The sequence below is a fragment of the Eurytemora carolleeae genome, unplaced genomic scaffold (assembly GCF_000591075.1).
Source record: "Eurytemora carolleeae unplaced genomic scaffold, Eaff_2.0 scaffold251, whole genome shotgun sequence".
In the NCBI taxonomy this organism is placed as follows: domain Eukaryota; kingdom Metazoa; phylum Arthropoda; class Copepoda; order Calanoida; family Temoridae; genus Eurytemora; species Eurytemora carolleeae.
Window position 1 is genome coordinate 61367 of NW_019396288.1, and position 72089 is coordinate 133455.

Genomic DNA, 72089 nt, shown 5'->3' on the forward strand with positions numbered 1-72089 from the left:
TTTCAAATCAAATATTTTTACTCAAATCATCACTTGTTGGATCAAAATCTACACTTTTTAGATAACATTCTATATAATAGAAATAAAACTCTAAACTTTTTGAAATTTTAAGGCAAAATTGTTAATTTAAGAAAATATGTTAGGTCAGATTCTGCAGATTTTAGATTTTGCGAAATGTAAACTTAGATGTAAAAATAATTTTAGATCAATTTTAATATTTTTATATGCAGCATCATGCAATGCCATGTACCTTTATTTTATATTTCAATTAGATGGAAAATTAAAAAATTCAAGTTTCAGGTGAGTAATTAGTTCCTTTGAACCGAACAATATCTTTTTGAATTTTTATTCATTTGAATCTTTTAAATTTCGAGTTGGGATGCAAATTTTTTTTCCAGAATATCAAACACATGTCATATTCCTTCATTAAAAAGGACGATTTCCTCCTCTCAAAAAGATCACAGTCTTACAGTATACAATTAAATGGTTTTTTATGTGATACTAGCTTGGAACTCCAGCTTTGCTTTGAGTTTTCCCTGAAAAGTCAACCCACTCAAGTTAAAATTTTGAACCCAGACTAAGAACATCCCTCCAGGTTCTCTTTAGATCAAAATTCTAGGCAAAATTGTCCAGGGACGAGATATTTTTAAATATTGATTACTACTTTTTATATTTATATACAGATAAAGAATGCCTTCGAAAAAAATCTTTGCTTGAGAAGTCCTGACTTTATCTCCTTTAATTTATTTCTCAATACTTTTTTATTGGTACTTTATTGTATGTTTTATTGCAATGTCATCCATCAGAAGACGGGTAACTTACAGTCGATTAGACTATCAAATTGTAAAAAAAACGAAACAAAAAATGTCTAGTTAAATTAAAAAAACATGTCTTGATTTGTAATGCAACGCTTCTTCTTCTTGTAAAATCACGGAGAGTGGAGATTTTGGGCAAATCATTGTATACATTGTCACTCTGCATACTGTTCAGATAAAGACTAAAATTGGTTACCAATGACTTTGCATCAAATACAGGGATTTGCATTCTTATTTAGAAGCATTGCGTTCATCACGGTTAATACTTAAGTGGGAAGGATCGCAAACATAGATTTAAAACAATAGGTATACGGACCAGGTATACAGACCAGGTATGCGGACCAGGTATACGGACCAGGTATACGGACCTGGTATACGTACCAGGTATACGAACCAGGTATACGGACCAGGTATAGTGTATACCGACCAGGTATACGGACCAGATATACGGACCAGGTATACAGACCAGGTATACGGACCGGGTATATGGACCAGGTATACGGACCAGGTATACGGACCAGGTATACGGACCAGGTATACGGACCAGGTATGCGACCATGTATGGGGACCAGGTATACGGACCATTGTCATATTTAAAGAGTTTTAAGTCGTCATAAAAGTCTCATTCTTTCTGGGTAACCCTGTATATCCATAGAAGCATAGAACTTATACGAAATGGAATGTACAGTGTACACTGTGCTATTGACAACAACTAAATAAAGTTAAACTCTTCACTCTTGTACAAAATGTTTTAATGTAATAAACGTAATAAAAAAAACTTTTTTGCATAGATGACAATGCACGATTTACATCAGTACCCTTGAAGCATTTATCTGATACATTTTGCGGAAGATATTTTCATTTTTCTAGGCTTGAAAGTAATTCATTCCGATAATTCCTGTATGTTTTCCTGCAGTAGAAATGCGCAAGTCCCTTTTGTAGAGAAACCAAAAATTGAAAATAAAGTTGTTTAAAATTCTAAACGATGTTATCTAATTCATACTTGATCAGACAAAAGCTTGTGTAAGGGTGCCCTTGTGAATCGGGTATTGACATCTTTTTTAATTGAGGGTCACTTGAAATTACGCGTAAAGTCCCTTTAGACATATTTTCAGACTTAAAATACTCATACCTCAAAAATTAAAAAGCCCTCAATATTTTTTATGTTTTGCTTAATATCAGAATATTAAGAGCAAATCATATCTTGGCGCTGATTTTAACATTTTTCCATATCCCTAGGTGAATAAACAACATGCTTACTGTAACAATATAAAATACTTTGTTGGTTGTTAACAGGGGGCGGGCATAACTCTCCTAGTTTTGCCTGGCTAGGTTTATACTGTACAGTGAAATTTGTCGAAAAATGTTTCCTTATGACTGAGTTGGTATCATAGAGTACAGTGGGTTTAATCTTAAGTACATCTATTTGTACGGTATTTTGTGGACAGTTAATTTTAATATTTTCAACAATGAGATATTGTAGTGTCAAGAATTGTTTAAACAGCGATGTTTCGGGTTCAGAAATTTTTCATAACATACGAAAAGAGTGGATAGAACAAGTTATCTGGAAGACAAAAAACCCAATTTTTATATGCAGTGAACCAAAATGTAAAAAAATGGATTGCGTCAAAAGCTTTCAAAACTGGTTCTCCTACACAACCAATAGATTATTTATATTTAAAAATTACTTGTTTCACGTTAAGTTCATTTATGTAAAATAAATATTTCAACAGTTTTCAGTTCTTCAATAACTTTAAAATTAAGTCTAACCTAATTTAGATCTATTATTAGTTGAGAATTGCTTTTCATTCTAAAAGTCAGAAACATACAGGGTGTCCCACATCAAATAAGACCGCGTCAATGAGTCTAAACTACGATTTGGGGGACAAATCAGAAAATTTAAGAAGAATAAATCATTTTGAAAAATTTAATAAGGCTAATAGAATTTTTTTTTTGCAGAAAATGCTAGATTTTTCGAGTATCATGTGCGTATTTTGGCGCTAAAGATTGGAGATAATCTAATATGATATGGGACGCTCTGTATATTACTAAGAGTTAATGCACAATGTAGATTTCAGAAGTAAAGAATTTGATAAGAAGCAAGATGTTATTGAGAAGGATTTTATTTTTTTCTCTATTTGTCATGTCTCATTTTTCTACAAAAATCATATGGGCTTGTTTTCTTTGCTTGCATATTGTAGGCTTCGGATTCAAACTATAATGTCTTAAAACACTAATTTACGAATTGTGATCCCCCAGGTTGAATTTCTGATCGGGTCATTGTGTACAGTAGCTGTACAACAAGAAGTCTAAAATTCCAGATGCCCCCTCTATTACTAATATCTCGATGGTTGTTGATTGTATCTTTTCTTATGGTCTGATGGACTTAAAACTGTAATGTTGAATATTTATTGAATGTTATCTCTCTAAAGTAGAATTATCTCCTACTCCCAGGGTGAATTGAGAAGAAAACCTGTTTCTAAATCAGACTTTAGTTTCTCCTGCAGTTTGTACAGAATGTGATAACAAATCATCAATATTGTGTGAACATATATTTCTCAATTAGAATTTCTGTGCTATTTTGATAGATTTCAAATAACATCAATATATTTTAAACTTAAGTGCATTCCACTAAACATAATAATTTAAAGAAGAAAAAGTATGGAATTGACGATTTGACAATTAAAGCGATGTATTGTTAATATTATTCAAATATATTTTTTATTTTTGTGTCTATTTGAATTACTGCACATTGTACTAATAAAATATCTTTTTTCAGAAAAATGAGAAAACAATGATGAGTAAGGTATGTTGTTTGTTCAAATATTGTTTGTTTAGTTTCACACAAACAGGGTTTTCCACAACTCATGAGACTTCAGTGACGACTGTACAGAATTTTTACTGTCTGTTTCCTATATTTTTGGATCCCTGCTGTACTATAAAACTTGCTTTTTTCTGCCCAACCATTACAAAGCCACGAAAGGACTATATTTATGACAGAAGATCGATTAAATTCAACCATCAGATGATACAAATTTCAGGTCGTCTTTTTCGTCTCATGTTTTTATTTAATGTTTGTTGAATACAGATAGGCTGATGTATTTTTTGTTTGTATCATACATTAAGGTTCACGATGTATCGTTTTTGGTTTAATCTGTTCTGATGCTGAAATACTTTACTTTCATATATTTTTCGATGTAATTTTTGCTTTTAATAATATGTTCCAATTTGTTATTTACGCTTTTTTGTTATCAAGTAGAAAAATATATGCAAATTAGTTAAAAATACTAGTTGATATCTGACTGTATAGTGTATACACTGGGAATACTAGTTGATATCTGACTGTATAATACACCGGGAATCCTAATTGATATCTGACTGTATAGTGTATACACCGGTAATACTAGTTGATATCTGACTGTATAGTGTATACACTGGGAATATTAGTTGATATCTGACTGTATAGTGTATACACTGGGAATACTAGTTGATATCTGACTGTTTAGTGTATACCCCGGGAATACTAGTTGATATCTGATTGTATATAGTGTATACACCAGGAATACTAGTTGATATCTGACTGTATAGTGTATACACCGGGAATACTAGTTGATATCTGATTGTATAGTGAATACACCGGGAATACTAGTTGATATCTGACTGTATAGTGTATACACCGGGAATACTAATTGATATCTGGGAATACCACTCTATGTAATTTTTATCTTCACTTTGTCACGTACTACGGTCTAATGCAGTGTGCATAGGACCGGAAAAAAACGACCGTTTCGTCTTTTAACGACGTAAAAACTGTTTAAAAACAAATCGTCTTTTGAAATTGAAAATCGTAGGTCTTTTTTGTTTTCGTTCCTCATTTTGTTAACGAAGGTTGGTAGTTTTTAATTTTTTTCGATCGCTATAAACGACGACCCTTCGTTAACAATAAAATACATTTTTGTATCTGAAAACAAAAAAACCTTAGGTCAGAAAACATTAAAGTCATTTTCCTCTATAAAAAACCATGACAGATGGCATTCTTAAAATTTTCTGACTGTATAAAAAAGGTCTGGAAACCTTAAGTCATAAAATACTACGTTCATTTTCCTCGATAAAAAAAAATGTATAAAAGGAAATTATAAGTAAAAACTCGTATTGATTTGCAATGTAAAAAACGATCGTTTTGTTGCTCTGTTGTTTCGTTTTTTCGTTTTTTTAAAGTTAAAACGAATGGTTCGTTCGTTGTGACCCATCGTTTTTCGATTGTTTTTTAAAACGATTCTATAGCCAGGGTTTCTTTATAACTATAAAAACGACCCAAAATAAAGCCAACTAAAACTATACTTTCATATTTTCAACTGTTAAATTTTATTTCACATTCTATTTTGCGAAAAACCATCCAAGAAAAATCAATCACGTCCAAATTTCTGACTACAACGCAATACTAAATTAAAACAAAACAAATACCGTACTGCAGGTCATACCCCAGTTCAGTTAATGCTAGATCAGATTGCTCAAATTCCATTATTCAATTTATATCTGATCAAGCGTACACGGTACACCTTCACGGTTCCATCCCCGTTGAGTACTATCCTGGCCCATTATTTCAAGTTTAAACATTTATGTACTGATATTTATTTGTTTAGTACGTGTTAGGTTTGGATGTTGGTACAACAACCCTTAGAAGTTTTCTCTACAACAATAAAGGTATCAAGGATGTTTTTGTTTCAGCAATTAATTTTATCATTTTATTCTCCTTTCCATAGACGTCAGGAAGTATGTCAAAGGAAATTGTTTTGGCCACAAACTCTAATTTTGAAATCCCTATATCTTTGCAACATGATTTCAGAGACCTTTAATATTTTAAACTATGGGCCTGTTAGATCAAATATCCTAAGTTCTAAATATCAGAGGTTTACACCATCAGATTGCAAAGATAAAGGGACTACAAAATATGAATTCTGTTCTTTAATGTGCAATTACTGGTCTTGTTATCCCGTAACCCCATTGGCTTAGTTTTCATACATCGGAGTAATTGAAGCATATTTGTTTGGATGAATATCAGGATGTTAAACCTTTTCTTTTATATAAATAGATGTTAAATTAAACAAAGGAGTTTGAGAAAATGCATGATTTTAAATTGCAGTTTACTTTAGCTTCATGTTATTTAGGTGAGGTTTGCTATAGCTGTGTTGAGAAGGTAGATCTAGTAAATCCCAAACCAGGATGGGTTGAGATAGATCCAGATATTCTTTGGAATAAAGTTGTCAAGGTAAAGATAGATCAAGTAAATTTAAAACCAGAATGGGTTGAGATATATCAAGGTATTCTTTAAGTACTAGAAACCTGTGTTACGTGTATCCCCTGTATTCTCTAGGTACTAGAAACCTATGTATTCTCTGTATGCTTTAGGTACTAGAAACTTGTGTATCCCCTGTATTCTCTGGTACTAGAAACCTGTGTATCCCCTGTATTCTCTAGGTAATAGAAACCTGTGTATGCCCTGTATTATCTGGTACTAGAAACCTGTGTATCCCTTTTATTCTTTAGGTACTGAAACCTGTGTTTCCCCTGTGTTTTCTATAAGGCACTAGAAACCTGTGTATCCTCTGTGTTCTCTATGTACTAGAAACCTGTGTGTATCCCCTGTGTTCTCAAGGTACTAGAAACCTGTGTATCCCCTGTGTTCTCTAGGTACTAGAAACCTGTGTATCCCCTGTGTTCTCTATAAGGTATTAGACACCTGTGTATCCCATGTGTTCTCTATGTACTAGAAACCTGTGTATCCCCTGTATTCTCTAGGTACTAGAAACCTGTGTATCCCCTGTGTTCTCTAGGTACTAGAAACCTGTGTATCCTCTGTATTCTCTAGGTACTAGAAACCTGCGTATCCCCTGTATTCTCTAGGTACTAGAAACCTGTGTATCCTCTGTATTATCTAGGCACTAGAAACCTGTGTATCCTCTGTATTCTCTAGGTTACTAGAAACCTGTGTATTCTCTAGGTACTAGAAACCTGTGTATCCCCTGTATTATCTAGGTACCAGAAACCTGTGTATCCTCTGTATTCTCTAGGCACTAGAAACCTGTGTACCCTCTGTATTCTCTAGGTTACTAGAAACCTGTGTATTTTCTAGGTACTAGAAACCTGTGTATCCCCTGTATTATCTAGGTACCAGAAACCTGTGTATTCTCTAGGTACTAGAAACCTGTGTATCCTCTATATTCTCTAGGCACTAGAAACCTGTGTATCCCCTGTATTCTCGAGGTACTAGAAACCTGTGTATCCTCTTTATTCTCTAGGTACTAAAAACCTTATTATCCCCTGTATTCTCTAGGTACCAGAAACCTGTGTATCCTCTGTATTCTCTAGGCACTAGAAACCTGTGTATCCTCTGTATTCTCTAGGTACTAGAAACCTGTGTATCCAATGTACCTAGAGAGGATGTGTCGGGTCTGGGTATCTCCTGTCAACGAGGAACGTTCACTTGCTGGTCGAAATCTACTGGAAGGTTAATCTTAAAGGGATTGTTAACTTAAAGGGAGTGACCGGCTATACATGGTAGTGGATACATTTTTACCGACGTATTCTAATGAATTTTTAAAGACCGATTCTTTAAACGTATCCTTCAAAAGGAAAATTTTGGAGAATTAAAGGTCGTAAATGAAACCTATAAAAGATCTCTACAATACTACACTCTCAGCTCAACTACTATGTCTGGCCGGTCACTCCCTTTAAACCAACTTTCCAAACGTTACTCTTTAATCCCTTGCATGAGAAACTTTGAGCTCATCGTGTTGTCGTTAATTTAGTTCTGACATTTTTTACTTTCATAATTCTGTAGAAATCTGATCGTTTTCTAAGAAGGTTGTGATGCAAAACATTCTTATTGTGATGCAAAAACATTCTTATTGTGATGCAAAAACATTCTTATTGTGATGCAAAAATATTATTTTCTTCATGCTATGTTATTAAATAACAAATAGTCAATAATATAAAAATAATTATCAAAAATATGTTTATAATTTATTTATAGACCGTTTCACAACCTGATAACCTGGAAAGATCTACGGGCTGATAGTTTAGTGAAAATGTGGAATAAAAGCTTCAGGAATTCAAACATGGTTTATATGTCTGTAGGTTGTGACGACTGTAGTTTACAATATTTATTTTGTTATATTTTCTTCAATCTTTGGTTCCCAGCAACTGACTTTTATTGATTCATTAAAAGCGAAAGACAAAATTTAACATTTTGATGAATACATCTAGATTTTTGTTGTCGTCATTAAAGTCTCTTTTTTTAATGAATACATCTAGATTTTTGTTGTCGTCATTAAAGTCTCTTTTTTTGTTGTCGTCATTAAAGTCTCTTTTTTGTTGTTGCCGTCATTAAAGTCTTTTTTTTGTTGTCGTCATTAAAGTCTCTTTTTTTGTTGTCGTCATTAAAGTCTCTTTTTTTGTTGTCGTCATTAAAGACTCTTTTTTGTTTCTGCATGATGCAACTTTATCAAACTTTTCTTAAAACACCAAATATTAAAATATGACATGGTTTCTATAGTATAAGAGCGCTGAGATTGGGAGGAAAAATATTACACTGGATTACAAGAATGCCAAGGTATTTAATCAAAAAATATCTTAACATATAGAAAGCAATCTAATCTACAACTTGATTTCGATTTTAACTCTGAGAACTTTTAAATGGGGGGGAATAGCCATTGATCCCTGAACTACGTTATCTTTGCATGGAGTACCTAGTGACACCTACTACCTAGGGATAACCAAGAGGAGGAGTTGATTTAATCAGTTAGGAGTTAGGAATTAGGAGTTAGGAGTTAGGAGGATGCTTGAGCGTGGGATTTACAAGCCAAAAGTTTTGACGTACATTCCTTTTGCAATCAATCAATACGTCCGTCAAAACCAGTTTCATTTATATCTAAATTTTATAATTTTTGGGGGATAGCTTACTCGTTTAAATGAAATAAAAAACTCATTCCAATTTTTTTTCTAGCATTCTTAGTGTTTTTCTTTGATATAGATATCAGGCTGCTAGTATTTTCACTCTTTTCAATGGATTGGTTATACTCCGTCTAGTCTGGGCACTAGATAATATTCCAGGGCTCAGGGAAGCTGCTCAAAAAGGTATTTTGTGAAAAAAATGTTATTAAAAAATATGCAAAAAAATACATCCATGCACTTTTAGAATTCAAAAGCTAGTCATATGCAATAAATGCATTCTATTAAAATTCAAAATGTTTTGTATTTGAAGTATCGTGCACAGAAGCAGTTGTGGAATTTTATCTGTATTTATCAAAAATAACTTCTTATTCATCGTTACACAAGCTCAAAACTTTTAAGAAATTTGATTATTACAAAGCTCAAAATAGTTTTGTGTATACTAATATACATTACAAACATTTAGAGTTTAATAACGAGAAATGTTGTACTTTTATTTTTTTATTCCTGAGCTGATAGAATAAATGTCTATTTAACCTAATTTTTGTTTCTAATCTATAGGGTTTCCGTTTTAAATTCAAGTGTTCCTATTTGTAGAGGCTATGCCTGATTCACAACAGTACTCTATAAACCTTAAAATGATCAATAATGTGGAAGAAATCGTCGTTTTTCTAGCTTGAAAAGTGTTAAATTCTGTAAATTTCCTCCATTGCTACTGTAGCAGAAATCTTTTATAAAGAAACCACATCTCGTTCAGTCCTGATCATGAAAACTTTAAAGGGTATCGTTTTAAATCAACCATGAAAATTTATAAATGGAGGGTCTTTTAAATTATTATAATATAGTTTCTTCAAGTTCATCATGATAACATGTTTCGTCTAAATATTCAGTTTTTAGTTTTAACCCGATCCATCCCATCATGTTTGACGCTAAAAATTATTTTTAAAAATGAAAATAAAAGTTATTTTAATCGTTGAACACTGTTCAGATGATTTAATGTTTGGTTGTGTTGACTCCTGGCTGCTTTATAACCTTACAGGGAAACATATGACAGAGGTCAGTTATAATAAATTTAAATAATCCATTATACAGGCAGAACCAGAAATGTCTGGAATAGAAAGACAATATCTAATCAATGTTTTAGGGTATTTGATGTTTTACAGCGGAAATAGTTTTACTATAATACCTTAGAAATCCCTGATTAGGTGAAATGGGTTGTTACACTACCACCCAATTGCTGGGTCTTTAAAAATCATAACTCGAGTTTGAAAGTCATTTTCCTATTTCAGAGTTTTCTAATTCTCAGTATAGCATTTTATCTACAGGGTATTCCACGTAGCATGATGTGTAAGACACGCCTTTAAATTATTCTTTGATCTTGAAGGTGCCAAAAAAACTTCTTAAATTAATTTCTTAAAATTTAAATGTAAACTCATGAAACATTTTTATCATATAATTGTAATTTGAATGGGACACCTGCCAATGTTTTTTATTGGGATTTTTAAGCTGTTTAAAGGAAGTGTTATTGAATTCTCAAAGGGGATATAGACTATAGAGTAGAAATAGCAGAATAAAATTGAATAATTCCTTTTAAAATAAAATTTATACATTTTCAGATTTCTAACATTGCTGCCACTGGAATGTTTGATCCTTTCACCATGGAATACGCATCTTGGATATATTCATTGTTTAATATTCCAGGTAAATATATTCCTGGATATATTCATTGTTCAATATTCAATGTAAATATATTCCTGGATATATTTATTGTTAAATATTTCTGGTAAATATATTCCCGGATATATTTAATGTTAAATATTTCAGTTAAATATATTCCTGGATATATGTATTGTTAAATATTTCTGGTAAATATATTCCTGGATATATTCATTGTTTAATATTCCAGGTAAATATATTCCTGGATATATTCATTGTTTAATATTCCAGGTAAATATATTCCTGGATATATTCATTGTTAAATATTCCAGGTAAATATATTCCTGGATATATTCATTGTTTAATATTCCAGGTAAATATATTCCTGGATATATTCATTGTTAAATATTCCAGGTAAATATATTCCTGGATATATTCATTGTTTAATATTTCAGGTAAATATATTCCTGGATATATTCATTGTTAAATATTCCGGGTAAATATATTCCTGGATATATTCATTGTTCAATTATTCCAGTTAAATATATTTCTTGACATATTCATTGTTCAATATTCAATGTAAATATATTCCTGGATATATTTATTGTTTAATATTCCAGGTAAATATATTCCTGGATATATTTATTGTTTAATATTACAGGTAAATATATTCCTGGATATATTCATTTTTAAATATTTCAGGTAAATATGCCTGTACATTTTTTAAGTTGTCTAAAACTTGACGGAAAACACTATCCTCCAACTTTTAAACGGTTAATCTGAAGGATAAACTAATCTAAACTGATAAACTGTAACATTTTTGACATTAAGTTTCAGTTATGTTAACATTTATAATACTATAAAAAAATTGAAATTAAAAAAATATTTTTTGCATGAAAAAAATCCATCTTAGAAAAAATCTCTTCTTTAATCCCTTTTCCAATATATTTATGAATATTTAGAATCCATGATGCCCCGGATAGTGAGTTCCTGCGGGGATCATTTTGGGTCAACTTCAGCTGACCTGCTTGGTATTAGTATACCTATCAGAGCAGTTCTAGCAGATCAATCAGCCTCAGTATTCGGCTCAGGTATACGCGTATTATGTTATGTGCTAGTGCTTTGCATAATTACTACACTGTGCCCATCTCCTATTTTAATTTTTAATATTGTTCGTTAATCGATTTTCTCTTGAATTTTGAAAACGAAAACACGAAATTTATAACGTCCCACAAAAACGTTGGCCCGATCGATTCAGCCGTTTTGACGCTTGTCGGTCACAAACACATAAACAAACAGACAGACAAGCAAATTAAATTATATCTATATAGATTGATGATAGCAATAACAAATCAAACCTCAACAAACCCCCCTTCAAATATAACCGTTTTAAGGACGGATATGAATCCATACCAGTTGGTAAAGACAGGGGGGATGATAGTTCTCTACCTGTTTGCTCAGTTAGCTGTACTGTTTACACTTACAACTGTTTACTTATATTGATAAACTGTAGGTTAGGCCAAGGAGTTTTACCATATAAAGTTTCACAATTTGAATAATCATTATAATCATTATTTATTTCTACGATAGCAATATATCTTATTATCCCCCTCCCACATAATTGATGTTTTGCCCCTGAATTCTTTGTTTTGATCTTCTCCCACTGCAGTACACAGATTTGACGCATCAGATATGGCGGTTCCTGGTCTATATATTTCTTGGGTTAGGCCAGAATCTCCTTATAATAAACAAATATGTAGTACGCTCTCGGTATTGTTGATGGCCTATAAAATTAGTAAAGGATTAGAGTACAGCATCACTCTATACACTAAAACCTCGTTGGTAACAGACCAAGTCTTGATTATCCCAACTACCATCATGTCGATGGTAGTGATAACCAGAAAACTCTGAAATAGGAATATTACTGTTCCAATAAATTTATAAAAAGCCTAATGAGCATGAGATACAGAAATTGTGGAGTGTGAACATTGGCACGTTTCGCGAAATTAGTGATTTAATAAGCGTTCATTCAAAACATACTGCTTTGATACAACATCAAATACATTTAATTATTACATTAATGTTGTTTTATTATTATGTAGTTTTCTGGTTTTCACTGAAGACTGATCCATATTTTTACTCTAAATGGAGGGTTGCAGTCCCTTTAAACAAAAGACGTAAAATAAATAAATAATTAAAATATTTTGACATTTGTAGGTTGTACACAGCTAGGAGCAGCAAAGATTACCATGGGGACAGGATCATTTATTGGTAATTTAATCATTAACTTTACACACTAACAACCAAAAATAACTGGGTTTTTAACGCTATAGACATTAGCGAAAACAATATAAAATTTAGCAAAAGTTATTTTAACCCAGGAAATACTAAAAATACTTGAGTTTTACAATAAAATAGGTTGTATTTGATCTCCTGCATTAAATATAATCTTTTTAGTTCTTGTACTTATAACTAAATGATGGGTCAAAGTAATGATAGACTAATTAAGCTGCAGGAAATAATCACTCAAAATTCTCTGAAATAAGACTAAAGCTTTCTTCTCTAAGTCTTGTCGCTTAAAGGGAGTGGCTGAATAGAGTAAAACTGAGGCCGAACTTAAAGAATATGAGCCGTAGCTTAAATATAAGCCGCGGCTCAAATATTGTTGGTTCCACTTAAAATTGTATTCAATTTTTCAAGATTGAAACCGGCGCTCAATTAAAACCGGCTTTTGAGGGTTTTGAAACGCGGCTTAAATTAATTGAATTCGGACACAGAAAACACAATTTGAAGTGAATTTCAAATTAAAGTTTGTCCGATTTACAAATCTATCCTTCAGGCCTTTGTCGTCGGATCATCAAGCAATAAGATATTCTATTTTTTTCTACGTGAACTATATTTTGTATAAAGGTACTTGCGCATTTACGGCAGACAAAAAGAGGACTATTGTAAGAATTAAAAACTCTGCACTGCAAGAAATATGAGGATATTCCATACTTACTTGACAAAACTTAAGGTTTAATTGGTTCCCTTGTTCCTTGTTGACCTTTTTAAAATAAATGGTTTTCTACTTTGACAGATGTTGTTACCGCCTCAGCTCATGCTTCTATGAATGGGTTGATTCCAATCATCGGCTGGAAAATAAAAGAGGTAAGTTAAGTTATTATAATACTAGTCTATTAGGGCGCATCTTCTATTTTAACTTTTAATGGTACTGCTAAATGTATCAGTATTTTCTCTTCGATAAAACGAAGTTTTTATGCGGATTTACATCAAGGCATATTTTGTAATTCTGAGCATTCATAATCCTTTCCTGGGGTCAAAAGTTGGCCCCTTCTCTTTATTAATCTTAAACTGACAGGATTATATTTGAGATAAAAGATATATTTCCCAAAACAAATAAAAAGAATGCAACATTTCACGCCTGCTGAGTCTTATCTGAACATTTCCTTAATTCTCCAGAAAATTGGAAAATTCTGAAAAACTTATCCCGTCAAAAAACTTATCCCGTCTAAAAACTTATCCCGTCTAAAAAATAAACAAAACTATTGCATTTACTCCATATTTTAATGCGACCAATATAATCAGAACTTTATATATACCAAGGTACTAGTGCAAGGAAAGTTATTTCAGAGGTATACACATTTTGTACTGCAGTGTACTGTCTTTGGGCGGAAAAGTAAACACGAGACGGATGTCACAGCCTGTCATGGAATCCATTTTCACAAAAAAAATAAATGAAATATTCTGGTCATAGGAAACTATTATGTGAATTATCAAAATTATCAAAATTCAATGCTTTTAACCTCCTCGGATACTAAACGAACACTGATGCATCTATTCTTGTTTGCAAATTCCGCCCAGAGAGAACTGGTTTCAATATGTACGCAGAGTATACGCGACCGCAATTAACTTTCCTTGCATTAGTATCTTGATACATACTAACTTTTAGGAAGTTGTTCATCTAGCAGAAGGAAGGAAATTCTGAGTGTTTTAAGACAATAAAAGACAGGGTTACACTAACGTTATCACCCCCTCTAATAAAAAAAAAACTCTCACAACATGATTGAGAAATTTTTTTTTCAATTTAATTTACAAGGCTTCTGGGGCGCTTTGCGCCCGTTTACTAGGAAAATTTTAGATTTAAAGAGTTGTTCTTTAAGTCGCCATTTTGTCATTGTTCTCCAAAATAAATTGTTCAAATTGAGGTCTTTTCAAATATAATAAATTTCGACTTATTTTCAGGGACACGTTCTTTAATTTTGACGGTCCATGACCCTTCCCTGGCCCGGTGGGTTTAGCTGTTTTGACGTTTATTGAATATAAACAAACAAATTGTTGTCGCATCTGTTTTGTGGCCGAGGGACATATGAACACATAGATTTTCCCATTTTCTATATTTCTATTTTTCCTTAAACCCGTAACAGGGTCTGTACACGATACCGGAGTAATACTGGACTGGGGAAGGTCTGTTCAACTTTTTGACGATTTCAACGATATCAGGTATTAACCTGGATTTCAACGATATCAGGTATTAACCTGGATTTCAACGATATCAGGTATTAACCTGGATTTTCTTTCAAATAAGGAGCTAAATGCTGCCTTTTTGGTCCGTTATAAGTTAAAATATATTTTTTTTCTTTTTCAAAGTATACAACCTACATTTTTCTGTTTTTTTTGTTTTGGCTAGTTTTTGATTTTCAATGTTTATTTTATTAGTAATTGTAAAACCTTAAACAATATATATCGACACCATCAAATATTCGAAAAAGTTTGAAAATATGGGTTTTTTTCACTTTCAACCTTCTGATAAAAAATGTGAAATCTATGAAATCAAATATGATTGCAAATTTAGAGTTATCAATACTGCAGTGCTTTACGCCTAAAAAATTATAAAGTTTAAAAACTTCTAAAAAAACAATTTAATAATAACATATTTTTTTGCCTAATCATTAATATTGCAGTGAGATAGTGAATTCTGTTGCAGACTGTGGAGGAGTATATTTTGTTCCAGGTTACCTTATTTTCTTTATTTAAAATATTTAATTAAAACAGATATGTGTAAACAGATTCAGCTAAAGATGAGCATCGATTATATATTTTTTTTTATTTTAACTCTTTTTTACTTTTATATAAAGAGGCTTTATAAAATTCGAAGATGTAAATTGTATTTCAAAACTTATTTTATTTGAGTTTTTGCATTTTGTAAAGTATTTACTCTGACGACTGTGCACCAAGAAAACGATGTCCATCTCTAGATCTAGACAAGGCTTGACTAAATAAAAAATATTTAAAATCTTACAAAATATAAAATTTCAAATGGTGGGATAATTATATTTTTATTGATTCAAACTACAAATTCACATATTTACATTCATATTAAAGGAATTAAGTCTTTGTCACAAACTCAATTTTCTAATCCCTATATCTTAGCAACTTGATGGTGCAGATCTTTGATATTTCAAACTTAGATTATTTGATCTACCAGAATTCATAGTTTGAAATATCTGAGGTCTACGGAATTGGGTTGCAAAGATAAAGGGATTAGAACATCTTAGTTTATGGCAAAGACTCAAGTTCTTTCTAGGATTCAATGGAATGCAGAAACCGGTATTAGACCCCTCTGCCACTGCAGGTTAGTTATTCTTAGAACTGTACACTGTACACTGTACAGTGCAGTACAGTACAGTACAGTACAGTACAGTACACAGCTCAAATTCTAAGAATATTCCATAGGATTTAATAACTTCTAATCAAAGGTTTTTTGTTTCAAATTAAAAAGACATTTTAGTTGGGTTGGGTTGGGTAAGGGTCTAAACATTATAAGTTTTCACTGTATGGAGGTAGAGTAGAATTTTTAAGAAAAGAGTGGAAGTGGAAGTAATTGATTAGATAGGTCCTTTTTTAACTTTGTATTTTTTAAAAGTAGAAATAAATCCTGAGCTGCCTTATTATTAGTAATAGAATAATAATGAAAATATTCCTATTTTCCTCTTTATAATTCTACTCTCATTTGTTAACTTTGTTCATAAACAAATATACATCGCTAGATATATAATTCGGTCTGGGTTGACCCTCTTTAGTCCTAATGATATAAATTAATAATAAAAAACGAAAATATTTAAAAATCACAAGAAAATAATAATAAAAACTGTTTAAAAAGTTGTCAGATGAAAAAGGTAACAAACTCAAATCATGACCTCGTGTAAAAAAAGATAATTTGTAAATACTCACTTTTTTTAAATCAATTATTAGTCCTTGAAATGTTTCTTCTCATGATCAATTGTTAAGAAGTTAAAACTCATTATTTTTAAAACCTTTTTAAATGTTTAGGATTCATTGGATTGAATATAAACACAACTAAACCCCAGCTTCTGAGATCAATTCTTGGTAATCCAGAAGATTTATATTTAAAAAGTTAATTATTAATTATGAATATGGTTTCATATCCGAACAATAAAATGAATAAAACTATATTTTGTATCACTTTAAATGAACGAGGTCTGATCAATAAGTTTTGCTAAAAATTTCTTATGGGTACTTCTAGAAGACTTAGCTCTAAAATTTATTTTTAAGAGTTTACTATATTTAATATTTATACCGGATACATTTTTGGCCAAGTTGGCATCAAGTTGATTATTGATATATGTTGCAACGCAGTGCAGATTTTAAAATTGGTTGTTATAACTTATGATATCTCTAGACATGGATGTATCTACTGCAAAAGGTTTCATTCGAGTGACACGACTTTTAACCTGACGGTCTCAATGGAACAGTGTGGTTGTGAAGTAAGGCGTATTCTCCTGAAGAAGGATTAGCTTCGTTGTCACAGCGCAGTAGTATCGTGAATATTGATCAGAGGAAAAGGACACTTCAGAGGCTCGGTTACCCAAAAATATTTCTATTAGACGATGCAAAGACCCTGAAACATGATCCAGAACGCATTATAAAACGATTTAATGAACTTTAATGGTGGTTTATTGGGGTTAAGGAGGAAAAAATAAATATTTGAAGGAATAAGACATGCCCGGGCAGAAAAAGACTATCAAGACCTTAAAAATGGTCAAAAATATTGAAAATTGTTCAACTCATATTAGCAAGGGTTCAAGAAGTATGTTTGCCAGACAGCTTCTTATTACACATTCTTACATTGTAAACAAAGTTGTAAAGCAAAATTTAAAATGACAAATATCTGGGTTAAATTTGTCTCAAAGTCTTTGACATAGGACCAAGGGGATGACACTGATTATGGATTTAAAATTTAAATCAAATCCAGAAAAATCCTCAAAAGTCCTTCCTACATTAAATACTCATTCTTTCTTCTTTTCTTTTAATCGCTCTTAAAGAATCTAAAACAGACTCTGATGAATCAAGTTTGAGACAATTCTGAAAATTTTCTTGCTGTGACGAACGAAGCTGATCACTTTCGGGAGAACGCTTCTTACATTACAACAAAGATGTGTTTGATATCAACTGATCTAAAAAATAATCCTGTATAAATATAGTGAATTCAGGGTTTAGACTTCTGCAAGCACCCCTAATATGTTTTTAGCGAAACTTATTGATCACACCTCCTATCTACTCATTATCATATATTTTAGAATGTATTGCATTTACTCAGAAACAGTTGGTAGATTCATTTCTTACAGAATCAAACTATAAGGTGAAAAAAATTCCGCTTACAGTGGGGCCCAAAAAACTGTGGAATAGAAAGGACGACGACAGTTAGGCTCAAGTTATGCTTCCAAGTAGTCCATTGAACATGAAATACAGCAATTAGGCCCGGGTCCTAACAAGGGGGGAAGTCCAGGGAAGGAATTCGCATTAGATCATTTTCAGAGAGCGACTCTGAAAGAATAAGCGATGCATCCTTATCCCTGAATTCGGCCCTGGTCAGGATCCGGGCCTAATTTAGGACATGGACATAGATGTTCACAAATCCAACCCCAACCTAACTACTAACCCGGGAGTACTTATGGAAACCTTAGTGTACACACGTTACACAAACCCAATTAATAAATTGATTTTTAAACTACTGGAAAAAACTATTTGTTTTATAACAACATCAAAAACACATAAATTTCTCAAATGTCGTCTTTCTATTCCACCTCTTTTTGAAGATTTTAAAATCTTCAAAATAATACCAAAATCCCTATTTTCTAAGTATGTCATTTAGATCGATAAACTAGTTGTGGATGGAGGTGTTGCTCAGAATGATTTTATTCTTCAATATATTGCTGATCTTACAGGTGAGAAGTATTTATCACATGATGCATGATGCATTGTTGTATCATTCATTTATCTGCAATAATTAAGAGAGATATTGTGGATAGGATTCTCTGAAAACGGTAATATTCTTATGCGTATGATTTAACATGCCATTATGGATGAAAAATATGTAAAAGTCCTAATTTCCTAGCTGTTAGGACGGTTTAGGAAGGTGGAGTTCTTTACTAGACAAGAACATTCTTGATTATGGATTAATCAAACAAAATAGTTTAAAGATTGAAACAATTTATTTCAAATTTAATTAAAATGTGATTTTGCAATTAACTATAGATTAATTAAAGATTTGTGCTTTCCGGAAGCTAAGAATTTTGGATTGCCTTGATCAACTCAAATCGATATTCATTGTGAGCTTTTCAAAGAATTTAGGCTTTGCCAGATACTTAAATTTTCTAACTATTTTACCTTTCCATTATGATGGTTTAAATCTTTGATATTTCAAACTTAAATCATTTGATCCAATAGAATATATAGTTTGAAATATCTAATGTCTACGAATTTGCGTTGCACAGATTTATGGATTAGAATACTAGAGTTGGATGACAAAACTCAATTCATTTAATAATTAAAGTTTTCTTCAAAAGTAAAGTCCACTAATACATAAGACATAAGTAAATAAATAGTTATCTGTACCCGCTCACATCGACCTACCTGCGTAGTTCTTGAACAAGCCATTATTTTTCTGAATAAATTGAATCTCTATTTGGGAGAAATTTTGCGAGCCACCCTAATTGTATCTTATGTCTTATGTCTTATGTCCGACGGCATTAATTAAACCACTGGAGAAGAAACCGAACTAACTCAATTACAAATAGTCTTAAAATATCTAAGAGTTTTGAGCTCAGGACTTCCTGTTGAACGACCTGAGAATGTTGAGATGTCTGCATGGGGTACAGCTGCTCTAGCAGGTATCCAGGTATGAAGCAATAAATATATTAACATTTTTACGATAACTTTATTTCAAATCAATCTTTCCTTTCCTTTCGTCAGTTTTATAATGTTAGTCAGTTTTTGCTGAAAGAAGAGTTTGAAAGAAATACATAGCAGTTTATTTTTCTACAGAAGATACTATCAATATATTAGATAAATCAGCTTTTGTATCATAAAGGTTGGGTTATGGAAGAATAGAGAAGAACTGAATAGTTTAAGATCCCAGGGAACATTTTTCACAAGAAACCCGGGAAACACAAGGTACTTATCACAACCAAGGGATATTACATAGGGTTACCAAAGGTACTAATGCAAGGAAAGTTAATTACGGTCGCGTATACTCTGCGTACATATTGAAACCAGTTCTTTTTGGGCGGAATTTGTAAACAAGAATTAATGCATCAGTGTCCGAGTATCCGAGTATCCGAGGAGGTTAAAAGCATTTAATTTTGATAATTTTGATAATTCACATTATAGTTTCCTATGACCAGAATATTTCATAGATTTTTTTTGTGAAAATGGATTCCATGTCAGGCTCTGACATCCGTCTTGTGTTCACTTTTCCGCCCAAAGAGTGTACACTGCAGTACAAAAAATGCGCACACCTCTGAAATAACTTTCCTTGCATTAGTGCCTTGGGGTTACCCACAAAGGACGAGACTTTATAAATTTCTAATTAAATTCTTTAGTTTTACAAACTTTTTTCTTCACCAAATATTTCAATGACAATTTAAGCAGAGACCCTAATTCACCAATAAAATAGTTTTATCATCCTATGCGTGCAACTCTGTACTATTAATGGAAAACCTTGTTGCAAATCCTAAATATACAGAGTATTCTACTCAACTTCCTGTCCCAAGAAACAGGGTGTCCCCTGCAAATCCTAAATATACAGAGTATTCTACTCAACTTCCTGTCCCAAGAAACAGGGTGTCCCCTGCAAATCCTAAATATACAGAGTATTCTACTCAACTTCCTGTCCCAAGAAACAGGGTGTCCCCTGGAAATCCTAAAATACAGAGTATTCTACTCAACTTCCTGTCCCAAGAATCAGGGTGTCCCCCCGAAATAAGATAGTTGAAAGACAAAATTATTTCATAAATTCTGTAAATCAATGATTTTTAACCAATTTGTCTAAGTAGATGTTTGTCTGACTACAAAGCCTGGCAGAAAGCTTGTTTAAGATTTACAAAGTGGAAACAAGAAGAAGAAGAAAACGCATAGAACATAATTTTCTTAGATTCAACATTTCAAAATTCTAAAGGAATTGAGTCTTTGTCACAAACATAATTTTCTAATCTCTATATCTTTGTAACCCAATGCCGTAGACCTTAGATATTTCAAACTATGAATTCTATCAGCTGAAAAAATCTAAGTTTGAAATATCAAAGGTTTACACCATCAAGTGGAAAAAATATAGGTATTATAAAATCGGAGTTTGTTACAAAGACTCAATTCCTTTTAAGGTGAAATTGAAGTAATGCAAATTCATTTATAGAAAACATTTAGCCAACTCTTGAAACCACAGTTGGAAGTAATCAAATTTCTTATAGAGCTACACGGATAGCTCATTCATTATTGATCAGACAAAGCTTTTAAGAGTACATTTGTAAATCTTTGTAATAGTTTAATTTATTTAATTTTTCATTAACTTAATCGAATAAAATTCTATTTAATTGAATTGGCACAAAGTTAATATTTATTTTACACATAGAAATATATTGAATAAATAGATATGAATTTTAACATGTACTAAAAAGTCGAGTAAAATGTATACATATAGAGGTAGAGATAAAGTTTAGGATTTCCAAGGCATGGAACAGTTTGACACTTTTCTAAAATACTGTTTATTAAAATCAAAATGCAATACTTTTATTTCATTTATAGAACCTTAACACAATCTTCAGTGTACAGTATTTAAATGCTGTATTCTGTATTTAGAACACTGTATTCTGTATTTAGAACACTGTTTTCTATATTTAGAACACTGTATTCTATATTTAGAACACTGTATTCTATATTTAGAACACTGTATTCTATATTTAAAACACTGTATTCTATATTTAAAACACTGTATTCTGTGTTTAGAACTCTGTATTCTATATTTAAAAACACTTTATTCTTTATTTAGAACACTGTATTCTGTATTTAGAACACTGTATTCTATATTTAGAACACTGTATTCTATATTTAAAACTCTGTATTCTGTATTTAGAACACTGTATTCTATATTTAAAACACTGTATGCTATATTTAGAACTCTGCATTCTATATTACGAACACTTTATTCTGTATTTAGAACAGTGTATTCTGTATTTATAACACTGTATTCTGTATTTAGAACACTGTATTCTGTATTTAGAACACTGTATTCTATATTTAAAACACTGTATTCTGTATTTAGAACTCTGTATTCTATATTACGAACACTTTATTCTGTATTAAGAACACTGTAGTCTGTATTTAGAACACTGTATTCTATATTTAGAACACTGTATTCTATATTTAAAACACTGTATTCTATATTTAGAACACTATATTCTATATTTAGAACACTATATTCTATATTTAGAACACTGTATTCTGTATTTAGAACACTGTAGTCTGTATTTAGAACACTGTATTCTGTATTTAGAACACTGTATTCTGTAATTTATCCATGAGACGAATATCGTCGATATGATAATTCTCCGGTGCTCTTGCCACGCTTAGAACACAATCTCCGATATCTGAGGGCTGAAGCATTAGATCCTGGACAATATTAAAACATTTTAGAAAGACGGAGGTCGGAATTATTGAACCGTGAGACGTCTTTGAACTTGGTAAAGATGGTTGAACTAGATAAACTAGATATACCTAGTCCAACTACTTCTTACAATTTATAAAATCTATCTTTACTGCTTTATATCCCTCTACTGATTGGAGACAAACAGGGTTACCCAAAAACAATGAGAGTGTAAAGACGACTTAAAACTCTTTAAATACTACAATCCCAAGTCTTCTGCTTTGAATGCGGTCCCTATATGGCTTATTTTATGATTTGGCAAAGAAAAAAAGGAGTCTATGTTTCAGAGAATCATGAATTTATATAGAAACGGTTAGTATAAATTCACCAAAGTCGTCTCTGAACTCTTATCCTTTGTGGGTAACCCTTTTCTATTTATTTAATTTTATATTTTCTAATATTTATATCTTTGCAGCCTGATGTCCTAGACCTTTGATATTTCAACTTTTAATTTCCGCCAGATCAAAAAGTTGAAGTTTGAAATAGTAAAGATCTCCATAACATGTTGCAAAGATATAGGGATTAGAAAATTTAAGTTTCTGGTGAATATTTAGTTCCTTAGAAATCACAGCAGTTCGTATTTATTTCAACAAATTTAAACATTAATAAATTTCAGGTTTGATTCAGGACAACATTGTTGATGGTTTCACCTTATTTTTGATATAATTGTCAGGATCTCCAAATCCAAACTTTTCCATCATGGCTCTCTCCTTCTCATTGTTCAAGGTCCTGCCAGCAGTTTTTTTAAAGAGACTGTACACGTAATTTCATGTGAGCCTTCACTTGAAGATTCACAATGGTACCCTTTAAACCTTTGTTTAAAGAAAAAATATACCAAAACGGCGGATACGCAAATACAAACCAAAGTGTGTAAGTTCTTACAAAAAAATCTAACAGGATTTTTTCAACTACATCTTTTAAACTACAACAAGCATCTTACAGTTTGAATTGTAGATATCTAACGATACTAAAAAATATGTGTGAGCTGGTGAGGTAAAATCAAAGCTCAAGGCGATGCAACAATTAAAGGGGGACGCGGTCTTAAAAGTTTATGCATAATTTTCATAATTGTCAGGTTTTTATGATTACCGTTGTGAAATTACGTAATTACAGTCCCTTTAATGTTAGGTAGTTTTGATTAATTATCAGTGCTGTGAGAGTTGAAATATAAATATTAAAAATATATCTGCAAAAACATTCATAAAATGCATCACCAATATTGATAATGCTAATAATATATTATTGCATATTTGTAATGTCAGCCAAATTTTTGTTGCCATTTTAGCAACGATATTGATCATTTTTGCAAGGATATCAAAGATATCAACGAGAAAATTATAGATTGTTAAAATATAATTCTAAAAAGTACTTCTCTAGTCCATCTGTCCAAATGAAGCCTGGTAGAATATTCGTGATTCTAAAATATAATCATTTAAAAGATTTTAACCTGGATTTTGAATTTAATATCTTTTTAGATTCGGGTTTAAAAAGCAATTTATAAAAATTTGAAATTTAGTAAATGTTTTGGGGCCTATTGCTTGAATGCAATAAACCTGAAGGGTTAAAAAGTGAGTAATGAAATGAACAGTACAGTCCATTTTTCGAGCTTGAAAGATTTTTGCTATTTTTTCAAAAAATAAGTTTTTATTTTTATTTTTTTTCCTGTTTTTACCTGACTCCTGTTCCCCTTAACTCCATCCTGAGGGCCTCACAAGTTCCTCTCATAAAGAACTTGGTTCCTTAAATACAGGGTGTCCCAATAAACATGGGATGTAATTAACGACTTTTAAATCGTCTTCGTTCCATATTGCATTTTTATGAACGCAATAATTGCAGTATTTAAGTTCATACAACTAATATAAAAAACATCTGGTCTTGAGATTTTTAAAATGAGGTCTACCATCTTTGTATCTTCAAAATTGACATAGATATTACAAAATTTGTACAAATTTCAATTTATTTAATAAAATTGTCTGATATCTTTGTCAATTTTTTAGACACGAGAACGGTAGACCACTTTCTGAAAATCGTATGACGTGCAGCCTCATTTTTATACTTTCTTTGCCATGCATTAAATATCAGAAATCAAAGATGACTTTCAATTCCCATGTTTATTGGGACACCCTGCAGTAGTTTGTTTATATCTGCAAATGTGTACGTGAACAAATCCTAGTTTTTAGCAAAGACCTTTATAATTTATTTAAAACTATCCAAGCTTTAACACAATCAAACGTAACATTTTCTTTTGAAATTCTTTTTACCTGTGTAGACTGAAACCCCAGCAAAGGGAACTCTCTCACTATCACTAGTTACGTTAATAATATGTCCTTTTCCCCTTTCTTTCATCAAGGGAACAAACTCTCCTAAACAAATATAATTTTGGTGGTTTAGACTCCCCTAATTATGTTAATAATATGTCCCTTTCCCCTTTCTTTCATCAAGGGAACAAACTCTCCTAAACAAATATAATTTTGGTGGTTTAGACTCCCCTAATTATGTTAATAATATGTCCCTTTCCCCTTTCTTTCATCAAGGGAACAAACTCTCCTAAACAAATATACTTTTGGTGGTTTAGACTCCCCTAATTATGTTAATAATATGTCCCTTTCCCCTTTCTTTCATCAAGGGAACAAACTCTCCTAAACAAATATAATTTTGGTGGTTTAGACTCCCCTAATTATGTTAATAATATGTCCCTTTCCCCTTTCTTTCATCAAGGGAACAAACTCTCCTAAACAAATATACTTTTGGTGGTTTAGACTCCCCTAATCATGTTAATAATATGTCCCTTTCCCCTTTCTTTCATCAAGGGAACAAACTCTCCTAAACAAATATAATTTTGGTGGTTTAGACTCCCCTAATTATGTTAATAATATGTCCCTTTCCCCTTTCTTTCATCAAGGGAACAAACTCTCCTAAACAAATATACTTTTGGTGGTTTAGACTCCCCTAATAATGTTAATAATATGTCCCTTTCCCCTTTCTTTCATCAAGGGAACAAACTCTCCTAAACAAATATAATTTTGGTGGTTTAGACTCCCCTAATCATGAGGTAAAGGTGTCTTCTTATATTTACCCATGAGGTGAAGGTGTCTTCTTATATTTACCCATGAGGTGAAGGTGTCTTCTTATATTTACCCATGAGGTGAAGGTGTCCCCTTATATTTACCCATGAGGTGAAGGTGTCCCCTTATATTTACCCATGAGGTGAAGGTGTCCCCTTATATTTACCCATGAGGTGAAGGTGTCCCCTTATATTTACCCATGAGGTGAAGGTGTCCCCTTATATTTACCCATGAGGTGAAGGTGTCCCCTTATATTTACCCATGAGGTGAAGGTGTCCCCTTATATTTACCCATGAGGTGAAGGTGTCCCCTTATATTTACCCATGAGGTGAAGGTGTCCCCTTATATTTACCCATGAGGTGGAGGTGTCCCCTAATATTTACCCATGAGGTGAAGGTGTCCCCTAATATTTACCCATGAGGTGAAGGGTCCTCTAATATTTACCCATGAGGTGAAGGTGTCCCCTTATATTTACCCATGAGGTGAAGGTGTCCCCTTATATTTACCCATAAGGTGAAGGTGTCCCTTAACATTGACATCAATCATCAAATCCCAGCTATCATACTCTCTAAAAACAAAACAAATCAAAACTTTAAAAAAGTGAATATAAGTCATACACAACAATTCATTGCTTTTTAATAAAAAAGTTCAAAATATTCAACAATTTTTAATAAATAGTAAAATTTCTTTCTGATAAACCGTTTGGCATAACTTTAACAGTTATGAATACTTACTGCAGTTGCTTACTTATGTAAATCTATCAAAAAACAATATCGAATTTATATTAGAAATATTGATTCAAATAAAACATATAAGCTACTTTAGACGTTACAATATGAAAATGTTATGGATGAAAGTAAAAAGATTTAAAACCTACTTATCATACCATATTCATTCTTTAATTTAACAAAACAAGTTGAAAGAAAAAATCATCTATTTTTCTAATTTTTTTCTTTGTTAAATCCTACTTGTCACAGAAGTCCTGGAAGGCCCAGACTCCAGCATTGTTGATAAGGAAATCAGGAACTCCAACCTATACCAATCAATCAATTCTCAAATTCTAATCCTTTAATTGTCAAATAATATAATCAATTTTACAATATTATACGATAAATTGTACAATAAATCGATCAGTTTTCCAATCATACGATAGATTGTCTAATTGATCGATCAATTAGACAATCTATTGATTTTCTGACACATGTTTTGTTCAGTTGTCCAATAAAACGATCAATTGTCCAGTCAATTGATCATTTATTCAATCAATTGATAATTTATTCAATTAATTGATCATTTGTCAATTAATTGATCATTTATCCAATTAATTGTCAATTCATGCGAAAATATGATAAAACAAATTCATGTTTTAAAAAGTGATACTTCACACATCTATTTAATTAAAATATTTTGTTATCATTATTGAAACTAGGTTGAAAAAATAATCGAAACAGCCAAGAGCTATTTTCCACCTAATTGCTTTATACTTGTACTGTTAATATAATCATCAATTTGTAATTGTAAACTCGTTCTGTATACAGACACATGCATTTTAGCAGTACACTTTATCTTTCTATCTAACCTTTAATATTTTAATTAAATGAGCTATGGTCAGGTGAAAGATCATTTTTTTATTCTTTTAATAATAAAGTAAGTTTATTTTTCTCCAACTGTCATTTACATAGCTGCACACACACAATGAGGCTTGAATAACTATCTATAGGTTCAATTTATCCTCTGGCTTAATCTATAATCTTTTATTTGTAAAACTAATGCTTAGCAAAGGAAGAGACAAGTTTACAACTTCGATTGTAAGAAAAACGACTGCAAAAATTTAGCAAAAGCGTCTCATTTTTAGAGGGTAACCCTGTACAAATATATTTAAATATTTATTCTGTATTTTTTACCTCGTCAACAACTTTTTTTACCATGGCTTGCACACTAGCCCTTAAATAATTAAACATTATTATCTTTACAATCTGAGCTCTCATTAATATATAATTTTTAATTAAAAGATTCTGAATATCATTTAATGGATCGTCAATGTAGTTTTTCCACTGACTCTTTATTTAGTAAACTCTCAACTCAAAATATGTGATTTTTTTAATCAGAAAATTTTTCTTTCTTAAAATTAAAGCGACCTGTAGAATTTAAATTTTCAGAAAGGTCACAATGAAATACGATGAGCTGTCCTTTTTTCTATTACCTATCTGCAATATTACAAGGGGCGCACATCCCCTTCCCTCCGTTCTCCAGGATAGAGTTTAGAAGCTGCTCAAGCTGACCCGCACTCCTCGCTACCACCACACAGTACGCACCGTTCCGGGCCAGTACCTGGAACCGGTACAATCCAGTACAATCCAGTGCAATCCAGTGCAATCCAATACAATTCAGTTCAATCCAATACAATCCAGTACAATCCAGTACAATCCAGTACAATCCAGTACAATCCAGTGCAATTCAGTACAATCAGTACAATCCAATACAATCCAGTACAATCCAGTACAATCCAGTTCAATCCAGTTTAATCCAGTTCAATCCAGTCTAATCCAGTACAATCCAGTACAATCAAGTACAATCCAGTACTACCACGACAATCTAGCACTATTCAGTACAATCCAGTACAATCCAGTACAATCCAGTGTAATCTAGTACAATCCAGTTATATCCAGTACAATCCATGTGCAGTCCAGTGCAATCCCAACAATTAAGTACACTCCATTAAAACCAATAAAATTTCAGTACAATCCAGTACAATTCAGTACAATTCAGTACTATCCAATACAATTCAGAACAATCGAGTAAATTTTAGCACAATCCATTACAATTCAGTACAATTATGCAAAATTCTGTACAATTCAGCACAATTCAGTACAATTCAGTACAATTCAGTACAATTCAGTACAATTCAGTACAATTCTGTACAATTCTGTGCAATTCTTTACGTTCCATTACAATTGAGTACAATCCAGCAAAAATTGTGAAAAGGAAACAGAAATTTGAAGGTATACATTGTTAAGGATTTGAACTTTTATGATTTTGTAGGATTCAACAAATTGTCGGATCATTTTAAGATTAGAAAAAGTATACCTCCGCGATTCCTTTGCCAGCTCCTCTGCTTGCACCTTTAAAAGGTAGTTTATGACATTTCTTAAATTTATCAAAAAAAAAAAAAAATCACAATACAAAAACATAGCACAAGTTGGTTAGACGCATGTATTCATTTTAAATCAAACAAAAATATAAATTAAACTTTCATTACTTGTATGCCTCTTTGTCGAATCTCTAGTATTTTCTGTCGAATTTGATAAGAGCATTGTGCGGAAAGTATTTAAGAAAATTCACGCTCATAAAAAGAAATCCAAAAAAATAAAAACCTGTATTCCCATGAATACTCTGAAATGCCAGTAATATTCAATGAAATCATCATTTTCAATTCATTATCTTCAGTTCATCATTTTCAATTCATCATTTTCAATTCATCATTTTCAAATCATCATTTTCAATCATTATTTTCAATTCATCATTTTCAATTCATTATTTTCAATTCATTATTTTCAATTCATCATTTTCAATTCATTATTTTCAATTCATTATTTTTAATTCATCATTTTCAATTCATTATTTTCAATTCATTATTTTCAATTCATCATTTTCAATTCATTATTTTCAATTCATCATTTCAGTTCATTATTTTCAATTCATTATTTTCAATTCATTATTTTTAATTCATTATTTTCAATTCATTATTTTCAATTCATTATTTTCAATTCATCATTTTCTATTCATTATTTTCAATTCATTATTTTCAATTCATTATTTTCAATTCATTATTTTCAATTCATTATTTTTGCACTATCATTAAAGCATTTACTCGATTGTCAGCCCCTAGACTTATAATAGATTATCAATAATGTTTATATAGTTGGGAATAGATAATTTATGTCAATATTTCATTATTCAAAGCAAAATAAACGCCTTAAACAAATAACAATGCTTTTATTGTGGAAGACGATGCCTGGCCGCCTTAAACAAGTTCCACTAGATTCAACGGAATGAGATAGAATGGATACGGGGCATTGTACTGACGGACAGTCTACACGTGTGATATCGAGATAGACTCATGTTCTGAACCCTCTAGTAATAAGTTTTAAGAAATATATATACTAGAAGTTATTTATGCGTTTTTTATTAGAGTCTGACCCACGTCCTCTATATTATGATAATTTAATAATGAATTTCACGCCAAAACATCTTCATATACTTAAATAATAAGGTTTTAAAAATGTGTAAGTTTAGAAAATATTATTATTTTAAAAAGTTGAACCTGTTATGACGCACACTTTTCCCTCCATTTTCTCTGAAAATATATTTTTATCAAATAAAAATAGAAAATATTGACAATATATTTAAACACTTTCCTTCAGATAAACCTTACATAATTCTGTTTTCGTGTACTAAAGTATTATGTCGTTAAATAGAATACATACACAATATGTTTCAGGAAAAGTGTTGAAAAACATTATAAAAGTGCAGATATGGATAAGGGAAAAATTATAAGAAAGCAAAAGGCGTTAAAACTATTGAAAGGCTGTTTTTAGGTTCGCTTTTAGACATTTAGGGGGTTTAACGTTTAAAGTGCTTCACAAAATATGATTGAAAAAATGCATTTTCGATAAGTTTCTTGTGAGCCTCTTTAAAGTCTAAATCTTTAAATTTTTTCTAATGATGTGTTAGTTAACGGGCAATTCTTTAATAGAAATACGATCCTTCCTTATTAACAGACCCCACCGGGCCCAGCTAAAGTTAAAAATCAGGTACAGGGTGTCCCACGAAACATGACAGTTTGTGAAGAGTTTAAAATGCCTTCTTCCATATACTGTATTAATAATATAGACTTTTTGCAGTTCACTTAGCTTAAAAAATCTTTTACTCAAATATATTTTATTTTGAAATCAATTTTACTATAATATGGCTTGCATGAAATTTTTTATATTATTTTCTTGGGGTTCAAACAACTTAACAAACAATGGAAGAAGACATTTTAAACTTTTCACCAACTTTCATGTTTCGTGGGACACCCTGTACATACAAGACACTTTAAGGATTCACCGACAAAGGGTCAAACGACCCAGGGTCAAACGACACAGGGTCAAACGACACAGGGTCAAACGACAAAGGGTCAAAAACGCGACAAAGGGTCAAACGATACAGGGTCAAACGACAAAGAGTCAAAAAATGCAACAAAAGGGCAAATTTTTTTTTATTTTGACGGTTAGTATTTTTTTATTATTATTTAAGGTTAGGTTAGGTACATTCTGGCCCGAGCGCAGCGGCTAGGACAGGCTAGGGGGCCGAGCGCTATGGCCACATGGTCAATTATATCCATTTATTTATTATTATTTAGGGTTAGGTTATGTTAAGACACGCACTTTTGACCCTTTGTCGTTTGACCCTGTGTCGTTTGACCCTGTGTCGTTTGACCCTGTGTCGTTTGACCCTGTGTCGTTTGACCCTTTGTCGTTTGACCCTGGGTCGTTTGACCCTTTGTCGGTGAATCACTTTAAGGATGTATTTAAAATCCCATCATCTTCCAATTCAGGCCTGCTCTCTTGGTATATGTTCTACATTTTAAAATGTAGATATCTAAATTTCAAGGGGGGTGCACGTCCCACTTTACAAGCCCCAGGGTGAAGCAAGCCCCCCCCCCCCGGTATACGCCCTTGATAGTAATAACAGTATCTGCATTTTGGTGAATCTTCTTGAAGATCCAATATGAAGCAGTTTTAATTACCTAATATTTCATATGAACTGTCTAAAGTTACTTTATATATTGCAATCTGCACAACAATTCAAAAATCACGCAAAAATCTATCAGCATTTTGCCAATTACTTCTTTATGAAAAAATCTAGAAACAAGTGTTCAGTAGTTCTAAAATGTCCATGTCTATCTATAGAAAAAGTATAAAAGAGTAAGTAATTATAAACCAAAGACCAAAGAGTTTGCGACACTTCAAAGTTAACACAGTCTTGAAAATTGATGCACAAATTTAAATATTAATAAGAAAAAATATCTACATGTTCCATGTTTTTTAAATATTAAGCCAATATATCCATCTATCAATCTAAAAATTTAAGTGGGGTGGGGTGGAGAGTGTGCGACACCAGTTCTCGTTAGATCACTGAAGTTAAGCACACTTGTCCACAGCTAGTAACTGGATTGGTGTCCAGACTGGTGTTCACGGGTTCGATTCCCGTACTCCACACAAACCTGTGGTTTCAAAAACATCTGAAGCCGACATCTGGTTCAAGCAGTTATGACCACCTGACGGATGTAGGAGGACAGAGGGGCGGCTGTCAACAACTCTCGCAGCGAAAGGGTGCGGGCTTTCTGCTCAACAAGAAAGAAGCTTCAAGTGGGATTGATCCAAGTGAATGACGATGAAGAGAGGAATGGTGGACAAGCAGGGAGAGTCTATGGTTGCCAGCTATAGGTACCTGGGGGTATCCAATCCGGGCTTACAGATGTTAGGGAGCAATCAGTACGGCACCTGGGCCTCATTCCAGTATATCAGAAGGATTCCTGCACTCTATATTCTCAGGCCTAAGAAGAATCTTAGGCAGCTGGAATCTTGTCAACCCTCTTCTCAGAATGAATGAAGCGTGGATGGATGAATGTGCTGCCAGATTACAACCCCTGGTAGATCAATATAAAAACCCAGACAACCCCAAACTTTCGCAATAGAAAAAATTACGAGATTTGATCGTAACAACCCGATCATGTCATGGGGACAAAAAAATCTCCTTTAAAAAAAAAAAAATCTAAAAATTGCTCGCAGGCAAGGAAAGAGTTGAAACGTTTTACCATAGAAATGAGGCGCAAAGCGTTCTTGGAAATTAATTATATTCATTATCAATATTTTCTGATAAAGGGTGTCCAACGAAACATGACAGTTGGTGAAAATTTGTCCATGTCTTCTTCCATATACTGTACTAGATATCAAAGACTTCTTGCAGTTTATTTAGTTTTAAAAAATCTTATATCAATTGTATTTTACTTCAAAATCAATTATCTTACAACATGACTGCAATATATATATCTTTATTATTATTGTTTGGCATCAAACCACTTAGCAAATCATGGAAGAAGACATTTTAAACTATTCACCAACTGTCATGTTTCGTGGGACACCCTGTACCTTCTTGAGATATGTAAGTTGAGCTGAGAGCGCAGTATTGTTGAGAAATTTTCTATGATTCATTTAAGATCTACAAAACGTTTTTACTGTGTACAGTTGTTCAGCAAGAGTGCAAATTTGATCATTAAAACTCTCCTGGATTGTCCATTTAGGAAGATTAATTTTGAAATTGGACTTTTATAATTATTTAATAACGATGACGAAAAATGTATTAAAGTTTATACAGTAAACTAATGACACGGATAGGAAAAAATGTATTGGGAGATTTCTTCAAATATCGTCTTATCAGATTGAAACGTTTCAGGAAAACGATGACAGCGCCATAAAAATCCATAATCAGGGAATAGGACAAAGGGAAGGGCAATAGCGCTGGTCTGGCATGAAAAAGCCAGTCGCACTGCTTTGCAGACAAGTTCGGTATTATACACGCACACTCTGTTGGTACAGACACACAACATGACTACAGTCAAGGAAATTGCAGAACAATGTCGTCAATTATAATTAAGCTTGAATAACGAGTAGTATATTGTAAACTAAAATCAAATTATATTCTTTGCATGAAAATGCTTATAGTGTTGACTTAAATATGTGATAATATTTTACATGCATATTAAACTTATGTTTAAGTAAACAATTAACAATAAACAAATGTACTCTCCTAGACTGTAAAAATACTGAGATTCTTATGTACCGTATATACCTAAAGTACACGCCTTTGGTTCAGTATTCCTTTCACACACTCTTTTGGTACAGACACACAACATTACGTTTCCGCCCCCTGTCCATAATAAATTATAATTATAGCTTATTTTCAATAATAAGAGTTTTTTTTTCTCCACCTGTTTATTTACAGGCCATATTGTTTTACTGTATTATTATTGTTCCATTTTTCGTCGTCGTTATTATTTAAAAAAAAATTTAAATTAAAGCCTCCAGAATCGACAATCCAGTAGGATTTTAAAAATCGAATTTGCGCTCTTGTTGAACTTTTTTACACCGTAAAAACGTCATAGCTCTCAAATGAATATTTCCATGTCTAGCATTTAACAAAACTTTATAAAGTTTACCAGCTTTTGTTAAATCTGATTTAATTATAATTATCTGGTTTGATGATTATTACCTCTGCACACTGTACAATATCTGAACAATCCTTTTCAGTTGAAAATTTTGTTTATGTTTTAGTAGTTTGATAAAAAGTGTTTTATTTTAAGTATTGCGTATGTACCAGTACTTACATATGTACATTGTACGAAGGTATACACGATGTACACTGTGGCACACAGTTCCGTGGATTTTTTGTGTCTCCTGTTTGCAGAGATACCTAGCTCCGCTGCAGCCAGAGGCCAGCACAGCAGCTGCTGCTGCCTCCGGCCTCAGTACTCTCCCGGAGGCTGTTGGACCAGATATGTAGCATCAGTCTCCCTACAGGCCTCGAAACCGAGGGTAGAGATTATAGTGACACTTCAGTTCTTCTGTTTGAAAGTCATATGATCAATTATCTAGTTAATGTCGTGTACATGATCAAACCTTGATTCTGTACACTGTACAGTGTACACTGAACATATAGTGGTGTTCAGCTGGATATTTCAAGGATATATGTACAGTGTACACATTCTTCATTCTTGCCCACCTGCATATCAGATTCTATGGCTAGGGTAGATAGCAATTAACAAATATTTAAACAAAATATAACATTTTTAAAACTTGACTTTTGTACGTCTGTCTATGACTTAACTTTATAAGAGTATGAACATACTTTTAGTATATTTTTATGATCTTGAATGCATTATGATCTTAATGAAAAACAGTTTACACATTTTTTATACTTTTTTAATCGACTTCGGGATCAAAACGTAAATTTTGTAGCATTTCAAGATTTTCGGAAATTAATAAACGTGAAATATAAAACATTTTTTAACTGATTTTACATTTGTTCTTTTTGTTCCGAAAAACAGAATTTGTTCCATGAGGAACTCAAACATTTTTGTATTTCAAGTGTCTCAGGAAACATATACATATACATATACATATACATATACATATACATATACATATACATATACATATACATATACATATACATAGACATATACATATACATATACATATACATATACATATACATATACATATACATATACATAAACATATACATATACATATACATTTACATATACATATACATATACATATACATAAACATATACATATACATATACATATACATATACATATACATATACATATACATATACATATACATATACATATACATATACATATACATATACATATACATACACATATACATATACATATATATATACATATACATATACATATACACGATACCCATGCATTTCTTTCTGAAATGTGTATATTGCGTATATTGTGTATATTTCTTTCTGAAATACCCTACTAAATACTTGTAAACATATCAGCCTAGTTTGTTTATATGTTTGTTTATATGTTTGTTTATATGCATAATCAATAATCACCGAAACGAACAAACTAATTGGGCAAAAATTATTTGTTTAGCAGTGCAGGGGGTGATATGGTCCTAAAATGTTTGTGATTTGATTTTTTAGAAATTGCGAAACACCCTGCATAAATTATAAATGCATGAAATACTGTTCCTAGAAGTAAAATGTTTTAACAATTCTTGTGTTCATAAGGTACGCGGATATAATTTTATCAAAATTAAAATTTTATTAATATTAATATTAATATTTGATTAAAATTGGTATTTTATTCTTTTAAAAACTTAACTACTACAGTACCAGCACTTGCCGAATAAATCAGTTTTTATATTCTAGAATGCAATTTAAAGAACTGCTAAAAACGCAATTTAAGCTAAATCCTCAGTTAGAAAATTAGAAAATTAACTTAGGTATCAGGGCTTAGAAAAACTTTAAAATGTACTATGTATGCACGTATCTATTTAAAAGTGGTGTTTATCTATATGTATTGTATGATTGTATCTATGTAATAAACGTCTGTATGTATTGTATGTATTGTATGTCTGTATGTAGAGCTGAGAAACCTGGGATTTGCCCCTAGGTTAGTTTGAATTAACATATCACTTAGTAGTGAAGAAACCCTCAAACCCTTAATACACCACAATACATCCTTTCTACATTTTTTGTCAAAATACTTATATTTGTTTTACGCAATGTCAAAACATTAAAAACTCAAAATATGATAAATATTTGATGATATGAGAAATTGAGAGACAATAAACCCTTCGTTTTAAAATCTATGAATTATGAATATCTATTCATTAAAAATGTGAATATCCATTAAAACCCATTTTGTTTAAAATCAATGACTTATGGATATCTTTTCATTAAAAAAGTGAATATACATTGAAACCTTTTTGCTTAAAAATTAGTGAATTATAGATATATATTTATTAAAAACATGAATATCCATTGGAACCCCTTTAGTTTTAAAATTAATGACTTATGGATCTCTATTCATTAAAAAAGTGAATATCCATTGAAACCCTTTTGCTTAAAAATTAGTGAATTATATATGTATATTTATTAATAACATGAATATCCATTGGAACCCCTTTTTGTTTTAAAATTAATGACTTTTGGATATCTATTCATGAAAAAGTGAATATTCATTGAATCCCTTTGAAGTAAAATCATTGAATTATGGATATATATTCATTTAAAAAGTATGAATATTTATTGGAAATATTTGTTTTAAAATAAAATTATGGATATCTATTCATTAAAAAAAGTAAATATCCATAGTAATGGGCCAATCCGAACAAATCATAATTTTAAGATAAATAAGACTTTGAACGTAGCAAATAAATTATTTAATTAATACACATTAGATTAGTCATTTTCAAAATTTACTATTGATGAAAATTCACATTCTACCCTGGTCTCCTATCCTTTCTCCAGTTTCAACTCTAATTCTAATTTTATTGTTGTGAGGATTGTGAGCCTAGCTTCCAGGAAATATTAGAAGTTGGACCGTTTGGGAATTTCTAGTTTTCTACTCCGGGGAGGGGGGGGGGCTACAATATACACCTTAACCCTTTCTAGTTTTCTACTCCCGGGAGGGGGTAGGGGTATATACCATTAACCCATTGAAACAATATATAATAAAGTTCTCCTTCCCTCCACTTGATTTCTGCACGGACGATTAGCATCTTCTCGACAAATATTCACAACTTCAATTTAAAACTAAATAATGATTTTTTCCTCAGATTGTATAATGGAGACTAAGATGTAAATTAATGATGTTGGCTCCGTTCCAGAACGGCTAAGACACCTCCGTTCAAGAACGATTATTTCTTTGATTGAGAACCGAAGAAGTAGGAATTAGAACTAGCTGAAGAACAATGCTTCCTCATACAAGGTAAATACCAAAAATATCAATTGCATGGACTAGTTAAAGTTTCATGAAATACAGGGTGTCTCACGTTGGTAAATAGTTTAGAATTCTTATTCCATAATTTATTAAGTTGTTTGACACCCAAGAGAATAATGAAAAATACTATATGACAGTCATAGCATAGTAAAATTGATTTTAGAGTAAAATACTTTTGAGTTACAGACTTTTTTTTTACAAAATAAACTGCAAAAAGTGCTTAATATCTGTATAGCAAATGGAAGAAAACATTCAAAACTATTCACCAGCTGTTATGAAACGTGGGAGACCCTGTACTTTGTTGAGTGGTAATTTAATTTGTTAAAAGACTTTAGAACAAATACGACAAAAGAGGAAATAAAGAATTAATGGGTGAATGAATGTATAGAATGAAGGAGTAAGGAGGAAGGATGAAGGGAGGGTTGGGACTAGAAACTTCTGCTATCTCTGGTATACCAATAACGCCAGACGAAGAATGTTTGCGGGTAAGCTTTTTTATAAACTTAATTCTTTAATTTCCTAATGTTGATTTTTCCTAGACAAAACTAATTCTGACTTTTCCCCACGTGAAAAAAATACTGACCTCTGGCAACAAACTCCAATTTTCAAATCCCTGAAACTGATTGATAGATAAACCTTCTAAAACTTTGACTTTTTGATCATGCCAAATACATAGTTTTAAAAAACCTAAGGTTTAGAAGATATAAGACAACAAGTTAGAGTTTGTGGGATGTGTTCAGTTTCGTTGAATTTTTTTCGTGTTCTCGAGTTTGCAAAATTTCTAAAAAAATATTAAATAAAAAGTTAATACAAAACTCCTGAGACCTGTGAGAAATATTTAAATTTGTTGACAAATATTCATTTTCATATTTGAGTCAGCCTTTTATAAGTTAGTTAAAAAAGATACAAATAAGGGATAGAATGGATATCTGTATAGTCTTAATTTCATTCGACTTAAGATTGGCATGTCCGAAACACAACGGTGCCCTTATAACTTTTTTTCTGATCATGGATGAAGAAGATATCCTTATTTTTTTAGTAAAGAATTGATTATTATGGTTTCGGTTTCCTCTGTAAAAGTGACTTTGAGATTTATGCAGCAGAGGCAATACAAGGGGCACCGTTGTAAAACAGATATGCGACATCTCTAGTACATGTCAGGCCACTTGACTTCAGTTCCCTTAAAGACATATAAAAATGTGGAAAATATAAATTTGGAATTTGTAGATATTGCTGAAATATTTAGGATGAAAAGATTAAAATATTCGATGAAAAATATCGGATGAAAAAAGATCAATGCCGGCCGAGTAAAATATAAAAAAGAGAAATTCCAACAATTTAAAAGTTGTTCAAGGGGGGGGGTGCTCGCGAGTTAGCAAAACCGCGTTTAACAGTAATGAACTACTTCCTTTTGTTAAGATTGGAGGTTGAGATTGAAAATAGATAAAGAAATTCATATTATATACCTTACGTTGAAATTTTAGGTTGAAATTTATCAAAAATTAAATTAAATTATTGAAAATACAATCATCCTTTTTAGTTTTCCAAATGTATAATTTTCTCTAAAAAAACTTTATCATAAAAATCCGCAAAAATCATTAGATTTGGTTTGGTTTTCAGCAAATACAATATCGTGCTTTATTTCAGGAAAGAAAATGGTGGTGCTTCCTACTATCATCAATATTTACCTTTCTCATGGGTATACTCTCTGTACTGCTGCAGAGGGGGATTGCACATTTATTTTGTAGAAAGGTAAATTTATATTTTATATTGTATATTAAGAAATCTAAAGTGATGATTGCATGCAAAATATAAAGTTTCAGTTTAAACCAATCTAATTAATGTCAAAGTTTTTACTAAAAAAATTATTTTGAGAATTAGTTTTTGCATAATAAATCTATATAATCTATATAATAAAGCTTTTCGTTCATAGAGTTTTTTTCCAACTGATGATTGGGTTAGACCCATGAAACATTTTGTCTTGGAAGAAATATATAGTTAAACATCTAAAATGTATATTTAAACTGAAAAAAGTTTAAAATACTATATATATATATATATATATATATAGATTTAGAAGAACTACTTCTCCCTACCTTTAACTGGTGTCCAAATAAGTCTAAGTAGTTCAACTACTTCTGGACGTTCATTAGATCTGAACCTGACCATCTTTTTAATTATTTTGACATTATTTTATTGGTTTCTCTCTGAATTTGTTTTTTTTACACCTTTGCATTCGTTTCTTCAACAGTTAAGCATAAGAAAATCACATGTAGTTACTAGCATGAGTCATATACACTGTATTTCCACCAGCCAAAATCGGACTTCCTCATAATTGGCTCTGATTTGAAAAGGCAGTTTATTTTTGATTTATATCTCTATAAGAAAGCTTAGCGTATGCTAACATTTAGTACACAATATACTGCATGAAGTATGATGGTTAACATTATTATAAAAGGAAGGAACGGTTCTAAGGTAGTAGGGTCATGTGTGCAGTACGTTCCTGACTATAGACTTAAAAAGGAACTGGTAGTAAAAGCAAAGATTGAGTGGAATAACAAAGCATGGTTGTATACAAAACTATGTTTACATTTAAATGATACAAACGGTTAGTGTTCGACCAACTAAAATTGATCTAAATAATAGGACATTCGCCTGCAGCGAATCAGATATAAAATGTCTTTTTAAATCTGAGATACTGATGAGGAAGTCAGGTTTCGGTTGGTGGAAATACAGTGTATTTTCATAAACACTTCAAAGACGTTGTTTATACTTTTAGATTAAAAAATATATCAATGAAAAAGAGCTATTTTCTAGTGTCTTTAATAAAGGGATTCTAGGCGGGCAGGGGGGATTTATATCTTATTATTAAGTATTTATTCATGAAAAAAGATTTTACGCTTTGCTAATCATCAAAATATTTTTAGTATTCTGGTTTACAGGTATACTATGCTAGATTTTATCGTTAATTTTTCATTTTGTTAAATGCGAGTTCAAAGTTATTTTTTAACGTGAAGTCTAAAAGTGTAAAAAAAATTACATATCACTTTTAGCAAGGCACAGAATTCTAAGTAGTATATTTAGAATAAATTCAGAGGTCTTAGTAATAATTCTTTACATTTTAAGGAAAAAGAAGTTTATAATAATTTTTTAATCATAATTTTTCAGTTAAAGTTTTATAAATTCTTTATTTTTTTATTTTCTAAAGAAACAAGCCCTTCATGGGCATTATTAAATTATAATTTTTGAGAGAGAATTCATTTCGGAAAATAGTTAATGAATGTTTACATTTTTCATCTTCATTGAATTTTATTTTTAATTTTTTCCATATCCATTATATTAAATTTACTCTGTATCTACCCTTTATCCATTATATCTACATATATTTACTCTTTATCTACTCCACATTGTATATCTAATATTTACTCTGTATCTACTATATATCCACTATATTTACATATATTTACTCTGTATCTACTATATATCTACTATATTTACATATATTTACTATGTATCTACTCTACATCCTCTATATCTACATATATTTACTCTGTATCTACTATATATTCACCATATTTACATATATTTACTTTGTATCTACTATATATCCACTATATTTGCATATATTTAATCTGTATCTACTCTATATCCACTATATTTACATATTTTTATTCTGTATATACTCTATATCCACTATATTTACATATATTTACTCCGCATCTACTCTATATCCACTATATTTACATATATTTATTCTGAATCTACTCTATATCCACTATATTTACATATATTTACTCTGTATCTACTCTATATCCACCATATTTACATATATTTACTCTGTATCTACTCTATATCCACTATATTTACATATATTTACTCTGTACCCACTCTATATCCACCATATTTACATATATTTACTCTGTAGCTACTATATATCCACTATATTTACATATATTTACTCTGTATCTGCTATAAATCCACTATATTTACATATATTTACTCTGTATCTACTCTATATTCACTTTATTTACATATATTTACTCTGCATCTACTCTATATCCACTATATTTACATATATTTACTCCGCATCTACTCTATATCCACTATATTTACATATATTTACTCTGTACCTACTATACACCACACCATCATTCATATATCATGTATCATATCAATTTTATTTACAATGTGTCCTACATCATATTTGACAGTGGATAAATCTTAATTTAAATTTTAAAAGAAAAATATTTTTATTTTAACTAGCTAAATTTTAAATAATTTTCTGCCTAAAACATAAAACCTGCCAAATATATTATGTTGTGCCATGAAAAGCTACGCTAATCCACGTTTTTAGCACACCATATAAATATATAAGCTATGTATATTGTCTACCTTTAACTAACTGTATACACTTTAACTACTTTATCTATTAAAGCTACTAAATCTACTAAATCTACTATATCTACTAAATCTACTCTATATACTAAAGGTTGAAGATGAGTATAGTCAAGCAGAGATTAGAAGACAGCAGGAAGAGGCGAAGAAATTACGACTTCAGGTAAGAAAAATTTACCCTAGGGTTCACACAGACAACCTTTTCCCCTCTTCAGGGACCTTGTACTACTGTACAGTACCCTGGGGTTCACACAGACAACCTGTTGTCCTCTTCAGGGACCCTGTAAACTGTACAGTACCCTGGGGTTCACACAGACAACCTGTTGTCCTCTTCAGGGACTCTGTAAACTGTACAGTACCCTGGGGGGTCACACAGACAACCTGTTGTCCTCTTCAGGGACTCTGTAAACTGTACAGTACCCTGGGGTTCACACAGACAACCTTTTGTCCTCTTCAGGGACCCTGCAAACCCTGCAGTACCCCCTGGGCGCACCAGACAACCTTTTGTCCTCTTCTTGGGCCCTGTAAACTGTACAGTACCCTGGGCCCACACAGACAACCCAAATTTGTCCTCTTCTGGGGCCCTGTAAACTGTAGAGTACCCTGGGCCCACACAGAGGACATCCAGTCCCCTTCAGGGATCCTGTACTACTGTACAGTACTCTTGCCCGCACAGAGGACCTCCAGTCCCCTTGAGGAACCCTGTTCCATTGTACAGTACCCTGGGCTCCGTCCTCCAGTCCCCTTCAGGGTACAATTTACAGTACCCTTGGACCCACAAAGAAAACCTTCAGTCCCCTACAAGGACCCTGTACACTGTACAGTACTCTGGGCCCACACAGAGGACCTCTAGTCCCCATTAGGAACCCTGTACTTCTGTACAGTACCCTGGGGCCCGGCAAGCAAAACATAATCTTTTACTTCCAAAGAAATAAAACTTTTTAAGTAGCTCTTCACAACTTTAACTTGCCATGATACTTTTTGCAGGGAACTGTTGTCAATCGAATGTGGCACATTTCAAATAAATGGTCTCTAGAAATTACTTTGCAGACATTTTAAATTTATTTTTAGCCGATGAAGCTTAAACAATCTGTCTTTGTGACAGATATCCTTAAGAGTAAAGTTTCTTCAAGGTCCTTGTTAAAGAATTAGAACTCTTTTTGCTTATTTCTTCCACAATCAGTTACAGTTTGGTTCTTTTTATATAAGAAATGTTCTTTATTATACTCAGAGAGAGGGAAAGCCACTGCAATAAAAAGTTGGAGCCGGATAATCGAGGAATTATAATATATTTATATTTTCTCATTCATAAACTTATCCTACATAAAACATAGTATTCATATGCGACATATTTTTCTTAAAAAGAAAATGCAAACACTTCCTTCAGCTTGTTTGACCTAAAAATGATACCCCAGCTCAAAATTCCGGGATAATACAGCGCGGCGCTTCGTTCATATATANTAATTATGACATGTAAAAGTTTATGTTTTGAAAAAAAGTAAGAGTACAATTGTAATCTATAATAAAGCTCTTCGTTCATATATATGTTTGCTATTGCTGGCCAAACGGCTGGATCCAATTTTTAAAGAAACCAGTGGGTACCCCAACGCGAAATATTTTCTTCAATTTTTTTTTAATTACCCGGGCGACGCCGGGCACTTCAGCTAGTTTATTTTATATTTATTATCCATCCTTCAATTTTTTAAAATTTTTTGGGTCGAATTTTTGATGGTTTCAAAAAGTATTTTTAAATTCTACATGATTGTTTGCTAGTGTACTCTATAAAGTTAAAGGGGGGGGGGATTTCAAAAATAAAGTCACTTCATGTAATTTTAACGACAGGGTTTCATTTTAGGAATAAAACAAGCTCCACAGAAGTGCTTACATAATGCAAGTACAATGTATGTAGAAAATGCTAAAATCAAATGATATATTATTTGTGCACCTGTTTTAAAATATATTTCCTTAACTTAATTATTTCTCTAGGGACAGAACCCGGACGGGCAAACTGATGGAGATTTTATGTCTGAAGCTAAGGACTGGGCTGGAGAACTTATTTCCGGACAAACTGGTACCGGCAGAATACTGGTAAATACATGTTCATTGCTCAACTCAAATACGCACAAATCTATCAAGGTTTTGCTAAAGAAAATACGCAAAAATTCATTGTTAAATCTTTTAAACTGAAACTAGAAAAGACCTTTTGAGCTTTGATGTTTTTATCCAAAGCTATCAAAACGTGTGATTAAGCCCAAAAAAAACACGGCCTGGCAACATTTGAAAGTCTGCCCAGTTTCAATTAAAAGCTAACGCATACTATTTTTAACTGTGAAACCTTTTATCTTAGACAAAAAGGCCATGCATTTTATGTTATCTATCTTAATACTTTGCATTTCTGTCTGTCTGTTTGTCTGTTTGTATCTTATAAACGTCAAAACGGAACCGATCGGGCCCTCGGGGAAGGTTATTTTAAGAGAAATATAAATACCCTTTTTTATATTCAGTACAAGATCATAAGAATCCTTTAAAACAAGCTCGTTGTATCTATACCTGTATACATATACATATATATATACATATACATATACATATACATATACCTATATGTATATGCCTAGGTCTATGAAAAGTGTAAGTAAGTTGGTAGATATATAGGTAAAGGACTGGCGACACTTTGATGAATAACTTTCAGAGTTGTCTATATTTCATTTACAAGATTCAATAAATCTTTTGAATGGTTTGACCTGTATTAAAACTTTATTAGATTCCAATATTCAATATGTAGTGCATTGCATGTCAGTATGCACTTTGCTTCAATTCAAAGAATATAATGTTCTCTGACCTTTAATCTCAACAGCTGTTCATCTCCACTGAAAGCACGCTTATGAAAATATATGATTTTCTTGTAAAAAAGGGTAAATTTTACAACCTTGTGGGCTGTGTTACATAACGGTGTCTCAATTAATGAGGAAATTAAGTTACGACATTTTGGACTTTTCAAAATGTGGTCTACTGTCTTCACATATTAAACAATTTTGATTATGCTTAATTTTAGTAATTGGTCTAAATTCTAGGTTTATTGGAAAGTGAGCAAACACTAAAAATCTAGGTTTATTTCAAGTACCGGGCCGACTTAAATTCTAGGTTTATTGGAAAGTGAGCAAATACTAAAAATCTAGGTTTATTTCAAGTACCGGGCCGACTTAAATTCTAGGTTTATTGGAAAGTGAGCAAATACTAAAAATCTAGGTTTATTTCAAGTACCGGGCCGACTTAAATTCTAGGTTTATTGGAAAGTGAGCAAATACTAAAAATCTAGGTTTATTTCAAGTACCGGGCCGACTTAAATTCTAGGTTTATTGGAAAGTGAGCAAATACTAAAAATCTAGGTTTATTTCAAGTACCGGGCCGACTTAAATTTACTTTTTAAGGTTTGTTTGGTTTTCATTCTCTCCATTTCTTCTCTAGTGATCTACTTCATTGATGCCTCCAGGTAAACAAAACATAAATTATTTAAATTATTTGTTTATTATTTGTTTTGTATTTAGTGAGGGTGTTGAACAATGTATACCTTGGGCTAAGAATACTACACAGCAAATAGATCTAGCCTTTAATATATTCTTCATGGTCTACTTTTTCATTAGGGTAAGTTTTTATTAGGGTAAGTTTTAATAGGGTAAGTTTTTATTTAAAATAAAAGGTACCAGCAACGTAATTTCAGCTGGTCCTCCAATAAGGCAAAGATTACAAGGATTAAAGCATTTTCCTTCTTTTGAGTATTCGCCAAGAAAATTCTAATTAACAGTTCGCTATAAAGCGGTTCATAGCCAAAATTTTGAATAATGTAATATAAACCAAAGAACATTTTTAACATTTTTACGGAGCCACCTGAAGGTTTTAATGATTTATATTCTATATATTTGTATTTATCAATAATTAATATCTAATGAAAAATAATTATTTAGAAATACAAATGAAAACCTCGACCTGACTTTCTTTTTTAAAAGATCGCTAAAATCTATTCCAAAACTCAAGTTTTCGACATTTTTTATAAAAATGCAGGGATCAGTGTTTACATCATGAAATCTAGCAAAATGTAAAAATAAAAATATATTTGTTTAGTTTATTGCTGCGTCAGATAAACTATGGTTTATGCTTGAGTTATACAGTTTTGTTGACTACTTCACCATCCCACCGTCCTTCGTATCCATCTACCTGGACCGTACATGGATTGGTAAACTTTACATTAATTATCTACCTGGACCGTACATGGATTGGTAAACTTTTCATTAATCATCCACCTTGTAGTGAAGGAACTCTCAACATGGATTGGTAAACTTTTCATTAATCATCCACCTTGTAGTGAAGGAACTCTCATTATCTATATATAAATTTGGCTTGTCTGTTTGTTTGTCTGTTTGTATCCAATAAACGTCAAAACGGCTGAACCGATCGGGCCCAAATTTTTTGTGGGACATCTAGGGACTCCAGGGAAGGTTTATGAATCATCAAAATTTCAAATATTTGTCTCCATCAAAATTCGATCGTCATTAAATTTTTAAAAATTTTGAAAATCCGCGAAATTTTTTGTGAAAATCCGCTGAATTATTTTTGTTTTGTTTTACGATGTACACAAAGAGAACATGTTCACAATTAATTTAGGAGATGGGCGCGAAGCGCCCTCTAAGGCTAGAAAGAAGGGCGCGACGCGCCTTGAATTTCTAGTATATATAAATTTGGTTTGTCTGTCTGTCTGTTTGTTTGTTTGTTTGTATCCAATAAACGTCCAAACGGCTGAACCGATCGGGCCCAAATTTTTTGTGGGACATCTAGGGACCCCAGGGAAGGTTTATGGATGATTGAAATTTTAAATATTTGTCTCCATCAAAATTCCATCGTCATTAAATTTTTGAAAATTTTGAAAATCCGCGAAATTTTTTGTGAAAATCCGCGAATTATTTTTGTTTTGTTTCACGATGTACACAAAGAGAACATGTTCACAATTAATTTAGAAGATGGGCGCGAAGCGCCCTCTAAGGCTAGTATATTCTAATCCTTTAAAAATTTAATGTCTTGATATTTAATACTCAACATTTTACAAGATTAACTTGTCAAAGTTTGAAATACTAAAGGCATAGAATCAGGTTGAAATTACTAAGAAAATATATTATGAGGCGGGTAATCAGTTTCTTTGTTACAGAACTTAAAACATAATTCCGGAAAGGAAATGAGTTTTTGCCACAAACTCTGATTTTCGAACACTATTTCGCAGACCTTTGATATTTCAAACTATGGATTATGTTATGTTAGATCAAATACTCAAAGTTTGAAATATCAAAGGTTTACACCATCATATTCAACAGATATAAGAGTTAAAAAATTTGAGTTTGTGGCAAAAACTCATTTCCTTTGTTGAAGATAAACATCTCATTTTTAAAAGAAAGTCATCAAGAAAAATGAAAAGGAGTGTTGGATGAATTTAAAGCATTAGTTTGAATAGATCGGTATTATATTTATTTCTATTTGATATTTCTGAAAAGAGAAACAAATATGTAACTGGGTAATAACTAGTTTTATTAATCAATTTGAAATGGGATTATGATCCAACCATTTATTTTTGATATTTTTTCTTTAAATTGTTTAAAAAACAATTTTTGTTCATGAGTTTTTAAGATATATTATCAATCAAGATAATTTTCAGTTTTCTATTAAGTTTATCATATCAATAAACTAGTAATGAAAAGAGTTAGATGTAGAATTTTGTTCAGTAGTAAATATTTTCTTAAAGTAAATGAATTGATTCTTTGCCAAAAACTCTGATTTTCTAATTCCTATATCTTTGCGACCAACTGGCGTAGACCTTAGAAATGGACTAAACCAATTCCGTACAATCGTCTCTGAAGTCTCATCCTTTGTGGGTAACCCTGTATCAAAGGATTTTAAAATGAGGTTGCAAAGATATAGGGATTATAAAAATATTCAAATATTCAGGTCTACGGTTTCTTAGAGCTTTACGACTGATGACAGTGCCTGATATTCTTCAATATTTAAATATTCTCAAAACTTCAACTTCCATCAGGTATATATAAGGTTTTTATACAAAACAATTAGAACCGTTTTTGTGGATAAATAAGTTTTTCAGTATATTCAAAAGTTACCAGCTCTGATTTTGAAATTAAGAAAGAATAATATCAATTTGAACATGGTTCACAAATCTTTAAAACCTTGTTCTGTTCTTCCTGTTATTTAGTAAAGAACATTCTAGGGTTGGTATATAAGCAATGATATTTTTTACGGAATCTAGATTAAAGAACAACTAGAGGCCGTCACCCCTCCCCCTGCAAGGAAAAGGGGCAGCGCCTCCATTTTGTAGAGATTGTATAAACAAAACCCGATTTATGAATAATTTCGCTCAAAATTCAGAATTTCCGCGAATTTTTTTTTGCGTAAAATAGTGCAAAAAAGTAGATTTAAAAAGACTTTAAATATTGTAATTAATATGCATCTCAACTCATCCCTTTATTTTTAGATTGGCTCAATTCATACCTTTATTTCTAGATTGGCTCAATTCATCCCTATATTTTAGATTGGCTCAACTCATCTCTATATATCTAGACTGGCTCAACTAAACTCTATATTTCTAGATTTTCTCATCTCATCCCTATAATTCTAGATTGGCTCAATTCGTCTCTATATTTCTTGATTGGCTCAACTTATCTTTATATTTCTAGATTGCCTCAACTTATCTCTATATTTCTAGATTGGCTCAACTCATCTCTATATTTCTAGATTGACTTAATTCATCTCTGTATTGCTAAATTGGCTCAACTCCTCTCTAAATTTCTAGATTGGCTCAATTCATCCCTATATTTTAGATTGGCTCAACTCATCTCTATATATCTAAACTGGCTCAACTAAACTCTATATTTCTAGATTTTCTCAACTCATCCCTATAACTCTAGATTGGCTCAATTCGTCTCTATATTTCTAGATTGGCTCAACTCATCTCAATATTTCTAGATTTGCTCAAGTCATATCTATATATATCTAGATGGGCTCAACTCATCTCTATATTTCTAGATTGGCTCGACTCATCTCTATATTTCTAGATTGACTCAATTCATCTCTATATTGCTAAATTGGCTCAACTCATCTCTATATTTCTTGATTGGCTCAACTCACCTCTATATTTCTAGATTGGCTCAATTCATCTCTATATTTCTAGATTGGCTCAACTTATCTCTATATTTCTAGATTGGCCCAACTAATCTCTATATTTATATCTGTCTGGCTAACTGCAGCAGGCATAATACATCTGGTAAGTAGTGCAAAAAAATAATATTTTAATATTCATAATTTAGAAAAAAAAATTATTTAAGAAAGTTTTTATAAATTCTAAAGATGAATCCTTTTAAACAAGAGCGTGATTGATACTGTTATAATGTCAATCTTGCATAATTCAGAAACTGTCTTTTAAACAACTTTTATACCTTTGCTTTAAATTATAAAAATCTAAATTTTAAACCTTGATTTATCACCAAAAAACTTTTTTCTAAAGTATTCATTTGATTTATATTTTTGTTTAAGGTGAATAAGTAAAATAGTCTGGGAACATATTAAAAACTAACCAATCCTTTGATATCCAGACCCAAACCTACCCACCCTGCACCAGAACCATAGACATCTTGAGTGCTTTCAGCATTTTTTTAAAAAACCTTTTATGCATGTTATTTAATATTTTTATAAAACAAAATGTCACCATAGATATGATCCCAACAGGTCCAAGATCAGAACTTTTGGTTGAGCAAGCACTTAGGCATTTATATTTACAACGAAAACTTTTGAATTGGAGGAATTAATTGTCTTAATCTTAAACATGGATTAAAAAAAAATTACAAAATATGCAAATTATCAATTAAATATGGGGGGGGGGGAGAAAAAATGACTTAGTGCTTTAGAAACGAATAAAGTATACAAAAGTTCTATCTATCTATCTAACTATCTAAATTATATTTAATGGCACTGTCTCCTTCTTTAAAAAAATATCTTTCTTGTCTTGTTGGGATTGCCTTTACTCACTTTTAACAATAAGACTTTTTGTTTGGTAAAATTTCTTTAAATTCTTTTTTTAAAATCTTTATAGAAGTTTTGGTTTTGTAAAAAATAATTTAACTTTTGGAAACAAAAATAATTATTTTTAATTTTTTGAAAATATGATAAAGTTGGATAAAGTTCATGTTCTATATTCTAAATTGTTGACACATTTTAACTTTTTTTAATTAAAGGAAAGATGATAAGAATATGCAAATTTGAAAACAGTAAATTTCACTGGATGTTTTAATATCAGAAGGTTTCAAAAGGGCAGTTTTAAAGTTTCAAATTTAACCCTGTAAAGTAGTTATTTTGTAATTAATGTGCAACCTTACAGAACTAAAATTAAAAAATTATTTGAAAAACTCTTTAATTTCTTTAAAAAAACAAAGACAACGGGAATTATCCTGGCTTTTAGTTCTGTATCCCGAACCTCTTGTAGTTAGAGAATAGTGGAGATCCTCCTGATTTCTTGAACGCCTATCAAGTAGATGGAGTCCGAGGGCTGTCCTACTGGGACTGTGTATATTTCATGATGGTCACTATGTCCACAGTAGGTAAGACTATCAGAGAAGGAATCAGGACTTTCCTAGGATTACAAAAAAAATTTCAGAAATAAAAAATCACCTGTTTTAGAAAGATAAAAATTATCATAATATGAAGGCCTGATATAATTGACATTACATAAATTTCCAAATACGGCAATCCTAGTCTCAATTGTTCTGCTGGTTAAGGGTATGGTGATATTGCGTGTCAGACGGTTCTTGGAAAACTGGTTTTAGCCTGTTTCCTGTCTGTGGGGTTGGTAAGTTAACCTGCGGCAGCGGAAATAAACAGGCACCAACCACCTTAAATCATGCTTGGACAAAACTTTGTGTTTGTTGGTATTCAAGGTTTTTTGCATGTTTTTGTTTTGTTTTTGTTTTGTTTATTTTATGTTGTTTTTTATTTTGTTTTAGGCTACGGGGATATATATTGCAAGACAATCCTTGGAAAAGTAGCTGTTATTCTAATTATTTTTGGTGGTTTGGTATGTACTTTCTTTTTGTTTTCACTAATTTCTTTAAGACAAGCACCATTCCTATGTTCCTAGGCTTTTAGTTTTTTTTATAGTCATACATGTTTTTTTCTGTTCTTTTAGTTGGAAAATTCTGGAGATTTACCAACTTTTAGTGAACCAGTTTTTATTACATACTGGAATGCTGTTTACTTTCTAATGGTGACAATGTCAACAGGTAAACCATTCCAGATTAACATTTTTGTTCACAACAGTTTAATTTTATTTCATTTAGTTGATTTTGATTGATGAATTTATAGTTTATTGATCTGACTATACTATTAGTTGGTTACGGGGATATAACTTGTGGAACGAGTCTGGGTCGTGTTTTTCAACTCATATTTCTCCCAGTGGCCCTGGTGAGTTGATCAGACTCAAGCTCATCCTTTACACAAGATACAATATGTTACAGGCCTCTATTTTCTGTTCTTATGTGTTTGAAAACATGTTTTTCTAAGAGTTTAAACTCCAATATTGATAGGTAAGCTGCATGGTTAAGTTTTTATAGGTTTAGTTAAGCACGTTCATTGTTCATGCCAAGAAAAAGTTCTAGACTCTATGAATGTAAAATTTTTACCAAATCTTCCCAGGCTATTCCTTTAAGTAACTAATATAGAAAAAGCAAAAAACATTTCAGTTGGAAAACTCTGGGGACCCTCCATACTTTGAGAATGCCCAGAAGCTCTCATACTGGAACTGTGTATACTTTCTGATGGTGACAATGTCAACCGTTGGATACGGTGATATTGCCTGCCAAACAGCACTGGGGCGGGGCTTTCAAGTCCTCTTCCTTCTTGTTGGATTGGTGAGTCAGTAACTTCTAGACATTCACATTCAGTATTGCTGGGGATTAAGTCAAGATTATGATTAGGTTAGGATTTAATATACTATTCTAGGTAAACAAACTTCAGAGTGACCTTTTATCAAAACAGAAAATAGAGACCACTACCATGGAACAATTAATTCACCTTACTTAATCAATTTAGGCTCTGTTTGCTTCAGTGCTGCCAGAAATATTAGAATTAATAGGATCTCAGAGCAAGTGGTCAGGAACATATCATGGGGATAAGGGGAAGAGGTTAGGTTGGGTTCACCTTTTCCCCAGCTTTTTAATCAGAGCTCCCTAAATCCTACTGACTATCTTTTTACAGAAAAAAATGTGTAATAAATAACATATTTGAGATTGGATAAAGTTTTTTTTTCTGCCATGAGCAGCCAAAATTTTGTCTTGGAAAACTTTGCCCAAGCTCAATCTTCAATAGTTCAGTTTTTCTAATTAAAAATGAATAATTCTCTAGATAATATCAGGAGGTTTCTGCTCTACCTATTCCCAGCTCTAACAACTAACAGTGATACCCATACTAACATTTTTAAAAATTCCAGGCATTATTTGCGGGCAGTATTCCTGAAATTATAGATATTGTGAAAACTTTTCCAAAGTATAATGGTGTCTATATATCAGACAGGGGAAGAAGGCATGTACTCAATGATTTATCAATTGATCAGTTTTGTGATTTTACCCTTTCTTTATCCCATTGTAGCCTCACAGATGCAGATACATTATATAGGACACAACATAACCATTTACTGGTTTGCATGTATAACAGATCCTTCAGGTTTTACAACTCAATAGAAACAAATATTTGTTTAGACTGTTTAGAATTTATCAAGTTATATCATTGAACCACCAGGCATTAGATACCGTTGGTGTGTTGTGAATACAGATTTACTAAGGCATGCTTTCTCATAGATTTAAAGTCTTTCAAGTTTTTCAATTTAAGATTTCAATTTAAGACATTCCAAATTGAAGTCAGACAAAAGAACTTAATACTTGTCTCTAATTTTTAATCTCTATTTCTTTGCAACATAATAGTGTACACCATTGATATTTCAAACTTAGGTTATTAGGATATAGGAGTTTTTATAGTTTAAAATATCAAAGATTTATGACATCAGATTGCAAAGATAATGATAAGAAGGTTAGAGTTTGTGATTTGAAATAACTTATGAAGAATTTTTGGAAACTTTGTAATGTGACAAAGAGGATAAAGTAAGTTAATTAAGTAAGTAATTTATTTTATAAATAATAGTGTTAAAAATCAATCTATTGTACAGTGTGATGACAGGTTGTATGAAGAACTCTAAAAACTTTTACTGTGATTATTAATCCCTTTAAGGAGAAAAAAAACATGGAGTTATGTTCTTTTTTCCCCGTAAAAAATCATTTTATAAACTGTTTTTTTCTATGAATCAACAAAATATACAAATATATGGAAATTGCTGAGTTTTGTTAAAATTAAATTATAAAATGCTAATATAGATTTCAAAACCTACTGTTGTGAAATTCTGGGTTTTGGTAGATCAACAAACAGATTATATAGATACAAAAAGCTGGGTAGTTGCTGGTTTTTGTTGTATACTGTACAACCTTCTGCTCATTTTTTAAACACTGTAGAAATGGTATGGTGGAAGAAATGAAAACAATAAGTTAAGTTAAGATAAGATAAGTAATAAACTCTCTCATTCTATTTGTGTAAAAATATTGGATTTACAATACTTGTAATCTGCATGAGACCTAAAGGTAAAACGATGGTATGAAGGCAATTATGAATCTGTTATAAACATCTTTTCTATTTGAAATCTATAAGTAAAAGAACCAATAGGACTTAGAGAAGTAAGATATTTTTTTGATAAAGATAAGATTGAAGATTATAAATTAGATGATACAAAGATTAGAAGATTTGACAGACCAACTAGCTATCTGACAGACCAACTAGCTATTTGACAGACCAACTAGCTATCTGACAGACCAACTAGCTATTTGAAAGACCAACTAGCTATCTGACAGACCAACTAGCTATTTGACAGACCAAATAGCTATTTGACAGACCAACTAGCTATTTGACAGACCAACTAGCTATCTGACAGACCAACTAGCTATTTGACAGACCAACTAGCTATCTGCATCTGTGAATTAGCAGTTTACCCTTAATGTTCTAAACTTTAGTGTTGCCAAGGAGTTTTCTAATAAAAATGTTAAAGGACAACTATTAGAATATAACTATGCCTGAATCCTAAACCTTTTTTTATTTTTATATTCTTTTCATCCTAGGCTCTTTTTGCGTCCTGTATTCCTGAAATTATTGATCTAATTGGCACCCGTCCCAAGTATGGTGGAATTTTTAAGAGTGAAAGGGGGAGAAGGCAAGAACAACGATCACTGCACATACATGTTTTTATCTCTAAAAGTGATTTAAATATTTTCCTCACTTCTCATCTATTTGATTCCAGCACAATTTAATATTCTAAATATACTGGAGACCCCCCACTATAGTTTCAAACTATTGTAAATGTGTCAGATTTGTAAGATATTGTACACTGTACAGTTAGGCCTTAAGCTCTGAAATAAGTTGAACAAATCTGACGCACACTGTATACTGCAAGCTTAATAAACCCAAGGAGAGGTGCCTGTTTTTCAGAAATTAAATCCCACAACCCTGCTAACCAACCACACTTCTGAAATCCCTAATGTTTAGGCTATGTTTGCCTCCTGTATACCTGAAATAATTGATTTAATTGGGACTAGACCAAAGTATGGTGGCTCTTACAAAAATGAGCGCGGGAGAAGGTAAAGCGACATTTTATAGCGCCAATGGTTATGGGATCCTTCACTGTTTTCTGTATATAAATGTTTAATGTCAAACAAATTGTTTGAAGTAATTCAAATTTTTATTTTGAACAAAATTGAAAAAAACATTTTTTTATGTACATTCTTTTTTATTTAAGATTTGTTTTTCCAAGGTCTTAAAATCCTGAACCTACATTACAGAGAGAAAATAAAATGTTTTCTTTGTAACTACAAACTTTTATTTGTTTGCTTTATAATAAATCAATGTTTTCTACCACAGATTTAATGTTGAATGTTTCACAACCTCTAGTTGTATATTCTATGTTTACAAAAGAGAATGTACATAATGTGATGAATTGATTGAGAAACTGAATCTGAATCAAATGAGGATGGAATGGTGGCGTTTATTTTCTTGTCGCTTTTCGGGGCTTTTGGCTGCAATGAAGAAAAAAAAGCTAAGATTACTTTGGTTTCATGTCCAATTTCTAGTTTACTGCATGCTTCCTGCATTCTCTTTTCCTAAATTAATTATTTACCCTATAAGATGAAATACTTATAAATTGTTACAATTTAAAAATGAGTATTTTATCTTCAATGTTAGTTAAAATAAATAAAAATAATAAAAAATTAAAGCAATATTTTAAAAACATCATGTAACAATGCATGCTGAACCTTATGCATAAGCAAGCTCTTCATGTAGTTATAAAAGAAATATTTTGAATTTGTTTCATTAAACATTGGAAACCTAAAAATCAAACAAAGAGAGAAAATTACTTATTAATTAACAAAAAATTCAAAACATTTCTAGTTCAGAAAAAAAATTGTTTTACTAAAGTATTTTTTTCTGCAGGCATATAGTGGTATGTGGTCACATCACATATGAGTCAGTTTCTCATTTTTTGAAAGATTTTCTTCATGAAGACAGAGAAGATGTGGATGTAGAAGTCGTCTTTCTCCACAGGTAGGACAATTAGTTTCACTTAGTGTAGAAATACTTTTATATTAGAAAACTTTGAATTATTAATGATTTAATATGTTAACCTTCATCATAATTTTCAGATATATATTATAAACAATATTTTCAGGGGCCCTTCTTAGCTCACCTAACTGTCATCTTTATTACTGTAGATATATTTTTTTTATTAAAGCAGTAGTACTTCTAGGGTACTGGGGTGACAACCCATCATACTAGTACTTTAAATGTCTATCAATTGTCCTACAAACTGTCAACCTCATAAAATCTGTCCTCTAAATTGTCCTCCGAACTGCTAACCTCATATTATAGAGCGGAACCAGATTTAGAATTTGAGGGTTTGCTGAAAAGGCAACACACACGGGTCAAGTATTTCCAGGGGTCTCTCATGAACGCCATGGACCTTGAGCGTGCCAAGGTGAAGGGAGTTGACCCCCTGCAGCAGACGCATGTATAATGTATATACTAATACTTACAGTTTCAATCTATAGCATTTGTATCATTTATCAAACATTTACAATGTGCATTACTTAGCGTCTGTAATTTGTATTTTGATAGATATCTTAGCTTTTTTGATGCTGGCCTTTCTGTGACCATTTTTTGATCAGTCCATCTTTTGATCTTTATTGGATAGAAATAAACAGACAAAATTAAACTTTGATTTTTATTGAACTTGTGAAATTATTTATTAAAAACTGATTTTGTATTAATATTCTTACAAATAATAAATTAACTTGACTCAGAGACATTTAGTAGCGCTAGCAGAAAAAAGTAATTTTACTTGTTAGATTATGGTAACTTGGTACCACTGCAGTAGCTTAGATAAGTGAACATTCTCTTTAAAGTGAATGCACATTGAAAAATAAAGATGTCTTTAAATATGCAATGTAAGATAATTAAAAAAAAAATCATAATCTGTACACTGTACACTTTACTGCAAACTGAACTGTACAGTGTATAAATTACATGCGCCTGCTAAACAAATGGACATGATCATCCATACTGCTACCCTTCCAGTAACAATGATGTAAAGATTTCAAGGCTTCTTCAGATCTAAGATAGTGGTCTTAATCTTCAATAATTTGATCTGGTCCAAAAACATCTTTTGTTTCTTAATTTTTTTTTAAATACAGAGAGTCCTGACAAACATGGTAATTTAGTAATGACTTTGCAATCTTCTTAAATTTTTGATGATTGATAAATAGACAAGATTGTAATTTGAGCTTTTTAAAATAAAATCTTCTTATGTCTTAAAAATGTTTGGAAATTTTTTATTGCGTTAACTTACCACTACTTATATTTAAAGATAAGAATGAAATGGATAAAAACCAATTGTTTTTAACCAATAACTAAGATTCCTTCAATTCATTTAATGACTTTTCATTTGATATTTAAAACTTAAGTTTGTTAACAAAACTTTACTCTGTCCTACTACCATTCTAGCATCTAAATAAGGTTTAGGTTCCAAACAATACATACTTTAGTTAGGCCAGGTTTGGATTACCACATTCTCAGTTACTTTTTAATTAATTGTCCTCTCATATCAAACAAATTTTCCTCAATATCCAGACTGTTGTACATCCTTAAATATGATAATAGAGTTGTTACTCAATTTCCAGATCAAATGAGATTCCATTCCACAGTATACGAAATAAAGCCCAAAATTCAAGTATACTATCAGTATATCTGTCTAAGCTGTTGAGAGCCCTGAAATCTGTTGCCCAGCTACCGAGTGTTCCCTTTCTGTAAATAATAAGCTCCCTTGTTTTTAACCAACTAACACTAATTAAACATTTGTCGTTACATTAAATTGTTGAATTCAATTTCTTACAAGACATTCAAGTAATTTTCATCAAGAACAATTAAATTAAAACCCAGTGATATTGAAAATTCAGCTTCCCAATTTATCTTCATCTTGAAAAGTTTTATTTAAAATCAGTATGGATATCTAGCCCAATGTTAGGTCTGCCATTCTCTTTCCATATTTTGCTTTTGTTATATTTTCACAGTTCAGCACTACCTTCCTTTCACAGTTGGATTAGAATGTATTGCAAGTTGGCTTTAAAAAGTTTGGCATGTTTATCAAGTGTATAAGCTGAAGAATTTTTTCCTATGCATGCCAATTCAATTAAATCCATTATGGATAGTTCAAAATTAAAATATTTATATACACCATTACTTTTCACATTTTCACATAAATACCATGAGAGCAGTTTAATCTTTTTATTTCAATATCTCAATGTGAATTTATTTTGGATGCTGTAATATTCTAAATCTGATACAGACAAGATGGATAAAATTTAGCACATTTTCTTGCAAGAAAATACCTAACAAACCAATATTTATCATTCTTCTTGGTACTGAGTTCTTGAATTTTATAACTAGCCTTTTTTGGTTTGAATTTTTTAAAATCTTCAAAATTTTAGATAAAAATGATATTGAATTTTTTAAGCTGAGGCTGATACTTAAATTTATTCTAGTCAATCTATTAGGTTTCCAGTTTTAATAGTGTACATACATATAGTCTGGGTGAGGGTACACATGGTACATGGATGGATAGAGAAGTACATGGAGTTTTTCCAGCTCATGTATACTGTACAGTGACTAGATTTCAACCTCCTAGAGGCGTAGCCAGGATATATTATTGGAGGGGGTAGTTTTCAATATCTAAAAAGAAGCTCCTGCCTACGCCCCTGGAACCTGCTCTAGGCATGCCCCTGCACCAGACCAGAATACACTCAGGGTTCACTCACCACCAGACTAACATTTTTAGTCAGATTTTTTTCCTAGAAAACCTCCAGACCTTGAGCTTGAGGGATTCTTTAAGAGACATTTCACAACTGTGAAGTTTTTCCAAGGTTCAATCATGAATCCTATAGACCTTGGCCGGGTTAAGGTACTTTAATACTACTGTCAACACTCCAAAATTTAGAAATGCATCAATAATTCAGGAAAAAAGACATTTTAAAACCAAAGGAATTGAGTTTTTGTCACAAACTCTGATTTCTTATCACTATATCTTTGCATTTCAATGTCAGAGACCTTAGATATTTCAAACTATGAATAATTGATAAACAATGATGGTTTGAAATGTCAAAGGTTTACACCATTAGGTTGCAAAGATATAGCGATTGTAAGATCAGAATTTGTGGCAAAAACTCAGTTCGCATTTTATTTGTGTGAAAAATTTGTATGAATGGTGCCCTTTTTTCTTGAATTTTCCCAAATAATTCTGAATTTTGAATGTGTAGTGAATATGTGAAGAAATGAATATTTATGTTCTGCTATACAAATTCCCCAACCTGCAACTTATATCTGTAAATGCATTGCAAATAATGTACAGTACAATGTAAAAGAGTACAACAGTTCATACATTGTCAGCAATTTTTTTCTGTTTTACGCAATCATTGTACAATCATTGCACTTTTTGAATAAAAGTGCAACACTAAACTGCAGTGTTGGCTGAATGGAAATCAGTGCAGTTGCAGATGCATTTCTTTATTTTGGCAGTGCAGGCTGCAGTGCTGAACAAGAGTCAGTTTAGACATTAGACGAGCATAATAAATTAGAAACTATAATTTGACTAGATTTTATATTAGGATTTATTATGAGTATCTCCTAGTTGCTTTACATATCTCCTCTATGCTGCCAGGAGTCCTGGTTTAAAGCTTACTAAAGGGCCTTAGTAATGAGTGATGTAGTAGTAGCTTGCTCAGGCCCTTTTCAGGTCTGCAAATATAATTATTCATTGAATTTTTTGCATTAGTAAATAAAATTTAATGAGTGCCAACTAATTTTTAGGTACCAGTAGAACTTTGTACTCAGTCGTACATTGTATTCTAACTAATCAGTGATAGCAATTATTCTTGGACTAATTTTGCTTTGATCAAATAATACATAGAGTAATTTATCTATTAATTAAGTTTTCAATTAGTTAATAAGCTTTTAAACTAAATATATTACATATTTTGATTTCTAAAAGATTTAGGTTTGTGAGGCTGTAAATTTGCTTTAGGGTTAAATTTAGAAGAAAAACTACAGCTATAGGCTTTAATTTTATACAAAAAATGTTGTTATTTGAAATAAAAAACAATAGCAAGAAATTTTTTCTGTTGGGAAACTAAAACCAATAGATTTCATGAAAATTCTATTTTGGTCAAAAACTTCATTTTGAAATCTATAATAGTTAATTTCTTTCCTGATAATCTGTGGGTCGGTCAAGGCTCAATGTTTGATTTTGACTCTTGTTCAGAAAACTGGTTTTTTGTGTAAACTTTGTGTTTGTAAATATTGATCTTGGATAAAGCTTGGCTCTGAATAACTGTTGGGAAAAATATCCATGGGGTTACTTGTATCCCACTGTATGGTTAGTACCCTTCATATACACCCAACCTAACCTTCTTCAATAACTATCCTTGCATGTCTAATTTTGCATGTAGCATGTTGCTTTTAATGTACTGTATTGTGCTTTATATACACCGACGTTGAGTACAGATTTATATGTTTAGGTACATGAAGCAGATGCTTGCCTTGTACTAGCCAACAAATATTGCCAGGTAAAATATTTATTTATTTATTGATTTATTGATTTATTAATTACTAGAAATTCAGGGGGCTTCGCGCCTTTCTTTCTAGGCTTTTAGGGCGATTCACGCCCATCTTCTATTTCAACTTTTAATTGTGGCTTTTTCTCTGAACATCTTCTCTTTGTACAGTATAAAACAAAAACAAAAAAAGTTTACGGATTTCATAATATTTTTTTTGCGCATTTTCAAAATTTTTCAAAAATAAAAAACTTTTAAACATAAATTTTTAAAATTTTGATCATTCATAAATCTTCCCTGGGGTCACGTGAGGTCCCACAAAAAATTTGGGCCCAATCGGTTCAGCCGTTTTGACGTTTATTGGATACAAACAAACAAACAGACGTACAAACACCAAAACAGACAGACAAGCCAAATTTATATATAGATTTGATTATTCATTCTTTAATTTATTGATTTATAATAATTAACAATATTTACTGTTGCTCTTCAAGTTTTCTTATTTTTTGAAAAACAAAGTTTCGCGGATTATTCTGTTTTATTAGGTGCTTTTTCAAAAATAATAAATGTCATTATTTTTTCAAGATAATTTTTAATTTTAAAGGTCTATACAACTTTCCTGGGGTCATGTATAATGTATATATTCTATATATTCCATGTACAGGGTGTCAAGCAAAACATGACAGTAGCAAGATGAATTGAAGGTCGTCTTTGATCTTTGAAATAAATTGCCGCCTTTGTTCGTAAACCTAGTTTTAAATTTAATAATTACAAGATAGTCTAGTCTCTCACAAATAAATTAAAAGTTCAAAGACGAATTTCAAGTCGTCTTGCTAGTGTCATATTTTGTGGGTCACCCTGTATATAATAATATTTAAGGATCCTGATGCTGAAGATGCAGCAAATATTATGCGTGTAATCTCCATTAAGAACTACAGTGATGATATCAGGGTTATTATTCAACTCATGCAGTATCATAACAAGGTAGAATATCAGGGTTATTATTCATGCAGTTTCATAACGAGGTAGGATATCAGGGTTATTATTCATGCAGTACCATAACAAGGTAGGATATCAGGGTTATTATTCATGCTGTACCATAACAAGGTAGGATATCAGGGTTATTATACATGGAGTACCATAACAAGGTAGGATATCAGGGTTATTATTCATGCAGTACCATAACAAGGTAGGATATCAGGGTTATTATTCATGCAGTACCATAACAAGGTAGGATATCAGGGTTATTATTCATGCTGTGCAAAAACAAAATAGGATAGACGACACTATTTACCTAACATGATCTCAACTGATATTTCAACAAAAAATTCTGTCTCTGCATCTTGAAAAATCAAATTTGACAAACGTTAATTTGAATTAGATAAAAAATAAGATTTATATTAAAACTTAAATTGAAAAACAATGGTTAGTCATTAATTATCTAACTTTAATGTAAGAATTCCAGAACACTTACATTTACATCTTTGCAACCTGATGATTTAAACCTTTTTTATTTCAAACTTAGCTTATTAGATCTAATAGAATTCTTAATTTAAAATATCTGAGGTCTACCGTTCTACGACATTGAGTGTCAAAGAACAAAGATATAGGATTTAAAAAATCAGAGTTTGTGGCAAAGACTAAATTCCTTTATTTACATTTCGAAGATTGTCTCTTGAAAATAAAATATCAAAAATAATGTTTCATGATTTCTTCAGAATTAACATTATTAGAATAAAGTTTTTAGATTGTCTATAATATAATAATATAATAATATAACTGTATTTAGGCATATTTGTTAAATATACCCTCCTGGGACTGGAAACAAGGAGATGACGTCATCTGTCTGGCAGAACTTAAACTTGGCTTCATTGCACAATCATGTCTGGGTAAAATACACTCAGAACCAGAAAACTTTCCAAAAGGAAGACGACATTTAAGAAAATAGTTTTAATACGGTGGTAGGCGATGATATCAATAAAATGAAGACGACTTTTAATTTCAATTTTACGGCTTTTGATTTAATTTTGATTTATTTCAAGCCTTTGAATAGCATGGATACACAAAAACATGGAAACAAAAAGAAGCTGTCAATTAAAAAATGGGTTTCTTTTGTTTCTTGTAAACTTGTAATTCCAAAAAAAGCTTAAATAAAAAAGTCGGCTTTATTACGTTCATATAATTGCCTACTTCTGTAGTAACTTATTAAATCACTTTTTAAGTGAAATTGGTCTGTTTTTACTGTATAACTGCTGAGTCACATGTTCTTAACTTGAGTCTAAAAGTTGCAGCTTCCTATTCCAGAATTTTCTGGTTCTCATTGTGCATTCCTTTAATTTTAAAGTGATTATTGTATTTTCAAATCGTCAAACAATCTATTTTATCGACGTTAGTGAAAGATAAAACAAAAACTTATCAAATCTTCAGAACTTTGTTTTATTTAACATAATTGAGCAGAATGAATGGAAAACAATTTAATTTCCCCTTGCACGTAAACGTTTTCGTTGAAACTTAATTTAAATAGCTGAATTTCAATAAACTTTTTATCCATCTTAATTATTGAATGAAATATTATTTTCAGCTCCTGGATTCTCAACAATGATGGCAAACCTGTTTGCCATGAGATCGTTTAAGACGGTAAGACGATTTATTTATCATTTACTTACCTGTAACTTTCATTTCTAGTCTTTTGTCGATTTTTTCTGCAAAAATATCAGAATATCAAATGCCAAATGATCAAAAAAATGTACGCTAAACAATTAGGACAACTATTTTTTTCAAAAATATCACAATTTTACAAAAATGTTAATTTTAAAGTTTAAGGTATTCTTAAACATATTTTTATGATAAAACGTCTGTAAAATGCAAGCTCTTTCTTTCACGCAATCTATTTTTTCTTCTTTCTCTTCTCTTCTATTTTTTACGCTTCTCTTCTATTTTTTTCTCTTCTCCTTTCTTCTCTTCTCTTTTCTTCTTTTTTTTCTTCTATTTTTTCTTCTCTTTTTTCTCATCTTTTCTTATCTTCTCTTCTCTACTCTACTGCTCTCTTATCTCTTTTCTCTTATCGTCTCCTCTTTGTTTTCTCTTTGTTGTCGACATTTAACCGGTTTTAAGATGAACAATGCAGTACGATCCGTTGTTATGATTTTTCTCTGATATGTTCACATTTCTAGCTTGTAGACCTAAATTGAAACGTACTGCGTTTGTACTCCATAATCAGGCATTTGATCATTTGGCATTTGATATTTTGATATTTTTGCTTCAAAAACAGCGGATGAAACAAAAATATTGTTGATCAGTTCAAAACTAATGTATATAATTTGTAAATAGATTATGAAGTTAATTTCTGGCTACGAGTATCGTCCTTTAAGCACAGAGTTGCTGACACCCACTATCAAACTTGCAACAGCCCTAGTTGCACCTTCCGTAGGATTTTTATCTTATTACTGCAACCTGCTTCAAGATGGGCATTTAAAAAAAAATAACAATATCTCTTATGCATGTTTGGTGGCTGATTTATAACATTCCAAAATTTTGTACAAATGTACTTTAAATAAATTTTACGTCATCACGTCGGGTAGGTTTAAACAAACATAGTTTGCTTGGGGGGTAAATATTTGAAATATAAACAATTTTAGAAGATCAAACAAGCTAAACTAAATCAATGGGTCTGTAGGTGTAATTTCAAGTGAACCTTTAATTACAGCCTGACATCTTCGATTAACAAAGATACCCGGAGGCCGAATTTAAAGAATTTGAGCCGCGTTTTAAATTTAAGCCGCAGATCAATTAAGGTTGATTCCACTTAAATTTGTATAACATTTTTCAAGATTTAAGCCGGCAGTCAATTAAAGCCGGTTTTTGGTGGATTTGAGACGTGGCTTGAATTCATTAAATTCGGTCACTGAACTGTTTTCACATTCATGAATTAGCTATCCATGCTTACGATTTTAAAAACTGGTTATTTTTTAATTTTTAATTGTGAATTCTCTTCAATGGAATTGAGTCTTTGGAACAAAATCAAATATTTAAATCACAATATCTTTAGAACTCGATGTTGTAAACCTTCGATATTTCAAACTCAGATTATTTGATCTAAAAGAATTCATAGTTAGAAATATCTAAGGTCTGCAACATTTGGTTCCAATTAGAAAATCAGAGTTTGTGGTAAAGACTCAGTTCATTAGTGAGAAAGAAAAACGACATTCCATATTATTGATCAGATAAAGGTTCCAAGGTGACCATCGATCATTACGTTCTTTAAAGGGTTAATTGAAATTACAAAAACCAATCTCTTTAAAATGATTATTGTATGAGTATATGTATTTATGCTAGGCTTCAATTTTCGATTTTAACTTTTAACTCTGGCTCTTTTATCAATTTTTTTTCACTAAAAACCATTCATAAACTCACAAAAAATCATTTACAAATAAACAAACAAACAGACAAGCAAATTATATATACAGAAGAAGTACTACTAAGTGTATTTGCAGATATAGATACATACTTATATATACATTATACATATATCAATATTGAACATATATGTCTACTGATATATCAGATTTATTCTGATATATTCAGACAACCCTTATCTTGAGTAAATATATATATCGGAAGTGATTTGTTTCCTCCCAGCACTTCTATCTGACAATGCTTCCGGAGTAATAAAGAAAAGTTTACCCATTAATAACTTACTTTTTATTCAGTCTCATTCATCAATAGTATTTATTTTCTTTAAAAAAATATCACTGATTTATTATTTGTTCATTTTAAAAATATCCGGATTTTTTCGTAATTAACTTTTTACTTTTTACATGAAAAATTAGGACCAGGAAAATAATTCACCCATTTTACTGAATTAAAATTTTAGATATTGCATTACCGGTATATCGTGACTATAAAGAGATGCACGTGAATGTTAGAGCTTGAAATTGAAATTGAATAAATAATTAAATACTGCATCGAAATGTCATTCAAGGACTCTAGCAAGGTTTAACATCGGAATTGAAAACTTTTGTTTCCCATTTTGTTTCAATTCGTTTTCACCAATAATATTGTAAAAGTTTACTTTTAAAATTTTTAGCGATCCTATGGTTGTGGTGGTGGTGGTGGTTGTGGTTATTGTGATTATAGTTATTAAAGAAACAGTAGATGTGAGTTCGAATGCACCATTCACAATGATACCTTTTAAATTAAACATTTATCTGAAAAGATATCCCGCCAGTTTTTTTATTAAAAAGGGTTGAATTTTGTAAATAATGTTTCTCTAGTCACTTCGCTAGACAAGCCACAATTATCAGATTATCAGATTGCAGAAACAAGAATATTTTCGTCAATTTTCTTCAGACAAAAGTTTAAAGGGTACCGGTGTGAATCGGTCATGTCTCTCTTTAAATTGAATGATTATTTTAAAACCTGATAAATTTCTAGAATTGACGATTAATTGATTAGCTGGTTGTTTAGAGCCCTGATATGGCGGCCTGGCAGAACGATTATCTTCAAGGGACTGGGTGTGAGATGTACACAGAGACCCTTTCTCCAACATTCACAGGGATGTCCTTCTCCCAAGCATCTGAGTACGTAATTTTTATAAACACTAGGCTTTTAGGGCGCTTCGCGCCCATCTTCTATTTCTACTTTTAACCGTGGCTTTATCTGTAAGCATCTTCTCTTTCTGCAGTATAAAACAAAAACAAAAAAGTTTGCGGATTTCATTATATTTTTTCGCCCATTTTCAAAATCTTACAAAAATAAAAAAACTTTTAAACACAATTTTTTTAAATTTTGATCAATTATAAACCTTCCCTGGGGTCACGTGAGGTTCCACAAAAAATTTTGGCCCGATCGGTTCAGCCGTTTTGACGTTTATTGGATACAAACAAACAAACACCCAGACACCCAAACAGACAAGCCAAATTTATATAGATGCAACATACCCCAATGTCGAAACTTTAGCACTGCGCTCTGGATGTTTTGTAGACAAAATTGGTTAAATTATTAATCCTCATCTTTGCAGTCCTGCGAATTCCTTTTTTATATCTCTAATATGGTATCATTTAGAAACAGCAAAAAATCTGCTTTCTGTTGATTTCCAGCTGTTTTTTAATTTAATTTAGACTTAATCTTTTTTTTTTTGAAACTTTCCCCAATGGAAATCATGTTTACGCGTTAGAATTGCGACAAAAAGTTCCAAACTTTGAAAATCTATATACAAATTTGGCTTGTCTGTCTGTTTGTTTGTTGTTTTTTTGTTTGTATCCAATAAACGTCAAAACGGCTGAACCGATCGGGCCCAAATTTTTTGTGGGACATCTAGGGACCCCAGGGAAGGTTTATGAAAAATCAAAATTTCNATTTTTTGTGAAAATCTGCGAATTATTTTTGTTTTGTTTTACGATGTACACAAAGAGAACATGTTCACAATTAATTTAGAAGATGGGCGCAAAGCGCCCGCTAAGGCTAGCTATTTAAAAGTCTGAAACTCTCACAGAAAAAAGTTGCTGTTCATCATTGATAAAATGTTCTGAAATTTAAAGAAAAAAATCATTTCAGAACTCGTCACTGATAAAACGTCCACAATATAATTGCTGAAAATAATTTCAATACTATCTTCTTCTGTTTTTAATTTTAATAAAAATTCAAATGTTTTTATTTACAAATCGTTTAAACCAAATCGTTTAACTTTTAATTTAAGGTTATGTTTTGTGAAGCTTAAGCTTCTCCTACTAGCTATAGAAGTTAAACCTGATGATGGAGGAGATTCTAAGGTTAGTTTGACAGCTTTTTTTAACTCTGAAGTTTTTAAATTAAGATAAGGCAGACCACATTTGGAAAATCTCACATGGCGTTCACCCTTTTTTATGCTCTTGTTGTCATTTATAAATTTTCGGAAATCAAAGACAATTTTTAAGTTGTCTCTTGATTCCCTTTTTATTAAGACAGCCCAGTTGTATATTGTTTTAACAGTGTTATACCCACAAAGTCGTCGCCTATTCAGACCATTTCTTAAAAGCTGTGTCTCTTTGGTCTATTACTTATTAAAAGCACAAATAGAGTCTGAGAAAGTAATTTTTGGGCAAACAAAACACACGTCCTTAGAAGCACCACCTGTTTTAACTTCCGCTTTAATTGTGCATCATAAATTTTTAGTTCAGATCGGTCAGTTCTATTGGTAGAATTATTAAGGTCTCATGCTTTGTTTGGCCCCTGTAGATATTTAGTACAATACAGTTGCTTGTTCCTCCCAGACAATTAGAAAACTTTAACCCCAAACAAACTAGTTTGGAAGAGTATTTATGGTTCAAACGTCGATATCAACAAAAGAATAAGAAACTATAGTAGATAAGCCATCTCTACTGTAACGGACTTTGAATTTATAATGAGATATATCTTTTTTAATTCAGAGTATATGTATTTTCTATTTTCTATTTTTTAATCTATATAATAAAACAAGACATTCTTACGTTGCGGATAGCCAGCCAAACGGCTGGACCGATTGGGCTGAAATTTTTTCTAGACACTCATGGTTGGCCGGGGGTGTTATAGGCTAAAAAAATTGATTTTTTTCAAAATTTTTTTTCTTCAATTTTTTTTCCACGGGCAACGCGTGGCCCTTCAATTAGTTTCTAATAACACTGTACAGCGTAATTCATGTTCAGTAACATCCTGACATAGCTATAGGTGTTGAAGTTGGAATGGGACCACATTAGTGTTGTTTTAGATCTCCATAAACCCTCGAGGAGCCAAAATACCAGCAAATACAGTTGGTTTCTTCATCGCACAATCAGCTGAGGAGGTTAAACGGTAATAATATGTAGATCATTTTTTAAATTTTAGCTTAAAGATATATGCGAACGTGGAAAATTGAGGCCCCGTTATAGTAATGTTAACAATTAAATTCATCGAAAGGAGAACAATCAAAACATAATTAATTAACACACAGATTTTCTGCGTTGGTTTATTTTCTTAGATAATAATAAATATATATGGATGATATATATATGAGCAGGGGCGAGTATAGGAATTATTCGAGGTGGGTTTAGCACCCGTTGGTTCCTGAGAACCATATTTAACTGATCTAGAGTAGGGGGCTGAGCCCCTACACTCCCCCCTGTATATACGGATCTATTAGCATACAAACACAGACAATATCTAATAAACTATAAATTTAAAAAATGATATTTTAGAGCCTGGTTCTACTGTAAAGCTTGCCATGAAGATGTCAAGGAAGAAAATCAAATAAAAAAATGCAAATGCAAGAATTGTAAGTACATAATCTTTTCCGAAAATTTAGATCGAAAAAATCAAGAAATAATGGGTGCAAGCGCGCATCTTTCCCGAGCCACCTAGATTTTAATATTTTATTTCAAGATCCAAGATTTTTTCTAATCATTAGTTAATTATTATATTTAAGCAACAATATTTAAACCCAACTCTATTTTCGAACCAATTATGATTAATTTTGATTCAACCTTATAATCTTTTATCACCCCTTTTATTATCCATTTTATCGACTCATTTTGAAATCAATCAGACAGCGTAAAATATTGTATATAGAAATCGATCAACCGTAAAAGATATGTAATTTTAATTAACTGTACAAATCTTAAATAAGGTTCATTTAGCTAAACATGCAGAATTATAAAGATTTACCTTAAAGGGAATGTCAGCGTAATTTCAAGTGACCATCAATTCAAGATAACATTGAATATTCGCTTACAGTCCCTTTAATCATTCAAACTAATTTAATCTTCTTTGATGAATGCATTTAAATAGAAGAATATTTTAAACTGTAAATAGATTTAGTTATAATTTTACCTTAAACTACCAGGATCAGATATCTCAGCTCGGAATTTAATAGTTAGAAGTAGTTGAACTAGTTACTCATGAATAAATACTTCTCTGTAGTGACCAAGGGAGCACTAGGGAAGTAATTAGATTATCCATACTTAGCTCAACTACTTCTGGCTTATATAATCCGACCTTTTTTCAGAGTAAAGAGTAAAATAAATGTTTTAATACTAAAAAGTATTTATATTTCCATGAATGAAACATCTGTGTCGATAATCAGTGATTGTATTCTTTACCTGAATAGATCTGACCCTTATTTCTTTATAGATTATAAAGTTACCAATTTCCCCTTCTAAACTAACATCTTTTAATTCCCATCAATGAATCGATTCCTCCGTATTCCAGTTGTTGGTGGTTTGATGATACATTCTGTATTAAAGAGCCAAGAAATATCACATCATATTGCTGAGAAAGGGAAATATAACGGGGGTAGGGAGTCTGTGTGGAACATTTTTACAAAATATCAAACTTCTCCATTTTCTGTTTTTTAACTATCAAAACATTTTAGAGAATCAAAGGAACTATTTACTTGCCTTCAACTATATTTTTCTTATCTTTCACTCTCCACTAAACGCTATTAATTCTTCGGTCAGTGTACTGGAAATTACTGCAGAACACACCAGAGGCTTATTTGAGGATGTCTTATATATCTATTTAACCTGATGAGGCATTAGATAATTCAAACTAGATTTTTTAGTCAAATTTGAAATGTCAAAAGCTTTCAACATCAGGTTGCAAAATTATAGGGATTAGTAAATTAGAGTTTGGGGTGAGTTATCAGTTTTTTGACCAAAATTATATATTTAAAATTGACTTAAAATGCTTTGAATCAGTACTTTGCAATTTGATTTTTCAATTACATAAGATGGAGCAGTTGATATTTTGAATAGAAGTTTGAAACTATGTGATAAACCAGCTTACAAGCATACTTCACTAAACATTCTTCAGTATCTGAAAACATTAAACAGAATTAAAGAACCTGTCATGTTTGTAGAGTGAAACCTCATATCATTGATTTTCTTTGGAATCTTCTGTTGATTAATTCCAAGCGTGGCCTAAAAAACAAAAGAATTGACTTGTTAGGCATTTGTTCAGTTTGGCAGATATAGAATGAGTTTTAATGAGTTAAAGAATTAAGCTAGGTATATTAAATACTGATGTAGGTATATTATTTAACTAATGTTAGGTATATTGAATACTGTTGTAGGTATACTATCCAACTAATGTTAGGTATATTGAAAACTGGTGTAGGTATACTATCCAACTAATGTTAGGTATATTGAATACTGTTGTAGGATACTATCTAACTAATGTTAGGTATATTGAAAACTGTGAATAAATTTAGAATTTTAAAATGCTGTTTACAATGACAACCTGAACAACATAATTTCTGTTTTTTGTTAACTATTTAAATATTCACAAATCATCAATTCTGTGGTCAACTGAATCAGTTTTTAAACTGCATCAGTTGAAGATTCTTGTCCAAACTCTTATTCTCTCTCTCTCTCTCTCTCTCTCTCTCTCTCTGCAGTCTATACACAACTTTTTAAATTGAAAATTTATTAATTTTATTTATTTCCTGATCGTGTAAACTGTGTTGAATGCTAAATATTAAATGTAAACAAAGTACATAATTACACCTTCATCATTCATTAATGTTTGTCCTTGACACAATTACAAAACTAATTATATATTTCAGATGATGATTTTGAAAACATTTTCAGTAAGTTTTTGGCTAAATTAAATATTCTCCGGGATTTCAAAAGTACAGAAAAACAAACGTTGTTAAGTCAAATATCTTAATGTGTACACCGTACACCGTACACTGTACACTGTACACCGTACACCGTACACTGTACACTGTACTGTGTGCATTTTACACTGCACACCATATATTATAAATAAATTATTGTCATTGATATGTTTGTATTTCTGTACTAATTGCACATAATATAAAACCATTCAGCACTTTGCAGCAGGATTTGGGGTATAGGATTCCTACTGTTTATATAATATAATCATTAATCAGCTAATGGATACAAACCATATACAACCAAACCAAACTTAATATATATCAAGTTGATTAAACTGATATGATTTAATTGATTCTAAAGGGTTTTACTATATTTGAAAATTTTTAGAATTATATGAACATAACTGAGCTAAGCATAGAGAATAGAATATATAGAGAGGAATTAAAAGAATCTCTCGGTATGTAGTAAATTCCTCTCTATATATTCTATTCTCTATGGAGCTAAGCCTATATAGTAATTTGGAAATATCGATTTTTGGATCAAAAGTTTGTTGAAAGATTTACCATTTTATTTTTTCACGCGGTAATAACAAGAAAATTTGCAAATTAGATTGAGACCTCGTTCAGGGGTTTACTCAGGCTTAGATATGTTTTTTAGATCGAATCCCTTAAATTTAACAAAGTGCAAGATAGATTTTCCATCAGAAAACCCTGGAAAATATCAAAATGTAATTTCTATAAGAATTCACGTCAAAATACTGAAAACCCCTGTATTTAAAAAGAGTCTTCGTGGATTTCAAAAAAGACCCAATTCTCTGTCCTACTCAGCTAATTATATAGATATTGCTTTGTACAATTTTAAACTTTATAAATCGTAGAAAATTGCTTAGGCTTTGCAGTACATAAACATAAATTGGATATATTACAATTATGTACATTGCACATGTGTCCTTTTAGGCGAGCTTAAAGAGGAAGAAAACTTGTGTAAGTTTGTTTTCAAGTTAAAGAAAGAATATTTTTTTTTAACTTTCGTTTTCAGAAAATAAACTCAAATTCTTTCTCTAACCAAACTCAGGAATAGAATCAATGCATTTTTTCCAGAAATTGTTGCTTAGGTCTTAATTTTTAAGTTTTTCTTTTATTTAATATAGAAAAATTCAAGCAAATTTTTATTCATGGTTTTTATAGGGCCTGTCCCAAAAACGGACAAAATGGAGTGAGCAAAACATAATCATCATTTTTCCAATTCTATCAATAGGGTTCATGTTAACATACAGGGTGTCCCACGAAACATGGCAGATGGTGAATAGTTTAGAATGTCTTCTTCCAAAATTTGTTAAGTTGTTTAATATTAAAGACAATAATACAAATATTATATGGGAGTCATGTTATAGAAAAATTGGTTTCAACGTAAAATATGTTTCAGAAAAAGATTTTTTTAAAAGAAATAAACTGCAAAAAGCCTTTAATATTTATTAAAATATATGAAAGACGACTTTCATAACTATTTACCAACTGTCATGTATCGTGGGAGACCCTGTATGTGAACAGTCCAAGCAATGTTTGAAATTTTTAAAATGGTATTTTGAAAAATTGCATTTTATATCCACTGAAATCTATGTTGATCCCATATTTGTTGTAAAATCCACAACAACGACAATGTGAGATATTAATTATGATTTTTATTCTTTGTTTTGTGATAAACTGTACAGTGTACTAA

At 31.4% G+C, this 72089-nt stretch overlaps 3 protein-coding genes across 4 annotated transcripts in view; 2 read left to right on the forward strand and 1 right to left on the reverse strand.

The window, feature by feature from the left end:
- Positions 1–3598: 3598 nt before the first annotated feature.
- Positions 3599–21285, forward strand: LOC111700203 (putative glycerol kinase 5). 2 transcript variants are annotated; one of them, XM_023471060.1, is made up of 23 exons: positions 3599–3621; positions 5459–5519; positions 5984–6084; positions 7220–7323; positions 7849–7923; positions 8371–8427; positions 8848–8951; positions 9754–9821; positions 10382–10466; positions 11384–11512; positions 12639–12692; positions 13501–13571; positions 14374–14395; positions 14849–14924; positions 15386–15435; positions 16009–16056; positions 16755–16811; positions 18023–18084; positions 18598–18670; positions 19553–19623; positions 19816–19898; positions 20780–20901; positions 21104–21285. In XM_023471060.1, the coding sequence occupies exons 1-22, from the start codon at positions 3610–3612 to the stop codon at positions 20859–20861; spliced, it is 1545 nt and encodes a 514-aa protein (XP_023326828.1). In that variant the 5' UTR covers positions 3599–3609; the 3' UTR covers positions 20862–20901; positions 21104–21285. The 2 variants fall into 2 exon arrangements, with proteins under 2 accessions (XP_023326828.1, XP_023326829.1); XM_023471061.1 differs by lacking the exon at positions 16755–16811.
- Positions 21286–21801: 516 nt separating this feature from the next.
- Positions 21802–29863, reverse strand: LOC111700213 (uncharacterized oxidoreductase SERP2049). Its single transcript, XM_023471077.1, has 11 exons — positions 29812–29863; positions 28575–28609; positions 27691–27818; positions 27392–27431; positions 26456–26520; positions 25994–26055; positions 24684–24785; positions 24095–24161; positions 23792–23839; positions 23073–23151; positions 21802–22388 (listed from the first exon to the last, which is right to left on the reverse strand). The coding sequence occupies exons 1-11, from the start codon at positions 29837–29839 to the stop codon at positions 22269–22271; spliced, it is 774 nt and encodes a 257-aa protein (XP_023326845.1). The 5' UTR covers positions 29840–29863; the 3' UTR covers positions 21802–22268.
- A 7024-nt stretch (positions 29864–36887) lies between these two features.
- LOC111700206 (calcium-activated potassium channel slowpoke-like) overlaps positions 36888–72089 on the forward strand; it is a 56113-nt gene continuing 20911 nt past the window's right edge. Inside the window, 24 exon segments of the mRNA XM_023471065.1 lie at positions 36888–37063; positions 37464–37560; positions 38723–38827; positions 40003–40017; positions 41565–41633; positions 43457–43558; positions 44902–44963; positions 45019–45115; positions 45593–45704; positions 47462–47549; positions 48725–48788; positions 51256–51423; positions 54155–54246; positions 55097–55207; positions 58010–58115; positions 59728–59775; positions 60643–60747; positions 61553–61652; positions 62345–62400; positions 65230–65342; positions 66461–66533; positions 67487–67569; positions 67953–68029; positions 68962–69045. Of these exon segments, the coding sequence (XP_023326833.1) occupies positions 37486–37560; positions 38723–38827; positions 40003–40017; positions 41565–41633; positions 43457–43558; positions 44902–44963; positions 45019–45115; positions 45593–45704; positions 47462–47549; positions 48725–48788; positions 51256–51423; positions 54155–54246; positions 55097–55207; positions 58010–58115; positions 59728–59775; positions 60643–60747; positions 61553–61652; positions 62345–62400; positions 65230–65342; positions 66461–66533; positions 67487–67569; positions 67953–68029; positions 68962–69045 (2005 nt within the window). The 5' untranslated portion in view covers positions 36888–37063; positions 37464–37485.

Bases quoted from the DNA above. Each gene is read 5' to 3' on its own strand.
- LOC111700203 (XM_023471060.1), top strand. The intron at 9,822-10,381 runs GTCAGTTATAAT...ATACATTTTCAG, and splicing joins CAGGGAAACATATGACAGAG to ATTTCTAACATTGCTGCCAC. The intron at 10,467-11,383 runs GTAAATATATTC...ATGAATATTTAG, and splicing joins TTCATTGTTTAATATTCCAG to AATCCATGATGCCCCGGATA.
- LOC111700213 (XM_023471077.1), bottom strand. From the start codon at position 29,839: ATGGAGGGAAAAGTGTGCGTCATAACAG. The intron at 27,819-28,574 runs GTATACTTTTTC...TACCGGTTCCAG, and splicing joins CTGGCAAAGGAATCGCGGAG to GTACTGGCCCGGAACGGTGC. The intron at 24,786-25,993 runs GTAAATATAAGG...ATATTTGTTTAG, and splicing joins GGGACACCTTCACCTTATGG to GAGAGTTTGTTCCCTTGATG.